General features: G+C 53.4%; 5 protein-coding genes across 8 annotated transcripts; 1 reads left to right on the top strand and 4 right to left on the bottom strand.

Moving 5' to 3' along the window:
- Positions 1-26,235: 26,235 nt before the first annotated feature.
- On the bottom strand, positions 26,236-27,411 carry LOC138395846 (mucin-like protein 3). The gene is made up of 2 exons (XM_069488854.1): positions 26,914-27,411; positions 26,236-26,382 (listed from the first exon to the last, which is right to left on the bottom strand). Exons 1-2 carry the CDS (start codon positions 27,409-27,411, stop codon positions 26,236-26,238), a joined length of 645 nt encoding a protein of 214 aa, XP_069344955.1.
- Positions 27,412-27,415: 4 nt separating this feature from the next.
- Positions 27,416-42,377, bottom strand: MUCL3 (mucin like 3). The gene is made up of 9 exons (XM_069488479.1): positions 42,323-42,377; positions 41,070-42,227; positions 40,204-40,341; positions 39,287-39,390; positions 38,207-38,384; positions 36,075-36,161; positions 35,868-35,996; positions 27,497-29,861; positions 27,416-27,446 (listed from the first exon to the last, which is right to left on the bottom strand). Exons 1-9 carry the CDS (start codon positions 42,375-42,377, stop codon positions 27,416-27,418), a joined length of 4,245 nt encoding a protein of 1,414 aa, XP_069344580.1.
- A 1,948-nt stretch (positions 42,378-44,325) lies between these two features.
- On the top strand, positions 44,326-44,875 carry SFTA2 (surfactant associated 2). The gene is made up of 3 exons (XM_069488478.1): positions 44,326-44,386; positions 44,567-44,655; positions 44,789-44,875. The coding sequence occupies exons 1-3, from the start codon at positions 44,326-44,328 to the stop codon at positions 44,873-44,875; spliced, it is 237 nt and encodes a 78-aa protein (XP_069344579.1).
- A 4,069-nt stretch (positions 44,876-48,944) lies between these two features.
- Positions 48,945-60,385, bottom strand: VARS2 (valyl-tRNA synthetase 2, mitochondrial). 3 transcript variants are annotated; one of them, XM_069488856.1, is made up of 30 exons: positions 60,215-60,385; positions 59,546-59,773; positions 59,334-59,415; positions 59,118-59,218; positions 58,704-58,825; positions 58,524-58,590; positions 58,328-58,425; positions 57,595-57,676; positions 57,314-57,433; positions 56,745-56,856; positions 55,985-56,073; positions 55,428-55,518; positions 55,091-55,218; positions 54,870-54,973; positions 54,557-54,638; positions 53,822-53,898; positions 53,666-53,741; positions 53,368-53,473; positions 53,061-53,131; positions 52,836-52,961; positions 52,535-52,639; positions 52,332-52,400; positions 52,164-52,242; positions 51,916-52,049; positions 51,633-51,785; positions 50,712-50,918; positions 49,927-50,038; positions 49,604-49,779; positions 49,322-49,450; positions 48,945-49,235 (listed from the first exon to the last, which is right to left on the bottom strand). In XM_069488856.1, exons 2-30 carry the CDS (start codon positions 59,744-59,746, stop codon positions 49,134-49,136), a joined length of 3,201 nt encoding a protein of 1,066 aa, XP_069344957.1. In that variant the 5' UTR covers positions 59,747-59,773; positions 60,215-60,385; the 3' UTR covers positions 48,945-49,133. The 3 variants fall into 3 exon arrangements, with proteins under 3 accessions (XP_069344957.1, XP_069344958.1, XP_069344959.1); XM_069488857.1 differs by having other exon boundaries at positions 60,244-60,385; XM_069488858.1 differs by having other exon boundaries at positions 59,546-59,783; positions 60,126-60,382.
- A 59-nt stretch (positions 60,386-60,444) lies between these two features.
- On the bottom strand, positions 60,445-66,052 carry GTF2H4 (general transcription factor IIH subunit 4). Of its 2 annotated transcripts, XM_069488861.1 has the most exons (14): positions 65,883-66,052; positions 65,136-65,278; positions 64,749-64,853; positions 64,273-64,404; positions 63,933-64,029; positions 63,754-63,842; positions 63,432-63,543; positions 63,198-63,266; positions 62,937-63,020; positions 62,542-62,674; positions 62,214-62,344; positions 61,514-61,561; positions 61,281-61,359; positions 60,445-60,782 (listed from the first exon to the last, which is right to left on the bottom strand). In XM_069488861.1, the coding sequence occupies exons 2-14, from the start codon at positions 65,273-65,275 to the stop codon at positions 60,610-60,612; spliced, it is 1,392 nt and encodes a 463-aa protein (XP_069344962.1). In that variant the 5' UTR covers positions 65,276-65,278; positions 65,883-66,052; the 3' UTR covers positions 60,445-60,609. The 2 variants fall into 2 exon arrangements, with proteins under 2 accessions (XP_069344962.1, XP_069344961.1); XM_069488860.1 differs by lacking the exon at positions 65,883-66,052 and having other exon boundaries at positions 65,136-65,293.
- Positions 66,053-67,287: the final 1,235 nt, after the last annotated feature.

The raw sequence follows: 67,287 nt of genomic DNA, 5'->3' as shown, positions 1-67,287 counted from the left end.
TCAGATAAAATAGATTTCAAGACAAAAACTGTAAAAAATATAAAGAAGGTCATTTTATAATGATAAAAGAGTCAGTTCAGCAAGAGGACATAGTAATTCTAAATCTATATGTACCCGGCACTGGAGCACCCAGATATATAAAGCAAATATTATGAAGTTTAAAGAGAGAGATAGACCTCATTACGACAATCTTTGGAGACCTCAACACTCGACTCTCAGTATTGGGAAGATCATCCAGCCAGAAAATTAAAGAAACACTGGACTTAATCTCCACTATGGACTAAATGGACCGAGAAGACATTTACAGAGCATTTCATCCAACAACTACAGAACACACATTCTTCTCCTCAGCTCTTGGATCATTCTGAAGGATAGACCACATGATAGGCCACAAAACAAGTCTTTAAAAATTCCAAATAAGTGAAATCATATCAAGCATTTTCTTTGACCATAATGGAATAAAACTAGAAATCAGTAACAACAGAAACATTGAAAAACTATACAAACACATGGAAATGAAACAGTATGCTCCTGAATGACCAGTGGGTCAATGAAGAGATTAAGAAGAAAATTCAAAAATTTCTCAAAACAAATGAAAAGGAAAATACAACATATCAAAACCTATGGGATACAGTAAAAGCGGTAATAAGAGGAAAGTTTATAGCAATAAATGCCTACATCAAAAAAGCAGAAAAGCTTCAAATAAACAACCTAATGATGCATCTGAAAGAACTAGAAAAACAAGAGCAGGCCAGGCATGGTGGCTCACGCCTGTAATCCTAGCATTCTGGGAGGCCGAGGCAGAAGGATCGCTTGAGGTCAGGAGTTCAAGACCAGCCTGAGAAAGGGTGACAGCCCCGTCTCTACAAGAAATAGACAAATTAGCCGAGCGTGGTGCCATGTGCCTATAATCCTAGCTACTCGGGAGGCTGAGGCAGGAGAATCGCTTGAGCCCAGGAGTTGGAAGTTGCTGTAAGCTAGGCTGACACCACGGCACTCTAGCCCAGGTGACAGAGTTAGACTCCAACGGAAAAAAAAAAAAAAAAAAGGAAGCAGAAGAAGAAATCAAGAGCAAACCAAACCCAAAATTAGTAGAAGAAAAGAAATAATAAAGATCACAGCTTGGATGTGAGGGTGATCTGGCTGCAACATCTGTCACCCCATTGATCGCCAGGGTTGATTTGGCTGATCTGGCTAGCTAGGTGGGTGTCCCCTCCCTCCCTCACCACTTCATGTGCATCCCTCCTTAAGCTGTGTGCTCCCTCAAAGAGGACAACCTTCCCCGATAGAGGAGGACCGTTCTTCGGTCAAGGGTATACGAGTAGCTGTGCTCCCCTGCTAGAACCTCCAAACAAGCTCTCAAGATCAGAGTAGAAATAAATGAAATTGAAATCCCCCAAAATACAAAAGATCAATGAAATGAAAAGTTGATTTTTGAAAAGATAAACAAAATTGACACTTCTTTAGCCAGACTAACCAAGAAAAAAAGAGAGAAGAACCAAATAAACAAAATTAGAGATCAAAAAGGAGACATTACAACTGATAGTGCAGAAATCCAAAGAATCATTAGAGACAAGTGTGAGCAATGACATGCCAATAAATTGGAAAATCTAGAAGAAATGGATAAATTCCTAGACACATACAATCTACCAAGATTGAACCAGGAATAAATCCAAAGCCTGAATAAACCAATAACAAGTAATAGAACCAGTAATAAAAACTCTCCCATCAAAGAAAAGTCTGGGACCCAATGGCTTCGCTGCTGAATTCTACCAAGCATTCAAAGAACTAATACCAACCCCACTTAAACTATACCATAAAATCCAGGAGGAGGGAAGACTCCCAAACTGATCTGCAAGGCCTGTATCACCCTGGTACCAAAACCACACAAGGGCACAACAAAAGAAGAAAACTATAGGCCCTGGTGAACCTAGATGTTAAAATCCTCAAGAAAATACTAGCAAATCAAATTCAACAGCACATTAAAAAGATTATTCATTACAATCAAGTGGGATTCATCCCAGGGATGCAAGGATGGTTCAATATATGCAAATCAATCAATCAATGTAATACATCGTATCAACAAAACGAAGGACAAAAACCATATGATCATTTTAATTGATGTTGAAAAAGCATTTGATAAAATTCAACATCCCTTTATGATAAAAACTCTCAAAAAACTGGGTATAGAAAGAACTAACCACAACACAGTAAAAGCCATATATAAAAGATCGACAGTATCATGCTGAATGGGGGAAAGCTGAAAGCTTTTCCTCTAAGATCTGGAATAAGACAAGGATGTCCACTTTCACCACTGTTATTCAACGTAGTACTGGAAGTGCTAGGCAGAGCAATCAGACAAGAGCAAAAAAATAAAAGGCACCAAAATTGGAAAGAAGGAGTCAAATTATTCCTCTTTGCAGATGATATGATCTTATAGCAAGGGAAACCTGAAGACTCCACACAAATAGTATTAGAAATGATAAACAAATTCAATAAGTTGCAGGACACACAATCAACATATAAATATCAGTAGCATTTCTATATGCCAACAGTAAACGATCTGAAAAAGAAACCAAGAAAGTAATCCCATTTACAGTAGCAACAAACAAAATAAAATACCTAGGAGTAAACTTAACCAAGGAAGTGAAATATCTCTAGAATGAAAATAAAACATTGATGAAAGAAATTGAAGAGGACACAAAAAATGGAAAAATATTCCATGCTCATGGATTGGAAGAATCGATATTGTTAAAATATCCATACTCCCCAAAGCAATCTACAGATTCCATGCAATCTCCATCAAAACACCAATGACATTTTTCACAGAAATAGAAAAAATAATCCTAAAATTTATATGGAACTACAAAATACTCAGCATAGCCAAAGCCATCCTGAGCAAAAAGAACAAAATGAGAGGAATTATATTACCTGGCGTCTAATTACACTACAGAGGTATAGTAACCAAAACAGCATGGTACGGGTATCAAGGTGGACACATAAATGAATGGAACAGAATAGAGAATCCAGAAATAAATCCACACATCTATAGTGAACTTATCTTAGACAAAGTTGCCAAGAACATACGGTGGGGAAAGGACAGTCTCTTCAATAAATGGTGCTGGGAAACTGGATATCCATATGCAGAAGAATGAAACTAGACCTGTATCTCTTGCCATACACAAAAATCAAATCAAAATGGATTAAAGACTTAAATCTAAGACCTGAAACCATGAAACTAGTAAAAGAAAACATTGGGGAAATGCTTCAGGACATTGGTCTGGGCGAGGACTTCTTGAGCGATACTCCCAAAGCACAAGCAACCAAAGCAAAATTGGACAAATGGGATCACATCAAGCTAAAAAGCTTCTGTACAGAAAAGGAAGCAATCAACAAAGTGAAGAGACAGCCCACAGAATGGGAGAAAATATTTGCAAACTATCCATCCGACAAAGGATTAATAACTATAATATATAAGGAGCACCAACAACTCAATAGGAAACAATCAAATAATTTGATTAAAAATGGGCAAAGGATCTGAATAGACATTTCTCAAAAGAAGACATACAAATGGACAACAGGTATATGAAAAAATGCTCAATATTATTAGTGGTCAAAGAAATGCAAATCAAAACCACAATGAGATATCCTCTCACCCCAGTTAAAATGGCTTTTATCAAAAAGACAGGCAATAACAAATGCTGGGGAGGACATGGAGAAAGAGGAGCCCTCATACACAGTTGGTGGGAATGTAAATTAGTGCAACCACTATAGAGAACAGTATGGAGCCTCCTCAAAAAATAAAGTATAGAATTACCATATGACCCAGCAATCCCACTGCTGGGGTTATATCCAAAAGAAGGGAATTCTGTGTATCAAAAAGATATCTGTACTCTCATGTTTATTGCAGCACTATTCACAATAGCCAAGATTTGGAATCAACCTAAGTATCCATCAACGGATGAATAGATAAAGAAATTGTGGTGCATATACACAATGGAATATTATATGGCCACACAAAACAATGAAATCCTGCCATTTGCAACAACAAGGATGGAACTGGAAACATTATGGTAAGTGAAATAAGCCAAGCACAGAAAGACAAATCTCACATGTTCTCACTCATGTGTTGGAGCAAATATTAAAATAACTGATCTCATGGAGACAGAGGGTAGAATGATGGTTGCCAGCGGCTGAGAAGGTTAGCAGGGAGTGGGTATAAAGTGAGGATAGTTAATGGGTACAAAAGTATAGTTAGATAGTTAGACAGAATGAACAATATTTGATAGTACAACAGAGTGACTATAATCAACAATAAGTTAGGATATACTTTAAAATAACTAAAAGTGTAGAATTGGAATGTTCCTAACACAAAGAAATGATAAATGCCTGAGGTGATGGATACCCCAATTACCCTGATTTGATTAATTCATATTGTATGCCTGTATCAAAACATCACCTGTACCCCAGAAAGATACACAACTATTATGTATCCATAATAATTAAGAACTAAAAACTTTAAACAAAAGACGTTTCCGAGGCCTGAACTTGTGACTGGTGGGCAGCAGGAGGAGGGCAGTTTACGGGGGGAGGGTGCAGTTGCAGGGTGGGCGTCAGCCTTGCGGTACTGAGCCCCCACCCTGTGGGGTGCAACGCTACCGCCAGGTAAATAGTGCCTAGTGTCAGAGTGGAATTGGAGGACCCCAGTGGGAGTCCGCGGCAGAGCTGGTTGCTTGCTTGGTGGAGGGGACAGTCCCCGCCACATCTGGTCACAGGAGTCTTCTGTGTTGCTGGTGGTGTGACAACACAGGAAACACAGCTCGTGTTTTCTCCACTCTCAGAGTTGGCAAATACAAATTGTAGATATTTATGGTGTATAAAGTGGTGCTTTGACATATGTACACATTGTGGAATGATTAAATCAAGCTGATTTACGTGTCCCTCACCTCACACACTTATGATTTTTAGTGGTAAGAATTACACTTACATTTAAAAAAAAATAAGGGAGAGCCCATACACGGCTGGAGATCGGAGAGCTGCCTATGCAAACACTGGCTCCGAGCACAGGCCCTCCCGTCACTCGGGCTGTTTAGCAAGTTACTTACGTCCCTCCAATTTCCCGGTCTACACAATGGGATAATGCCAGTACATGCCCCAAGGTGGTGAAGCCAAGCAAAGGAGAGACGGTGCTGTCTAAGCTCTCTTGCCTCTGGCCCTCATACTTAGTGGGAGTCAATAAAACACTAGTTACTATCATTACCTCTTTTTTTTTTTTTTTGAGACAGAGTCTCACTCTATTGCCTGGGCTAGAGTGGCGAGGTGTCAGCCTAGCTCACAGCAACCTCAAACTCCTGGGCTCAAGCGATCCTCCAGCCTCAGCCTCCCAAGTAGCTGGGACTACAGGCATGCGCCAACCATGACCGGCTGATTTTTTCTACATATATATTTTTAGCTGTCCATATAATTTCTTTCTATTTTTAGTAGAGACGGGGTCTCACTCTTGCTCAGGCTGGTCTCGAACTCCTGAGCTGAAACAATCCTCCCGCCTTGGCCTCCCAGAGTGCTGGGATTACAGGTATGAGCCACCACGCCCTGCCTATCATTACATCTTAAACATTTAGGGGGAATTGCTCTTGGCTGGTGAGTTGAATTTTGTTTTCCCCGTGGGAGAGATCAGAGAATCTGAAATAAGAAACTCAAGTAAGTTGATTGTAAATTATGCTAACTGTTTGTGGCTGGTGTGTGAGTTTTTCATTTATTTATTGTGTATTCACTCTGGCTCATCCTGCAAATTTTAAAGACTATTTACAAAGATACATACAGCCAAAATGGGGAAATAGGAACATATGTCTCAAAATAGAACAAGAAAAATACATTTGAGTAGAAGATCAAGGCCAGGTGGCAGACAGAAGGCCACGTGCAGTCTGATGCTGGTTGGAGAACTGGGAAACAGGTCAGTTCACAGAGCTCGACACCTCCCCCACGCCAGGGGGCTGTTTCTGTGGCTTCTGTCCTGGAGAGGTGTTTCCTTGTTAGCCTCTCTTAGTATTTAGGGAAGAGTTTTGCAATGTCCAGCCTATATGAGCTATGCTAAGAGGTACCTAGAAACGTGAATTTCTTTTCGCTTAAGCAAAATCGGAAGGCAGAGTGCCCCCCTCTCCCCCCCAGAAGAAGCGTTTGTTTATTTCCAGCAGGAAATAGAGAAACCTGTTGAGGCCCAAACGCTCATTGCTTTCTAAAGGTGCCTTTTCCAGTGCTAGCTTTCCGGCTGTTGTAAAACAAAAGCTTTCTGTGAAACCCTCAACTCTCCTCTATTCACACCTGGATGCATCCCTCTCACCGGGGCCCCATTTCATTTTCTTCTTGTTTTCTACTTCTTGCTACATCTATCATCTGTGTTTTCAGCTTTTATCCTTTTCCCCAGGTCTTTGCGTTAGGCTGTGTGACAGTGAAAATCTGGCTGAGAAAGTAGCAATCTGTCAGGCTGGGGTAACCCCAGAGATAACAGCAGCTGTGAAGTTCTCCCAAAGGAAGGTTTTACCCAAGGCCACGCCCCTTTTAAAGTGATTTAGTTAATGAAACTTTTAATCCCCTAAAACCAGAGACGAGCACATGTTTGCTGTTTGAAATTAAATCAGTAAGAAGGAAATGTCCTCTTCTTGCCTGGAAAGTCCAGGTTACTTTGGCACAGAGGAGCAGCCTCATTTCCAGCCCCCAGGACAGATAAGGCGTTTCCCATACAACAATCCTCCTTCATTTTCACTTTGTAGTTTCCGAGGAAACCGAGTCGATGTCACAGGCTAGCGCTGCTGCTGACCCCTTTACAAACAGCCCTGTTTCCTTTTGAGCATTTGAAAACTTTGCTTCATTTAAATGTCACCAAACATCCACACTTCCTTCCAATACTATAAGGACACATTTTTGGTGGGAAGCTCCTTAGTCCCCCTGGAATACAGTCTCCACTGTTGCAGGGAGCCCAGAAACGTGCGTTCGTGAGACCAGGGCTTGCTCCCGCACTCTTGGGCTGATTGGGCCGGGCCCCACCAGACCTTCCGGACCCTCTGCCCGCCCTTCCCTCATTCCGGTGTCCTGGGGGCCCTGCAGCCATCAGCTCCCTTCCCACTCAGATCTCCCTTCTCAGGAAGCTTCCCACATCCACGCGCAGCCACGCACCAGGCTCAGGCCCGCCCGCGGTCCAGCGCCAGCGGCGACTGCGCCAGGGCAGCGAGGAGGCCGCGCCTGGGCTGTAACATCCCCTCGGTCTGACCCCGCTTATTGGCCTGTGTCTCACACTGACTGTGTCTGTGCCCGTGGACGGGGGCCTGTCTATAGGAGGTGGTGCTGGCCCCAGGAGTGCTGGGTGGCTCGGGGACAGGTGCTGTGGTGGCCCTGAATCCTGGGATGGGGTGGTAGGTGATGCTCCAGTGGAGCACGTGCCTGGGCCGGGGGTGCTCGGGGCAGTTCCAGGCACACGGTGGCCGGCAGCAGAGGTCACGGAGTCCACTCCCGGGGCCATGGTGACAGAGATGGGGAGGGTGGTCCGGTTCCAGTGGCGCAGGTGCCTAGGAAACGGGGCACACAGGATGCATTTGTGGTGGAGGTAACTGAAGGGGAGCGGGGCCCTCGGGGCAGACGGGGTTGAACCTAACAGGCCCCTGTCGGGTGGCTCAGGAGGCGGGTGTGGGGTAACGAGATGCACCTGTGGCCTCGGTGCCCAGAATAGAGGCGAGTGTCATGGAGAGGAGGTAGAACGTGTGGTGTTGGTGACAGTGGAGGCAGAAGGCTGAGGAAAGGTGACCGTGAGGGACACAGAAGTGGCAGATCCCGTGAGTGTGGGAGCCGCACCCAGATAGAAGTGGGTGGGCTGGGATACAAGGTGACAGGCCCTGATTCTCCCGTGGTCACTGGGCATAGAAGGGCCTGGAGGGGGATGACAGAATCAGATTCACTCATGGGAGTGGCAGTGGCTGTGGCTGGGAACAGAGGTGACATCATCTAACACGACTGTGGCGCTCAGCAAAGTCGAGGTGCCTGTGCCTGGAACAGGTGTGGAAGAACCTGACCCCAGGGGACAAGGCAGGTCACAGGGACAGGAGGGGGTGGGCCAGACCATGTGATGGGATCTAGCAAGGCAGGGGCGGGGGTGGCGGCGCCTTAGGTAGCGATGGTTGTGCCTGGGTCAGAAGTGGGTACAACCTGGCCTGGAGGTGAGCGTGCTCAGAACAGAGAGGGCGGAGCCAGACGCCCAGGGTGCTGAGGGCCAGTGCAAGGTGCTGCTGGTGCCAGCCAGCGCCGGCTGCGGAGAGTCCTCTGGTCTGGGACTAGAGCGAGGGTTGGCAAGCTTTTTCTGTAAAGGGCCAGACACTGAGTATTTTGGGCGTTGGGGTCACTACACGGAGGAGCAAGAAAGCAGCTGGAGACAAAGTGTAAATGGATGGGCCTGGCTGTGTTCCAATAACACTTTATTTACAGGCCCAGATGACAGGTGAGACTTGGCCTGTGCAGCGTGGTTCGCCACCCCTGGGTTAGGCTCAGTGTAGTGACAGGAGGTCGTGGTACCACAGCGGGTGGGGTGGACGGCGCTGAAGCATGTGGCACAGAAGTGAGAGCATCTCGGGCCAGGCGCGGTGGCTCACGCCTGTAATGCTCGCACTGTGGGAGGCCGAGGCGGGAGGATCCCTTGAGCTCAGGAGTTCGAGACCAGCCTAAGAAAGAGCGACACCGCATCTCTAGTTAAAATTTAAAAAAAGAAAAAAGAAAGAAGTGAGCCTCTGACAAAACTGTGACGGCTGCCAGTAAGGGTGGCTTTGCTGGAGGCAGAAGTGACGGAGTCTAAGGAACTTGTGCTGGGGTGCCGTCTGTGACGTGTTCCTGACTGCAGAGCAAGCAGTGGAGAGAACATGAAGGGAGGTGGGGCCAGGCTGGAAGGGAGTGGGACTCGAGAAGGGGAAATGATACCTGACTGTGGCGCTGGCTTCCCTAGGGTCCAGGCAGAGGGACAGGAACAGGTGCGAGGTGGTGGCTGCTGACACCCCTGTGCTGGTGACGGACTGGGTAGAATGTCAGTGGCCTTGGTGGGCACGAAGGTGGTGGCAGAGACGCTGGTGGAGACCACAGTGGCCCCAGAGGCCAAGATGGGTGATGAGGCCAAATCGAAGGCTGTGGTGACCCTAGAGCCTGTGGGGGGTCCAGAGGGTGGGGTGGAAGCGTCGGTGTCCCAGCAGCTGTGGAGGAGACCCTGGGGACCCAGAGGCTGAGAAGGAGCCATGGAGCTCCCAGAGGCCGCACTCGGGGCAGTCAGGGTCTCAGGAGCTGTGGCGCTGGTGGTCGTGGGCAGAGTAAAGGTGGGCACGTCTGTGGTGAGCGCAGAGGCTGAGGGGGAGTCTGTGGGGGACGAGATGGTCTCAGGGCCTGTGGGGATGGCTACGGTGGTCACAGATGCTGTGGTGGGTGGGGTGGTGCTCTCAGAGCCTGTGATGGAAGCCACGCTGCTGCCGGACTCTGAAGTGACCCCAGAGGCCGTGCTAGCCGCCATGCTGGGCTCCGAGCTTGTTGTGGAGGCCGTGGTGGCCTCAGAGTCCATAGTGGACACTAGGGTGATGTCAGGGGATGTGGTGGACATGGACATTTTTAAAGAGGATGTGGTGGCTTCAGAGGCCATGGAGAAGGCCCCGGTGGTTGCGGAGGCTGAGGTAGAGGCCACCGTGGGCACAGACATTGTCCCAGAGTCCATGGTGTTCTGATAGAGTGGGGTCGAGGCTGGGGTGGACACAGATACCGCAGTGGTCTCAGCAGGCATCACAGTGCCCGTGGAGGACACAGACCCTGCCATTGTCTCAGAGATCTTAGCAGAGACTGCAGTGGTCTCAGAGGCTGTTGTGTTTCTAGAGCCTGAGGCGGAGGGTGTGGTGGGCACCGACGTTATTGTGGAGGGTGTGGTTGCCTCAGAAGTAGGGTAGAGGCCATAGTGGGCTCTGAGATTGGAGCCACGGCTGCCGTGAGCACAGACGCCATGGCGGAGGCTAAGGAGGACTCGGAGCCTGCAGGGATTTGAGGCTGTGGCGGACGCAGATTTCCCTGTCGAGGGTGTGGTGGTCTCCAAGCCTGTGGTGGCGGCCAGGATGGGAACAGACATGGCCTGGGGGCCTGTAGGAGTCCCCAAGCCTGAGGTGGAGGCAGTTGTGGGAACACATACTGGGCTGGTCTCGATTGGCATTGTGGTGGCTGTGGAGGACCCAGACTCTCTTGTCACAGAGACTTTGGTGGAGATGACAATGGTCTCAGAGCCTGTGGTGGGCGCTGTGGTAGGTTCAAAGGAGCTGGCGGCCATGGTAGTCTCAGCGGAGGTGGAGGAACGTGTGGTGGTTTCAGAGCCTGTGGTGGTGTTAGAGGCTGTGGTGAAGGCTGTGGTGGACACAGATTTTACCGTGTAGTCCCTGGTGTCCTCAGAGGCTGCGGTAGAGCTCATGGTGGGCACAGATGCTGGGGTGAGGCCTGTGTTATTCTCAGAGCCTGTGGTGGAGCCCATTGTGGACACAGACTCTGTGGTGGTCTCAGAGGCTGTGGTGGTCTCAGAGGCTGTGGTGGTTTCAGAGGCCGTGGTGAAGACGGTGGTTGCCATAGCTCTTACGGTGGCAGTGTCTGTGGAGGGTACAGACTCTCCTGGTGTCACAGAGGTGTTAGTGGAGACTGTGGGGGTCTCAGAGGCTGTGGTAGAGGCTAGAATTGCCTCAGAGGCTTTGGTGGAGACCACAGTGGTGTCAGTAGTGATGTCGGAGGCCTTGGTGGTCTCAGAGACTTCTGTGTTCCTGCAGCCTGAGTTGGAGGACGTGGTGGGCACAGATGTTATGGTGGCGGGTGTGGTCATGTCAGAGACTACGGTGGAGGACACAGTGGACTCAAGGGCTGGAGTAGATTGCAGAGACACTGTGGGGAGCACCTGATGGTCTCAGAGGCTGTGGGAAGGACTGCGGGGGATTCGGAGCCTGTGGTGGTCTCAGATGGATGGTGGTGGTCAGAGTGGTCTCAGAGATCGTGGTGGAAACTGTGGTGGTCTTGCAGCCTGTGGTTGCTAGAGACTGTGGTGAAGGCTGTGGCGGGCCCTGTGTAGTTCCTGGTCTTCTCAGAGGCTGTAATAGAGGTCATGGTCACAGATGCTGTGGCGGTCCCTGAGGCTGTGGTGAAAGTTATGGTGGTCTTAGAATCTGTGGCAGTCTCAGAGGCCATGGTGAAGAGTGCGGTGGGCATGGATGTTATGGTGACGGTGGTGGTGGGCACAAATGCTGTGGAGGTGGCGGTAGGTCCGCACACTGTGATGGATGGCAAGGTGACCTCAGATGTGGTAGTGAAGGCGGATTCAGAGCCTGTGGTGATTTCACAGGCTGTGGTGGTCTCAGGGGCTGTGGTAAGGACTGTGCTGGATGCAGATGTTATGGTGGCCTCAGCAGGTATGGCAGTGTCGGTGGCGGGCCCAGACCCTCCAGACGTTGAAGTGACTTTAGTGGAGGCTGTGGTGGTCTCAGAGGCTAGAGTGGAGATCATAGTCATCTCAGTACTGGTGGTGGCAGCCGTGGTGGTCTCAGAGGCTCTCGTGTTCTTAGAGCCCGAGGTGGAGGCTGTGGTGGGCACAGATGTTATTGTGGAGGACGTGGTGGTGTCAAAGACTATGGTGGAGGCCATGGTGGACTCAGAGACTACAGTAGAGATTGCTGTGGTCACAGAGGCTGGAGTAGAGGACTCAGAGACTGTAGTGGAGGCTGTGATGGGCACAGATGGTGTGGTGGTCTCATCAGGTATTGTGGTATTCGTGGAGGACACTGGTCCTAAAGTTGTCACAGAGGCTTTAGTGGAGACTGTTGTGGTTTCAGAGGCTGAGGTGGAAGCCACAGTGGGCACAGATGCTACTGTGCAGGAGCTGATGGTCACAGAAGCTGTGGGGGACTCTGTGGCGGTTGCAGAGCTCATGGTGGTCTCAGAGTCTGTGCTGGAGACTGTGGTTAGCACAGACATCGTGGTGGAGGGCATGGTGACCTCAGAAGCCGTGCTGGAAGCTGTGGTGATCATAGAGGCCGTGGTGGTGTCAGAGGCCGTGGAGAAGACGGTGGTGGGCACAGATGTCATCACGGAGGTAGTGGGCACGGATGCTGTGGACGCTGTAGGTGGCACAGATGCTGTGGTAGAGAGTGAGGTGCTCTCAGATGCTGCAGTGAAGACTGGGGTGGATTCAGAGCCTGGGGTGGTCTCCGAGGCTCTGGTGGACGTCAGGGTGGGCACAGACACAGTCATGGAGGGTGTGGTGATCTCACTGACTATAGTGGAGGCTGTGGTGGGCACGGATTCTGTGGTGGAGGTCAAGGTGCTCCAGAGTCTGTGGGGGAGCCCATTGTCACCATAGACTCTGCAATGATCTTTGAGACTTTTGTGGAGGCCATGGCAGTCTCAGAGGCCATGAAGAAGACTGTGGTGGGCACAAGCATTAATGTAGAGGGCATGGTGGTCTCTGAGACTGGGCTGGAGGCTGAGGTGGGTACAAATGCTGTACTGGTCTTAGCAGACATCATGGTGGCTGTGGAGGGCTCAGACTCTGCAGTCGTCCCAGAGGCTTTAGTGGACACTGTAGTGGTCTCAGAGCCTGTGTTGGTGTCAGAGGCTGTGGTGAGGACTGTGGAGGGCATAGATGTCATTGTGGGGGGTGTGGTGCTCTCAGACACTGTCGTGGACATTGCAATTGACACAGATGCTGTGGGAGTCTCAGTAGGTGTTTCGGTGTCTGTGGGGGACTCAGCCTTTCAAGTTGTCACATACGTTCAAGTGGGGACTGAAGTAGCTGTGGGGCAGTATGGTGGTCTCAGAGGTGGTGGTGGAGGTCACAGTGGTCTCAGAAGCCGTTGTGTTCTTAGAGTCTAAAGTGGAGGCCGTAGTGGATATAGACATTATTGTGGAAGGCATCACGTTGCCAGAGACCATGGTGGAGGACACGGTGGCCTCAGAGGCTGGGGCAGAGGCTGCAATTGGCACAAGTGCTATAGTGAAGGACTTGATGGTCTCAGAAGCTGTGGGGGAGACTGGGGTCGCAGAGCTTATGGTGGTCTCAGAGCTGTGGTAGAGGCCACGGTGGGCACAGATGCTGTGGTGGAGGGCACGGCGACCTCAGAGGCTGTGGGGATAGCCGCTGTGGCTTCTGCACCTGTGGAGTTCTCAGAGGTCACGGGGGAGGCTGTGGTGGTCTCAGAGGTCAACGTGCTTTCAGAGCCTGTGGTCCAGCCTACTGTGGACTCTGCTGTGGTCTCAAAGGCTGTGGTTGTCACAGAAGTTATGGCGGAGGATGTGCTGATCTCAGAGGCCTGGGATGTGGCCACGTTGCTCTCCGACTTCTTAGAAGAGGCAATGGCAGTGTCAGGGAGTGTGGTGGTGGCCAGGATGGTTTCAGAAAGCATTGTCCCCACGGTGGTGGGCTCAGAGGCTCGGCTCGAGGCTGTGGTGTTGCGTGTGTAGGTCATCATAGGAGGCCTGGAAGCTGTGGTCAAGGATGTGAAGGGCTCAGAGGCTGAGGTCGGCCCAAAGGTTAGAGTCTGCCCTGAAATACATCAATTTTTATTCAGGTATAGCACTCACTTTTACATTTTTCATATTTAATTAGGAGCATTACACATATCTGTCTTTTTTGTTCAAGTCAACAGAACTACTAGATTGCAGTTAACCTTTTTTTTATTTGGAAACATGTTTAGAGGTTGCAGCGATTGTAGTTTTCTCCTCCTCTTTTTTTTTTTTTTTTTTTTTTAACGTGGCTGTTATGGGCCTGGTTGCTCGTTCAACCATGTTTCTGCATTGAATGAATGAGTTGTTCGATCCATCTGCTTTGCAGTTTCTCTTTCTTCCACAACTTTGCTAATCGGGGTCCTCAACCTTTTTTTGGGGGACTGTACTTGCCTAGGGGAATCTTAAAATCTAACCTATGTTAAAAAAGCAACACAAACAGAAGCTAACATCATCTCTCTGTGTGCGTTTTAACACTAAAGATAGTTGGAGCTCAGATTAGGGGAAAGTGTGTTGCTTGAAACCTCATCGAGGTCATCTGGACTGATCCCCCCAGAAGAATTCCCTTGGCTGGGTGGCAGCGACAGCAGGTCACGCCGAAATGGGAGGTCAGCTTGAGCAGAGACACTCCAGTACAGACCCTCTTCACTCTCTGGGACTTTCAGCGCATGGCCCCTGCCTGAGGGAAGCCAGCAGCTTGCAATACACCAACTGAGGGCACCGGGGTGCAAGATTTTGTAGGGCCTCTTCTAGCGGCCAAGGTCAGAGTTGATGTGTTAAGCAGTTCACAAAGAGATCCAAGGAAATGCTAGAAGGAAAGGTCCTTGAGATGATTTATTTCCTTCCCTCCTTCCTTCCTTCCTTCCTTTTTTCATTTACTTTTATAGTATAAAGTACTAGACCAAGTAGTAGCAGTGGGAATGGATTAGAGAAGAGTCTGGGTGATTAGTCTAAGTTTCTCTCTGATATACACTCTCTGCATCCAGTACTTCTCATTCCTTCATTCAGAAATATTTCCTAAGACCCTCCTATAAGCCACGTGATGTGCCAGGCAGGAGACACAATGATAAAAAGAAAAGTTGATACGGAGCTTATATTCAAGTTGAGGGAGAAAGGCCCTCAATAAGTAAACAGATAACGTCTGCAATGAAAAACCCGTGAATAGCAACCAGGACTCTTTCAAGAGCCAAAGGCAGGAGGCGCTCTCATCCTACGTGCAGGACCATGTGGGGCGGAGCGCCTTGCCAGAGCAGAGAAATACCTGCAAACAGGTTCTTCAAAATGCAAGTTGGCTGTGACAGTGCCCTTCTGAGCGTGGAAAAGCAGGGCTTCGGAGCACGCTGGCTCGATGTTGAAGGAAATGCAGAAACCGCCAGCCAGCGAGATGCAGCCAGAGAACAGCCCCCGACACAGCAGCCTTGGAGGCGCTGGAACCAGCTGGCTGGCTCGTAGAAAATGCAGATCTGGAAAAGGCTATGCAATTATAACAAATAGCAACGTGTTTGAAAATGAGGGCCGCTTTCACAAGCAGTCGAATGCTTAGGAAAAGCCTCACGCCTGCGAGCACGAGTGTGCGGGACTGAAGAGGCAGCACTCTCTATTCAGAGTGGAAAATATTTATAAGGAAATGGAGAATTGTCCAACTGGCTATGAGAAAACTGTCTTAGTTTACTTACAGTGAAATGACTGTACTGTGCTAATATTTTGCTTTGAGAAAAAGAAAAGGAAAAATTCTGACACTCCCCTTCATGGACTTGGAGCTTGTTCCATTTACGGTTTTTTATTTTAAAAATCTATGAATAGCAAATATGAACTAAAATAAAATCTTAAGGCTCCCCTACCAGCTGACTGAATGGACCCCCTCGAGGCCAAAGGAATATCCTAAAACCAAATTGCCTCAAGGCTTCTTGGGCGTGGCTCTGGGTCATGGTCCCATATAACTTACTTTATCATCTTTGGATGACTTTAGAATCTTTGGATGACTATCTCTCTTGGTCAAATAAATGACCGTTATTTTATAGTGGTTTGTGAACGTATTTGAAAAATGTTTTAAGCCTGTGATATTTGACAAACTTTCCAAATTCTAAATCCAGCCTTTTGATCTTAAACTAGCTTTTTATACATAAGGGCCACTGAAAGTCTAAGACAGACATTAGATTTATTTGGTGTGTTAAAACCATAGAGGGAGGCCGGGCGCAGTGGCTCACGCCTATAATCCTAGCACTCTGGGAAGCCGAGGCGGGCGGATTGTTTGAGCTCAGGAGTTCGAGACCAGCCTGAGCAAGAGCAAGACCCAGTCTCTGCTAAAAAAATAGAAAGAAATTAGCTAGACAACTAAAAATATATAGAAAAAATTAGCGGGGCATGGTGGCTCATGCCTGTAGTCCCAGCTACTCGGGAGGCTGAGGCAGTAGGATCGCTTAAGCCCAGGAGTTTGAGGTTGCTGTGAGCTAGGCTGATACCACAACACACTAGCCCGGGCAACAGAGTGAGACTCTGTCTCAAAAAATAATAAAAAATAAAACCATACAGGGAACATTGTCAAATATGAAATGGCATTTAACTTTCTTTGGGATATACTTGTATGTTATTAATATATGTTCCAGCATTGTAAAATAGTGACATGTCTTGCTGTATGTTATCAGTAATAATTATGGTTGTTATGTAAATTGCCATATGCCACAAAAATAGCCAATTTAGTTTGTCAATTGTCTCTTTAACTATGGCTAGTCCAAGTTTTATCATCCCTAGACAATTATTGTGTTACTTTTTTTTTTTTTTTTTGAGACAGAGTCTCACCGGGCTAGAGTGCCGTGGCGTCAGCTTAGCTCACAGCAACCTCAAACTCCTGGGCTCAAGTGATCCTCCTGCCTCAGCCTCCCGAGTAGCTGGGACTACAGGCATGCACCACCATGCCCGGCTAATTTTTCTATATACATTTTTAGCTGTCCAGATAATTTCTTTCTATTTTTAGTAGAGACGGGGGTGGGGGGAGTGGTCTCACTCTTGCTCAGGCTGGTCTCGAACTCCTGACTTCGAGCAATCTGCCCGCCTCGGCCTCCCAGAGTGCTAGGATTACAGGCATGAGCCACCACGCCCAGCCTATTGTTTTACTTTGATTCATCTCAGAAAGTGGTTCTTTCTGGCTAAGTCCAAAGTTGGCTTCTTCAAGTACAGTCATGGAAAGGACTGAAAAATCCACTTAAATACTGGTTTCTGATAACTTTGGAGATTAATCCCATTGTACTAAAACAAAACAAAACAAACTTCCAGGGCTTTAAATAGAAAACTGATATGTCCATGAGTATAGCTAACTCATGCTCATGAGACCAAATTAAATTTTTATAAAAAGACTCTATTTAAAACATTGCTGATTCTTTTGTTTTGTTTTCCAGAGTCCTGACAAGTTTTAAGTAAATAGCAAGTTCACCTGATGTCTCTGGGACCTAGAACTATGGAATGTGCCAAAGCCTTGTTCAAACGTCCTCCCTCTAGGCCCAGGGACTATCGGGGGAAGAGGGGTGTGAGATTGTAAGGGCTGATTCTGAGGGATGGAATTAGCTTAGACCCTCCAGATCAAAGAGCGGCACACAGAAGCCTAAAGGAATACTGAGATGCTTTGTCTTTTCAGGCCACATGCTGCAAAGATCCATCCCAATCGTAACATTTTTTTCCCCTGCTTCCTATAGACTTAGTGTTTTCTGAGTATAATTGTTCTCAGTTATGTGCTTATACAAAAGGAGATAATAAGAAGTAATTTATCAGCCACCTTAGTATAATGCTAAATTACTAAAGAGACTAAAATATTGTGACTCAATAAAAGTCTCTAAGTTCCTTTAGCTTACATGTTAATGATGCTTATGTTTGCTACAAGTCTACTACCAGAATATAGTAGCTCAACACTTATTGGTAAATTAGTTTTGTAGCCTTGCCCTTGACATTTTGGATTCTACCTTATGTCACCTAGAAGATTTTAAAGTGTTGATGAGTGCCTGTCTACCTCCAGTCCTCTTTGGCCTAAAATATTTAATTGGCTGTAAGCCCCCTTTTGGCTCTTCAGTCCTCTTGGCCACAAGGGTCCCGCCGAGGGACTGGATGGACCCGGGACAGGTAGCCACACCACCCTGGCAACGGATGGGCCAAAGTAAGAGTTTGAACATAGATGCTGCCTCCGACTGATCTTGGCCAAAAGTGGGGAACTGTGAACTGAAATAAAATCTTAAGGCTCCCCGAGCCGGCTGACTGGAATGGACCCCCTCGTGGCCAAAGGTTTGTCCTAAAACTAAATTGCCTGCCAGGAGGAGGGAGGTCAGACATGCCTCATCATGCCCCCCTCCTCCTTCTTGGGGACATCCTGAGTAACCCATTAACAGGCCTAAGGGTATGCAAGACACACCTGCAGGTCCTCAATTTACACAACGAATAAATGTCTGGGTGGCTTGTCTCTGATGAACACCTCCTTATCTTAAAATGTTCCAAACCTTTAAACAAAGCTTCATGTCTTTAACCAATTACAAGTCAAAGAATCTTTAAACCCACCTATAACATGTAAGCCTCCCCCCACCAGCTCCCAGACGGCCCACCTTTTTGGGCCAAACCAATGGATGCCTCCAAGGAATTGATTTATGACTTTACCTGTAACCCCTGCCTCCCTGAAATGTGTAAAACCAAACTGTAACCCAGCCACAGTGAGGCCACTTGCTCAAGGCTTCTTGGGCGTGGCTCTGGATTACGTTCCTCAGAATTTGCTCAGAATAAATCTCTTTAAAATTGTTTTACAGTTTGGATCCTTTTCCGTTGACACAACACAATCTGAGCTTGAAGTTTAAATCTGTGGAAGCGAATACCAGGAGAAAAAGCTAAACGTTGCAGGTTGTTACCTCTGGAGAGCAGCAGTCAGAGGTGGAAAGGAGCCACGCGTCAGAGACGGCTGCTTCCCTAATAAACCAGCGGGATTGCCGGACTTTTTGAACTATTCACATGGATTTCTCTGGTAAAATTTGCAGAGGAAACCCGCACACAGTAAGTAGGAGATAAGGAAATGGAGACAGTGTTTACAGGGGACGCTCCAGTGAAGGACATGCAGACAGTGTGTACAGGGGACACTCCAGTGAAGGAGGGAATGGAGACTGTTTACAGGGGACGCTCCAGTGAAGGAGGGAATGGAGACGGTGTTTACAGGGGATGCTACAGTGAAGGAGGGAATGGAGACTGTTTACAGGGGACGCTCCAGTGAAGGAGGGAATGGAGACGGTGTTTACAGGGGATGCTACAGTGAAGGAGGGAATGGAGACTGTTTACAGGGGACGCTCCAGTGAAGGAGGGAATGGAGACGGTGTGTACAGGGGATGCTACAGTGAAGGACATGCAGACAGTGTGTACAGGGGACACTCCAGTGAAGGAGGGAATGGAGACTGTTTACAGGGGACGCTCCAGTGAAGGAGGGAATGGAGACGGTGTTTACAGGGGACGCTACAGTGAAGGAGGGAATGGAGACTGTGTTTACAGGGGACGCTACAGTGAAGGAGGGAATGGAGACTGTTTACAGGGGACGCTCCAGTGAAGGAGGGAATGGAGACGGTGTTTACAGGGGACGCTACAGTGAAGGAGGGAATGGAGACTGTGTTTACAGGGGACGCTACAGTGAAGGAGGGAATGGAGACTGTGTTTACAGGGGATGCTACAGTGAAGGAGGGAATGGAGACTGTGTTTACAGGGGACGCTACAGTGAAGGAGGGAATGGAGACTGTGTTTACAGGGGACGCTACAGTGAAGGAGGGAATGGAGACGGTGTTTACAGGGGATGCTACAGTGAAGGAGGGAATGGAGACTGTTTACAGGGGACGCTCCAGTGAAGGAGGGAATGGAGACTGTTTACAGGGGACGCTCCAGTGAAGGAGGGAATGGAGACTGTGTTTACAGGGGACGCTCCAGTGAAGGAGGGAATGGAGACGGTGTTTACAGGGGATGCTACAGTGAAGGAGGGAATGGAGACTGTGTTTACAGGGGACGCTACAGTGAAGGAGGGAATGGAGACTGTGTTTACAGGGGACGCTACAGTGAAGGAGGGAATGGAGACTGTGTTTACAGGGGATGCTACAGTGAAGGAGGGAATGGAGACTGTGTTTACAGGGGACGCTACAGTGAAGGAGGGAATGGAGACGGTGTTTACAGGGGACGCTACAGTGAAGGAGGGAATGGAGATGGTGTTTACAGGGGACGCTACAGTGAAGGAGGGAATGGAGACGGTGTTTACAGGGGACGCTACAGTGAAGGAGGGAATGGAGACTGTGTTTACAGGGGATGCTACAGTGAAGGAGGGAATGGAGACTGTGTTTACAGGGGACGCTACAGTGAAGGAGGGAATGGAGACTGTGTTTACAGGGGACGCTACAGTGAAGGAGGGAATGGAGATGGTGTTTACAGGGGACGCTACAGTGAAGGAGGGAATGGAGACGGTGTTTACAGGGGACGCTACAGTGAAGGAGGGAATGGAGACTGTGTTTACAGGGGATGCTACAGTGAAGGAGGGAATGGAGACTGTGTTTACAGGGGACGCTACAGTGAAGGAGGGAATGGAGACTGTGTTTACAGGGGACGCTACAGTGAAGGAGGGAATGGAGACTGTGTTTACAGGGGACGCTACAGTGAAGGAGGGAATGGAGACTGTGTTTACAGGGGATGCTACAGTGAAGGAGAGAATGGAGACTGTGTTTACAGGGGACGCTACAGTGAAGGAGGGAATGGAGACTGTGTTTACAGGGGACGCTACAGTCAAGGAGGGAATGGAGACTGTGTTTACAGGGGACGCTACAGTGAAGGAGGGAATGGAGACGGTGTTTACAGGGGACGCTACAGTGAAGGAGGGAATGGAGACTGTGTTTACAGGGGATGCTACAGTGAAGGAGGGAATGGAGACGGTGTTTACAGGGGACGCTACAGTGAAGGAGGGAATGGAGACTGTGTTTACAGGGGACGCTACAGTGAAGGAGGGAATGGAGACGGTGTTTACAGGGGATGCTACAGTGAAGGAGGGAATGGAGACTGTGTTTACAGGGGACGCTACAGTGAAGGAGGGAATGGAGACGGTGTGTACAGGGGACGCTACAGTGAAGGAGGGAATGGAGACGGTGTGTACAGGGGACGCTACAGTGAAGGAGGGAATGGAGACTGTGTTTACAGGGGACGCTACAGTGAAGGAGGGAATGGAGACGGTGTTTACAGGGGACGCTACAGTGAAGGAGGGAATGGAGACTGTGTTTACAGGGGACGCTACAGTGAAGGAGGGAATGGAGACTGTGTTTACAGGGGACGCTACAGTGAAGGAGGGAATGGAGACTGTGTTTACAGGGGACGCTACAGTGAAGGAGGGAATGGAGACTGTGTTTACAGGGGACGCTACAGTGAAGGAGGGAATGGAGACTGTGTTTACAGGGGACGCTACAGTGAAGGAGGGAATGGAGACGGTGTGTACAGGGGATGCTACAGTGAAGGAGGAAATGGAGACTGTGTTTACAGGGGACGCTACAGTGAAGAAGGAAATGGAGACTGTGTTTACACGGGACACTCCATTGAAAGAGGACATGGAGACGGTGTTTACAGGGGACGCCCCAGTGAAGGAGGGAATGGAGACTGTTTACAGGGGACACCCCAGTGAAGGAGGGAATGGAGGCAGTGTGTACAGGGGACGCCCCAGTGAAGAAGGGGAAGTGGAGGAGGGCAGAGCTGAGAAGATGTGCTGGGGGGTTGGTAAGTGAAAGGGGGAAGAGCAGAGCTTCCCAAAACCGGTGCTGCGCGGGGCATCAGGAGTTCCTGGCAGCTCGCTAAAATGCAAGTCCAGCCCCCACCCAAACTGACTGATTCTGGAACCCAAGGGGCAGGACCCAGACACCTACATTTTAAAAATATTCTCCTCCAGGTGCTTCCTATGCACACTGCCCAGATCTTGTTGGGCTGTTGATGGAAAGGCTCCTGGGGAGGGAGACGTGAAAGGTGTGGGAGGGGAGGAGAAGCCCCCGGAGGAGGCAGGAGGAGCGGGGTGGGAGCCAGAGTGCAGGTGCTGAAACAGTCCCCCAGTGTAAGCAGAAAATGGACGCTGATGAGGGTGTCTTTTTAGACGGGCTGGTGGGAAGATGAGGCAGGGCCTGCTGGCATTTTGCACATTTGTGGCTCAGTCTTCCAAGGTGATTTCTCTGTGTGCTGTCTTTCCCAGCGGGCTGTGAGCTCAAGGCAGGGCCTGTCGCTGCTTTCTTCACTGATGTATCTTCAGACCTAGCACAGAGTAGATGCTCAAAAAATGTTTGCTGAAGGAACACGTGAATGTCACCTTCGATATGATGGGACATCCAAGTGAAGATGTCATTGAAAAAACTGGAAATGTAGGACTGGATTTCAGAGCAAAGACAGGTTAACGGTGAGTCTGGAACTCGTCTGTTGCAACAGTAGTTGAAGGCTTTCAAAAGGGACAGGCTCACAGAGAGGCAGGGAGGAAGAAAGCACCAGGAAGTGCCAGGCAGAGGCTCCAGGAGAGTGGCTGGGACAGAGCAGAGAAAGGGTGCAAGAAACAGGCGTCAGAGGGGAAAGAAAAGACACCACAAAGCTGTGTGTCCTCATTCACTCAGCCTGGGGCTGTTTCTGTGGATTGCAACTCGGCGCCTGCCCTCCCCGTTCCCTTTTTACATGAGGGCGTTGCATCCCACGGTGCAAGCTTTATGGGTACTGGACATCGGGTTTTAGTCCTTAAGAAGAGAAACTTGAAATTCTGAAGTGGTCAAGAAGCGAAGTCAGGTAGAAAGGCTGGGAATATAGGAGCTCAGATTTTACTTCTCCGCAGGCTAATTTCACTCTCAGCTCCTGTGGCCCTGGGGAAAAACAAGTCCATCATTTTTGCTTCCAGCAAAATATGTGAACAGAGTGCCTGGGACAGGGATCCTTGTCTCCTTCAGACTTTTTGTGGCCTTCACCTCCTCTCTGATTGATGGATGATTCAGTTACCAGGTCCCAGGATTGCAAAAAGGAGCAGCACCCAGATGCAGGAGGTAGGAGATAATGTCCCTCTCCTCATCTTGAAATAATCCACCTGGGGGACTGTTGTCTAGAACGCTTGGGGACAGAGCTGATGCCTGGTGGGGGTCCCAGTGGGATGTGAGGTTGCAGGAAGAATGAAAGGCTCGCCAGGGCCAGGATTCTGGGAGGAGTAGGATCAGCTGGGGGGTTCCAAGGCAGTAGGGAGCCAGACACGGGGAAGGCTGGACTCCTGGGCTCCACACGTTGCTCGCACAATATGGGTGGCTTGATTTCTTTCCCCACTTGCCCATAGCTGTGGCATTTATAGTTGCCACTGGGCAGAGGAGGCCACAACTTCTGGGCCCTCCCTCTCCAGGGAGGGGCATCTCGGAGGCCGTGCTCCCCGAAATACCGGGACAGGAGCAGCGGGGGAGAACAGGGGATCGAACCTGTCAGGAGAGGAGACCCACCCTCGGGGCCAGAAGACTCTGGAAGTCCAAGGGCTGAAAGGAGAGTCCTGGACTCTGGAGGAAGGGGCCGGACACCCTCCCACACAGAACTCACCAACAGTCGGTTCCTTGGGCGGTCAAGGCTGCCTCGGTGACATGGCACCAGGCTCCACGAAGGAGCAAAGTGAAATCGAGGCTTGGGGAAAATAAACTATCCCGTAGGAGCCCTGTGGCTTTGAACAAGGCACTTCTCTGAGTCTCGGCCTTCTCATCTGTAACCCAGGCCTCATCAGGAAAGAACTCGCAGGATGATCGGAGCATTGACAGACGCGACATCTGTCAGTGTTGCTGCTCGCGAGCCGCCGGCAAAAGGGGAGCCTGGGGGGAAGGGGAGGCCGCGGACTCAGGGACGACCCGGATCCCCTGCTCCGGCCCCTCCCTCTCCACCAGGGACAGCAGCCTCCGGCGCCGCGCACGCGCACACGCGCAAGGGTCTTGGTGGCCTCTCGTGCGGGGACGGGGGCGGCCTGCACGTGACGAGGGAGGCCCAGAGCTTGCTGAAGGAGCTCCCCCTAGGTTTCAAAGTGATAATTAAGCGGGGAAGAGAGAGCGAGACAAGTGGGAGGGGCACAGCTGCCCTGCCCAGGGCCCGCGGGCCGCAGACGCAGACCCTCCCCGACCCCACTCCCTTTGACCCGCGTGCTTTGGTGCCTTGGCAGGGGAAGGGTCGGTCGGGTAGGGTGTTGAAGACTCAAGGGGTAGAGATGTTTTTTATTTCGTTTTGTTTTTTACTTAGGGTCCAGGCTGGGGAAATTCAACAGTTACAGGCTGGGGTTGGGGGTCTCTGCATTGCTCCCAGGGCAGAGAGACTCTCCTACTCTGGCAGTCGCCACACGCTGTGTCAGCATCTGCCCAGACAACTAAAAATCAGGCATCTTCCTTCTTTTCTCAAAGGCTCCCCGGGCCTCTTCCGGAACACAGGTGTCCCTCTGGGCCTCAGGCCTTCTTCGGGGACCTAAGTCCCTCTGGCGCCTGGCATGCCTCCTTTGCTGGGGCCCAAGCTTCAACCCTTCCCTTAGCAAAGGGGGTCTCTGGTGGAGGGTTCAGAGAGACCCTCAGGCCCGTCAGGGCTAGACAGTTCAGTGACGTGGGTGTCAGGGTTAGGATTACTGACCACGATAGGCTTTCAGCAAATGGTGACCCGAGGCCCTGCTGTCTGATTCCGGATAGAGTTAAGGTTAGAAAGCCAGTAGCCAACCGGGGTGCCTTTCCGGTGGGCCAGGATGTCGTCCTCCTCCAGTAAGAGTCGGAGCCAAGGCCATGGATGATGGGAGGGTTGGGACTGACACTTGGGCACAGAATGGTTTGGGAGGAGGGCTGGTGTGCTAACACAAATAGAGAGCATGGGAGACACTCATAAAGTTGGGTTTAATTAATAAAGGCATTGTTTTGTTCTGTATGGCACTACCTTCTAACAGCTCTTGTTGAATTATTTAATTTTAATTTTCCTGTATTTGTGTCCCAAGTGAGAACTAAAGGCTTATACTTCTTTATATCAACAGAGTATATAATGGGTGCTTAAAAATATTTGCTTATAAATTGACAGATTTTCTCCTCATTTTGTCACCATGCAAATAAACCTACCATGAACTGAGGCTGGCTCTTATCTAAACCCAGAAATGAGCCATCTCAGGAGCAACGCAAGTGCCACCTCCCCTTCCTCGACCCTCCAAAGAACTGCAATCCTGTGCTTCGGCCCCTGCTGCTCAGGATCTTCTGTGTGGTCACGGTCAGAGCCAGAAACACCAGTCAGGACTTTCTCCCAACAGTAGTTCAATAACTATGATGTCCTTAGTTTATAAATATGTTATACTTTATTATAAAAGACCACTATACAGAGAAAGAAACTATCTGTCATCCGTCCACTCTCCTTGTCCCCTCGGCTCAATCAGTAATAGATGAAAAGGCTACAAGAAGTGGAAGAGAAAAACCTAGAAGGCACACACAGATGAAATGCCCACAAGGAAGAAATTCAGAATCTGGGCTGAAGGCGTGAGGAGAGAGGATGTGGGCAGGAGAGGAGACAGGTGACTCCTACAAGATAAAGCCAGCCTGGCTTTTGATGGAAGAGACAGTAAAATAAATGCTGAGTGGGGACAGCGTCAGGGAAGGGCTGGGGTGGGGATCAGTGGATGGGACTGCAGGCCAAACCAAAACCCCCTCCTGGTGTGCCCACCCACAACCCAGCCAGCCAAACCAACAGGATGCCCACTGTGGACATTTAGAAAAACTGAGGGATTCAGGAGGAAGAGGGAGGCACCATATGGATGAGAGACATTTATGATCTTTTCTGAAGTTTTCCTTTCTCCAGGGAATGGAGAGAGTGGAGCTGGAAATAAATTCTCTTTTCTTCCTAGATCCTATTTTTTCATTAAAAGAAAAAGAAAAAGAAGGCCAGGAGCGGTGGCTCACACTTGTAATCCTAGCACTCTGGGAGGCTGAGGCAGGAAGATTGCTTGAGCTCAGGAGTTCAGGACCAGCCTGAGCAAGAAGGAGACCCCATCTCTACTAAAAATAGAGAAAAATTAGCTGGGCAATTGAAAATAGAAAAAATTAGCCGGGCTTGGTGGTGCATGCCTGTAGTCCCAGCTACTCGGGAGGCTGAGGCAGGAGGATCGCTTGAGCCCAGGAGTTGAGGTTGCTGTGAGCTAGGCTGACGCCACGGCACTCTAGTCTGGGCAACAGAGTGAGACTGTGTCCCAAAAAAAAAAAAAAAAAAAAAGACAAGGGTCCTGGGAACTCAGACGCGAGCCTGTTTACACACAAACTCTTGCATAATGGTGAGCGGAAATAATACAGATTGTTCCTGAAACCCAGAGGCTCTGTCCTCAGTCTCCCCACTGCCCATAAGGCCCACTCACAGTCAGTCCGAGGCCCTGTCTTCCAAGGCTCCTGTCCTTCCCTTAGCCATGCCCCTCCCCTGACTCAGTGTCCCGCATTGGTCCCCACCCGACATGTCCATCAAACAGCTTCTCATTCTCAGACCATGATTCACACATTCTTTGTCCCCTAAACTTGAGTCCTCCTTGCTTGTCACCTCATTCCCCAACCAGTTGCAATTAAGAACAGAGGGAAGGGTAATGCTGCTAACTATCAGTATTCTCTGCCCTCCCCAGAGTCCAGGAAATAGAACTTGTGGGTCCGGTTCCTCATTCAGGAAAGGTGCAGAGCGCCTTCTCCGGGATCATCGTGGGGAAGGGATCTGGCCCCTGCCAAGGGTCTGCTGCTCCATCAGGTAGACTGGGTAGGAGTTGGGGCCGCCCTCATCCTCTGGGTCGTTGTCTTGGGTGTTCTGGGTCAGTCCACGGCGTGTCCGCATCACGTAAGAGACCTGTGATCGGGACGAGAGAGGAGGAATGAGAACCATCTGCCATGCCACCTGCACGTCGGGCCCTTCACCCTGTCCTCCCTGACCCCGACCTTCGGATGGCTCCTTTCTCAACATTCCATCCAACCCTTGGTCCTCATTCTAGCCCCAGATCCAACACACCAAGTCCCAAACTCCTTCTCCAATGCCCCGCATCCTATTCTCCTTGTCCTTATTTCCCCTATTCTCAAGCCCCAGACTCTATCTCCACCCCTAAATTTTCTCTCTTTCACACCTTTTTTTTCTCAACTACAGCTCCAACTTTTTATGTCTGTTCCAACTTTTTATACCCAGTTCTAACTTTTTACATCCCATGTATTTATTTTCTTCCCCTTAGTTTTCACCACTACTCCCCCTCTCTTATCATCTCCGTCACCCCCGTCATGTCTCTTTTCCTAGACATTATTCCCTCTAACTCTGACCCCTAAACTCTCTTCAACTCCCTATCCCACAGGAGTTGAGGAGATATTTCCCTGGGGCACCCCTACCCCTTACCAAGAAGACCACGCCAAGGAACACCAGGAGAAGAATCACGGCCACCAGAATCACAATAACTATGGCCCATGCAGGGAATGGATCATTCTCATCCATCTGTCCAGAATGGAGACCTCCCTGGGAGCCATCTTTATTCTGGTATTGATGGCTCTTGTTGCCTGAGGCTTCTGACATGATGGAACTCAGCTCCATTCTCGATGCAGTGAGCGTGAAAGAACCAATGGGCACCTGATGGGTAACCTCAGTTTTATGTAGATAAGGAGAAGTACTAGCGATGGATTTGTCTCCAGCAACCGTGACTGGAGGTCTTACACTCTTTGTGACTGCTGTATTTTCTGGGTTTTCTGTAGGTTTTGCTGGGACTGGTGTGGTTTTCCCTATGGTGGATGTGGTCTTCTTTGGGTGTACTGTAGGCTTTTCTGAGGTTCTTCTGGCTTTCTCTGTGGCTAATGGGGTATTTTCTGGGTGTTTTGTAGATTTTTCTGGTACTTGTGTCATCTTCTCATGGGGCGATACTGTCTTTTCTTCCTGTTCTGTTGGCTTTGTTGAAGGTTTTATGGCCATTCCATGGGCTGATGTCAACTTTTCGGGATGTTGTGTAGACTTTACTGTGGATGGTATGGTCTTCTCATTGGCTGATGTGGTCTTCTTCTCATGTTGTGGAGGCTTTACTGGGGATGGTGTGGTCTTCTCACTGCCTGATGTGATCTTTTCTCCATGTTGTGTAGGCTCTGCTGAGTATGGTGTGGTCTTCTCATTGGCTGATGTAATCTTTTCTTCATGTTGTGTGGACTTTACTGGGGATGGGGTGGTGTTCTCATTGGCTGATGTGGTCTTTTCTCCATGTTGTGTAGGCTCTGCTGAGTGTGGTGTGGTCTTCTCATTGTCTGATGTGGTCTTTTCTCCATGTTGTGTGGGCTTTACTGAGGATGGTGTGGTGTTCTCATTGACTGATGTGGTCTTTTCTCCATGTTGTGTAGACTCTGCTGGGTATGATGTGGTGTTCTCATCGGCTGATGTGGTCTTTTCCCCATGTTGTGTGGGCTTTCCTGGGGATAGTGTGGTCTTCTTATTGGCTGATGTGGTCTTTTCTCCATGTTGTATAGGCTTTGCTGAGTATGGTGTGATCTTCTCATTGTCTGATGTGGTCTTTTCTCCATGTTGTGTGGGCTTTACTGAGGATGGTGTGGTGTTCTCATTGGCTGATGTGGTCTTTTCTCCATGTTGTGTAGGCTCTGCTGAGTATGGTGTGATCTTCTCATTGTCTGATGTGGTCTTTTCTCCATGTTGTGTGGGCTTTACTGAGGATGGTGTGGTGTTCTCATTGGCTGATGTGGCCTTTTCTCCCTGTTGTGTAGGCTTTGCTGAGTATGGTGTGGTCTTCTCATTGGCTGATGTGGTCTTTTCTCCATGTTGTGTAGGCTCTGCTGAGTATGGTGTGGTCTTCTCATTGGCTGATGTGGTCTTTTCCCCATGTTGTGTGGGCTTTCCTGGGGATGGTGTGGTCTTCTCATTGGCTGATGTGGCCTTTTCTCCCTGTTGTGTAGACTCTGCTGGGTATGATGTGGTGTTCTCATCGGCTGATGTGGTCTTTTCTCCATGTTGTGTAGGCTCTGCTGAGTATGGTGTGATCTTCTCATTATCTGATGTGGTCTTTCCTCCATGTTGTGTGGGCTTTACTGAGTATGGTGTGGTGTTCTCATTGGCTGATGTGGTCTTTTCTCCATGTTGTGTAGGCTTTGCTGAGTATGTTGTGGTCTTCTCATTGACTGATGTGGTCTTTTCTCCATGTTGTGTGGGCTTTACTGAGTATGGTGTGGTGTTCTCATTGGCTGATGTGGTCTGTTCCCCATGTTGTGTGGGCTTTCCTGGGGATGGTGTGGTCTTTTCATTGGCTGATGTGGCCTTTTCTCCATGTTGTGTAGGCTTTGCTGAGTATGTTGTGGTCTTCTCATTGGCTGATGTGGTCTTTTCTCCATGTTGTGTAGGCTTTACTAAGTATAGTGTGGTCTTCTCATTGCCTGATGTGGTCTTTTCTACATGTTGTGTGAGCTTTGCTGAGTATGATGTGGTCTTCTCATTGCCTGAGGGAGTCTTCTCCTCATGTTGTGTGGGCTTTACTGGGGATAGGGTGGTCTTTTCACTGGATAATGTGGTCTTTTCTCCATGTTCTGTAGGCTTTGCAGAGGCTCTTATGGTCTTCTCACTAGCCAATGTGGTCTCTTTTATGTGTTTTGTAGTTTTCATCTGGAGCTTGTCTGACGCAACTGTAGTTCTATCTTCAGGTTTTTCTGACTTCTGTAGGGTTTTTATAGCCTTGTATGTTGTTTTTGTGGCTGATGTGATTTTTTCTGAGGAGGATATTGTATTTTTGTTGCTCCCTGAATTGTCTGAGAGGTAGTAAGGAATTGTAGTCTTAGGTGATATGGTACTTTTATTACGTAAAGTAATGGCGGTCTTTTCCACAGGTCTTACGGTTTTATCTGAGTTTCTTGTTACCGTTGGTTTTCCTATTGTGGACCTACGACAAGTCGTTTTGCTCTTGGGAGCTGGGGTTAGATCCTTTTTATCAGAGGAATCTTTATGTTCGGTAGTGGAGTTAGCAGGATCAACAGAGCGTTTGTTCCGGGTAATTGGCTCTTTTCCTTGATTGCTGGGGTTTTGTTCCGAAGTGGTAGGAGCTTCATGATCAGCTGTGGGTCTTTTGTGGTCTGTACTTTTGGAGTTGTCTATAGGTTGGTGAATTGGCTCAGAATGGTGTGTGGTGTTGCAGTGGCGTTTTGGCTTCGAGGTTTCTGTAGATTTAGGAAGGTCTGGAGGTCTTTGTCCTGAAGACAGAACAGTGTGGACAGAGAGAGTACCAGAAACAGGGCCTACAGTGAGGTGGGATAAGTGATCAGACATTGAGGGTTCACCAGTTTTCTGCCATTCTTGAAATGGAGCAGCACCTGTGGATGGAGAGCGGCAAATAAGAAACTTTCCCCGTGTTCTTCCCTGACTCCCTGCCTACCCACCTCTTGAGGAGTCGCTTTTCCCTCCAGATACGTTTCCCCAGCCAGTCTCCTCCAAATACTACGACATCCAGTCCCCACTCTCCCCTGCAGCCTCCGTGGGTTAGTTGGGGTGCGCCTTTGGCAAGCACACACCTCCCCTTCTGCGCATCTACCCTCGGCCCTCCACCGGAGGGCCTGTGGCTTCAGGGCATCTTTCCTGATTGCTCCAAGCAGATAAGATCTAGCTTCATGTCAGTGCTCAAAAAAGTCTTCACTAATCACTTTTTCCTGTTACCTTCAGCTCGGCATCATAGTTATGTGCCTGTCAGCCTCCATTCCCTGCCATGCCTGTTGAATGGTAAGGTTCGAGAGCGGGTATCCACTGGCATTTTGCTCTGCCAGTGCTTCTTCAGGCTTATAGACTTATGGGATGGAATCCCCTTTCCGTGGCAGAACTTAGAGGCAAGGGAATAAACATTAGAGTCTCCATCTTTCGACAACTCCTAGCTCCATCCCAGATGTAACCACGTGAGAGGCCGAGGTGAGAGCTCTTGCAGAATCCCCGCAGGGATGCACAGGTGGGCCCAGGTGGCGAGGGAGACATGTGAGGGGAATGGAGGATGGGTGGAGGAGGGGATGGGAAGCTCTTTCACTTTGGCCATGAAGCTGGGTCTGGGTGAGGGGAATGATCACCCCACGAGGCTCCCTCTTCACACACTTCAAGCCGTCTGGGGATGGATGAAGGGGTCTTCCTGAAGGGAAAGGGTATCTGCTTGGGGGTCGTGACAGCAGTGAATGAGGCAGCTGGGTCCCAGGAGGGACTGACTGTGTTTAAGGACAGGGTGTGAGGGAAAACACCCCTATCAGTGGACAGATATGGGCCTTAATTCCATGGGAAAACACAACCGGACGGGGACAGAGGGGAGGTCTCTGATATCTGGCGGGGAGAGTGAAAGCCAAGAGCTCGGCAACGAGCGAGCCAGGCAGTGCCGCTGCAGGACTGAGACTTCCAGCCTCTGTTAGCCCAGGGCGGCGACCAGAACCTGGGCCTGCTCCAAATCGCGGGAAACCACAATCCACCCACCTGCTTGTGGACAGGACAGTCGGGGCTGGGGAGCTCAGTCCTTGAAAGAAATGTGGGTGGGACAAGAAGTGGCTGAGGGCAATAGCGAAGCCCATGTCCCGAAGGGAACCGAGGCTGGGGGAGAGGACAGTCGGACTATCCAGCCCTCGCTCCGCTGTGCCCATTCCACGCCCGGTGCCTGGGCAGCATCGCCCATAACAGCCATTGACGGGGCACCTTCCCCGGGCCTGGCGCCTGGCTGCTTGCCTCACAGATGTTCTCTTTCTGGATTCTCCTCGGTGGTGGTCGCTCTCCCGACTCCCCTCGGGGCTCCCTAGAAGCTGTCAGCCGCCTCTGTTTTACATCTGAGAAACTTGAATTTCATGGAGGAAAGGTGACTTGTACACAGTCCCACAGCGATAGCAACAGCCAAGCTTTCTTGAGCACTCACTGTGAGACGGGCAGGTCCCACCAGTGAGGACTTATGTTAATTCATTTACTTTTCACAAGAACCCTTTGAGGTTGAGAGCTAGACTGTTTCCCAGCTGTACAGATGAGGAAAGAAGGTTCAGAGTGGTTAAGTACTCTTCTCAAAGACACCTAGCAAGGAGGAGGTGGAGACAGAATTTGAACACACAGTGTGGGCTCCCAGGCCAGACTCTTACTGGTTAAGGCCACAGTACACAGCCAGACCCTGGCATCTGTGGACCCCCATGAAGGATGCTGTTCATATATTTGTTTATTTAATCTTTGCCACGAATCTGTGAAGCGAGAGTTCTGATCTTACTGTTCTACAGGTGAGGAAAAGAGATGCAAAGAAGTTAATTGGCAAAGTCAAGACTTTTCACATCCCGAGATGCTGTTAAACAGAAGGGATGAATAAGTACCCACCGAGTGAGTGTCGAGGCAGCAGCACAGAGTGGCAAATTCCACTGGCTTTAAGGGATCAGAGCGGAGGGCTGCAGTCTGGGGTCCAACTCTTTGCACCCTTGCTTGGGTCACTCAGGTGCTCTGAAGCCCCGTGTCCTCAACTGCATGGAACAGTGATGCCCACTGCACCAGCTTAACAGCAGAACTAAAGGAGGTATGGAGCATGGAAGGCTCGGGGGCATAGGCGACTTTTTAAAGTTTTGGTGAATCTGAAGTGTAGTCTTTGAACCACCTCTTGTTTGCCCTGTCCTTCTCCTCCTGGGAAAGGGACCTGAGCCGCATCTTGCCCTCCGGCCTGCTTGCTGCCGCTGAGGCCTATCTTGACCACCCTTCAAAATGACAGCCCCGGCTCTCCTGGGCCACCTTGCCTGCTGTGTCTCATCAACAGAACACTCGCCGCTTTCTAAAATACAGTCAATGCAGTTGAATTTCCACAATGGCAGGGATTTTTATGGTTTTTGTTCATTGTGGTGTCTCCTGCCTAGAAGAGTGTCTGGCCTATAGGAGGCATTTCATAAAAATTTATTGAACAGGCCGGGCGTGGTGGCTCACGCCTATAATCCTAGTACTCTGGGAGGCCGAGGCGGGAGGATCACTCAAGCTCAGGAGTTCGAGACCCCATCTCTACTAAAAATAGAAAGAAATTAGCTGGACAACTAAAAATATATATAGAAAAATTAGCCAGGCATGGTGGCGCATGCCGGCAGTCCCAGCTACTTGGGAGGCTGAGGCAGTAGGATTGCTTGAGCCCAGGAGTTTGAGGTTGCTGTGAGCTAGGCTGACGCCATGGCACTCTAGCCCTGGCAACAGAGCAAGACTCTGTCTCAAAAAAAAAAAAAAAAAAATTTATTGAAGAGATTAAGACTCATAAAAACTGTTTAGAAGCCAATGACCTTTCATTATGCACACTAAAAAAAATTGTGACCGCCACAGGAAGACCAAGAGGTAATTTCTGCTATGTTAAATATTAATAATTGAGCTCCTGAGATAAAAAGATGTTATTAATAAAAGAAGATCTCTTGGATGGGCACAGTGGCTCAGGTCTGTAATCCCAGCACTTTGGGAGGCCCAGGCAAGAGGATTGCTTGAGGCCAGGAGTTCAAGAACAGCCTGGCAACATAGCGAGACCCTGTCTCTACAAAAAAAAAAATTAGAAGATAAAGGGATTTCCAGTTTAAAAAAAAAAAAAAAAAAAAAGAAGGCCTCTGGCCCACCAATTCTGACATACCAGTTGTCATTTAACCACAGGATCACAGTCAATGACTAGACTTGGATATCTAGATCTTAGAATTACAGATCTTCATTGAACAGTTGTGGAACCATAGATTGTAAAGTGTGGAGTTGAAGCTTGAGGGATTCCTTGACCCTGAGCCCAGCCAGGAGGTAAAGCAGTGACTTGCCCCCCAGGCTGAGATGACCATCTCTTCTTCCCAGTAGATCTACTGTTGGTAGCAACTTTATTTCACCATGAGATATTCATTTCACTGACTACAATAATGGCCTGAAAAGAACTGTTTTGGTCACTGAAGTATAGGCAGGGGGTGCAAAGAGGAAAATCTAGCTTTAGCACAAGACATTGTAGGTGGATGTTAAACCTGGACAAAAGAATGAAAACAAATTCCACAGCATCAAAACTGTGTCCAGTTCCAAAGTTCTCTTCCATCGGCTTTGTTCACTTGTTTGAAAAAGAGGACATCCTGCTAAGCGACACACACCTCGGAGTCTCTGCTGAGCAGCCTCACCCGAAAGAACATTCCGAGTGTTTCCTGGCGTCTCCGTGTCCTGCCTCCCCAGCCCGCAACGTGGCACACGCCATGTGCAATACTGTGCAGAAATGCTTACTAAAACGTCTATGCAATATGAGCTCATAGGTGACCTAAAACACAAATGTAGAAAAAGAAAGGAAACGGAAATGTACCAAATGATTGCCTGGGGAGTAGAGAGTATTTGGGGAGATTTTGTTTTCTTTCTAATTTTTCTGTTTTCCAGTTTCTATAATGAGCATACATTATTTTCGTCATGGAGGTTAAATCAAATATCATTTGCGGAAGGAAAATGTCCTTGTTGGGTTGTTCCCAGGACCCCAGCCGGGATTCCCATCGCCTGCGCCACCAGTGCTTCCTTGGGCCGCCGACGCACTCAGACTCTGCACTGTGGTTCCGCGCGATGCCAGCTCTGGGCTTCCAGGATCTAGTCACCTGAGTGCGGGTATTGACTGGTCCTGTGGACCAATGGCAGTGTGCGCCCCAGAACGGTGCGCTTCATTCACCCTGGTCGGTCCCTCTTCCCCCCCCTACCCTGGCCTCACTGTCTGCCGGGCACAGCCAGGTGCCCGCCCCGCCCCGTCCTCAGGCCCTCCCCACCCATCCCCGTGTCGCTGCGCTCTGCAGAACCTAAGCGACCAGCTCCTCTCGGCCCCTGCCCGCTCCCTCCAGCCGGCCCGCCACACCCACGGAGCCCTGCGGCGTCGCCCGCGGAGTCGCCCGTCCGGCCTGTGCGGCGCTTTGCCCGGGAGCAACCCTCCTGCAGAGCGAGTGGGTGTGGAGCCGGCTCGTGACTCGCTCCTTTCCGCGCCTGCGGTTCCTCTTCCCGGGGCGGCAGCGAGCAGCCCGCGGACCGTCTGCCTGGCGGGAACGGGACGCGAAGGTGGGCGAGATCGGGGGCGAGAGGCGGAGGGCAGCTCTGCGGCCTCTGTCCCTGGACCCTCGACGGAGGGGAACGGGCATCAAGGCAGGGCAAGGACGGGACGCACTGCTGAGGCCTATCGGAGACTCAGCCCCTGCCCCTGCCACCATCCACCTGTCCGCAGCGTGGCCCTGAGCTCAGGGCACAGGCACGGCTGGAAGGAGAAGGTGCTGCCTGCCCTGCCCGCCCGCTGGAGCATGCCAGACTCCCGACTTTCCCGGCCCTGGTGTGGCCAGTGTGGCGACGGGTGACTCCGCCAGCATGCAGTCTCCCTGACCCTGCCGCGTGCGTCTACCTGTGGGGACCCTCCTCCGGACCACTCAGGCCCTCCAAACTGCCCCCGTGTTTGGCATCTCTGCTCCCTGGGTTCAGTCACACGACTGTGTCTCATCTAAGGGATGGAATTTGGCAATTGCCTCTTATCTTTAGGGTCCGTTTTGATCATCACACTTTTCCGTATTCACTTTCTCATCTGAGCCGGGATTTTCTAACTCAGAAAGCTCACAGGAACAGAACCTTTGGCACACTCCTTGAGTTGCCAGGGGCTAAGCAAGCGAACGAGGATGAAGTGCCTGGAACGAGTCTGGCTGCGTGTCCGCGGGAAGCGCTGACTGGGCTGTGGCCAGGTGGCAGCCTCCTCCCCATTTTACAGACCGTGCGGGCCAGACTAGCGAAATGCGGCGGCCGGGACTCCAGCCTAGGTCTGCACAGGACAGCGGTCTCAGGAGAGCGGCTCACCCCCCACCCCAGCACCAGGGCTGCCCGCAGTGTGGGTGGAACCCCTGCTCGCCTCCCTGTAGGTGTGTGATGGGGCGCGAGCCCCTAACCTCTCGGAGTCTCGCTCTTCCGGACTATAGAAGGGGATGTTATTAACCATCTCAGCAGTGTTGAAGAGACGGAATGAGGCACTGCCACGAGCATGTGTGAGTTCCCTGCACAGGGCAGGTGCCCAGTGAGTGCCAGGCCCCCACCCCTGCCCACCCAGGGTGACAACCCATGCAGCGCCTTTATGCGAAATTGAAGAATCCCCCTGGGTGGATGCAGCCCTGAGAGCCATGTCTTAAGGAGCAGAGCACAGGCTGGATTTCATCTCCTACATGCGCCTTAGCCTGGAAACTTGAGCAGTGAACATTCTAGACAACTGTATGCAGCAGCCCCGTGCCCACCTGCCTTCATTCATTTCTGTGATTGGCCGTCAAATCCTGTGAATGCTAGGAAACAAGCCCTCTCTGTCTTCTAGCCCCTGTGCAATGGTGACCCCTTCACCCCTGGGGGCATCTTACCTGCCTCCCAAGAAGCTAGAAGGAAGAGGAGGCAGCACCGGAGGCCAAAGGTGGAGCCGAGGCTGTGGGCCAGCTTCATGTTGCAGAGCTGGGCAGCTGCTTGGGGACCGTGGGCTGGGGACCCTCCACCTTATATGGAGCCAGGCTTGACGTCATGGAGGCTGGGGCCCCTCAGGACTAAACCTTAAACAAATGGATCCGCCACACCCCACAGGGGTGCCCTGATAACAGGAGACCGCAGCTGCCTCTGCGTCATGGGGCTGGGTACCTGGGTGCCTGCCGGAGGGGTGGGATCTAGGGGCAGGGAAAAGAAACCGGGAGGGGGCAGACTCCTGACCCAGGCCCAGTGGAGGGAAGAGGCTGGGGCGGGGGTGGCCTTCAGGGCTCTGGGGAGGTGGGGAATGGATGGCCGGGTTCTAGAAGGGCTGAGCAGAGCTGGAGGCGGGCAGGGTGGGGGTTCTGGGAGCAGGTTCTCATCCTGATCCATCTCCAGCGTCATGTGCGCCCTCCTGCCTGTCAGCCCAGCTCCCACACCCTGTACTCACACATGGCCGCTCTGTCCACCCGGGTGGAGCAGGTGAAAGAGCAAAGAAGGGAAACCTCTCATGCTGCTGTGGGGACACGTGCTCCGCCAAGTCCAGAGATGACACAGCAAGATGGGGAGCCAGCAGAGGCAGTGACAGAAACAAGACAGATAGGACCCCAGGGACGCAGATGGTGAGGCCACCCAGAGAAACTGAGGCCGAGATCATTGGCAGATGCTAGGGTACAGGGGCTTCTGCCTCGCTCTACCTGCGTCCCCTCCCACCTCAGCCCAGCGACTGTCTCTTTGCCTCCAAGCCACCATGCACCCCTGTACAGAAATGTAGGTACCTCGTTTCAGGGAGCTCCCTGCTCTTCCTCCTCATTCCCCGCTAGAGCAAGCATTAGCTCAGAGACTGTCACTTGTCTCCCCAGTGGCAGTGCGTGGGGCTGGAGAAGGGGAGGACAGGCTGCCTGGGTCTCTAGGAGAGCAAAGTCCCCCCGCTTCTCCAGCATTTGCCGGTTGCTCGCTGCGGGCCGACAGAAAGTGAGCACTGTGGGCAGAGTCTTTCTCAATCACTGCTGTGTCGTCAGCCCTGGGACAGTGCCTGGCACACAGCAGGTGCTCAATAAATGTTTACTCGCCTGGACGGAGTGGAAACCAGAGCTGGCTGATGCCTTTCTGAGGGAAGTGGGCAGCAGAGGGAGTGGAGCGGCTGGGACCTGGGGGCAGAAGGCCAGGGCCCTGGGGCAGCAGGGCTCGTGAGAGGATGAGAGGCCTGGGCGTGTGGGTTCCTCTTGTTGCTAGGAGTGACTCGTCCCTAAGCCGTAGGCAGGGCTGGGATAGGTGGGAAGAGGACAGGAGGCCAACTGCTCATTAATGTGACTAATGGGAGATCAATGAGGCTGCGTGGAGTCAGGCCAAAGACTGCCTGCTCAGACCCGGGCTGCCTGTCTCCCAGGCAATGCAGCCTGCAGGACGGGGAAACTGAGGCAGAGTCAGGCCTTCCCCTGCAACTCCATCTGGACTCAGGGGCTACTGACAATTCCCTTTCCACTATTCCCCTACCCTACCCTTTCCTCAGGGACCCAGGCTTCTAGGACAGTGGTCCTCTACAGGGAGGAGCAATTTTGTCTCCCACAAGGGACATTTGGCAGTTTCTGGAGATATTCTTGTCATGACTTGGAGGGGGCTCTACTTGCATCTAGGGGGCAGAGGCCAGAGACGCTGCTAGACATCCGATAACGCAGGGAACAGTCTCCACAACAAAGAACCGTCCAGCCCAGTACGGCGACAGTGCTGAAGCTGAGAGTCCCTGCTTTGGAATGAGCATTTGTCAGTCTTTGTGAATAAACATCCCCTCCCTTCTCTGTCAGCCCCTGCTCCAGCCCAAGGACACAGGCTTCTGGAGGCAGGTAGAGGCCCAGGGAGGCCTTTTACAGGCAGCTGCTGTTTGTTGAGCTGGAGGCCGAGGGGCCAGGTGTACGCGCATTTCTGTGTACTGCAGAGGTGCCAAGCTCCTCACCTATGGGCTGTAGTTCATGAGCTGGGCAGTGTCATCCTCTTTTTAGAGATGAGGATGAACAAGCCTCGGCTCGGGGAAGGGACCTGCCCACAGTCACACACCTGGTAAGTGGACTAGACTTGGCCGGTTGGCGCCCGCGTGGCAAAGCCTGCGCTCGCGGGCAAAGGCGGCGGGAGACCAGTGGAGGAAGTGCTGCTTTATTTAGCAAGAACTGTGCCCAGCACCCTCCCGGAGTGGTCTAAGGGACCACACAGAGGAGCGCGCCTCGCCCGTCCTGAGGGGGCTCCCTACGGAGGGAGGTGTAGGGGGAGCCCCTTCCCAGGTCCGGAACCGGAATCTTGCGACTGACCGTGGACTCCCCCTCACGCCGCTGGTCGGGGAGACCTGGGGGGCCGCTGATGCCGGGAATGAACCTGCAGGACATGCTCCCAGCCAGGGTGAAGGGACAGGTGAGCCAGGAATGAGTCCACTGGGGAGAGGAAGAAGGAAGCCCAAGGGGAGGCGCCTTCTGCTACCCTGGCCCCGCCTTTCATTTGACGGAATAGCGCTGGCTGGTGGCCTCATGGTGGCAGCTGTAAGGGGTCACAGAGCCACAGCCACACCCCAGACTCATCTCCTTCCGGAACTGGCAGGCCTGCAGACGAGGGATGGTAGGGTGGGTTAACTGAGGACCTGGCCCCGCTGGCCAGCCCTCAGCCCCTCCTGGGACTGCCGCCTCCCCCAACCCCCAGGCGCTCAGTGTTTCTCTTTGAGCAAAACAGTAATAATGAGTAGGACCAGGTACTAGCACTACTGTGTGCCAGGCACCGCCAGGTGCTTTATGTGCGAAACCCATGTGGTCCTCCCCTCCGCCCTGCGAGGTGGGCGCTGCTCTCACTTCAGCCAGGACTCCGTGACCGTGCCGTAAAACCAAGGCTAATGCTATCACTGTACCACTGGGCTGCTGTATGTACAGCACCGGCACGTACTAAGTGCTGTTTAAGTATTACTTAGTATTGGAGGATCTGGAGCACAGAGAAGTTAAGTAACTTGCACAAGGTCACGCAGCTATAATGGCAGAGCCAAGACCCAAAACCCAGGTTAATGTGGCTCTGCAGAGCTGGTTCTTCACTACCCGGAGCTGAGTTTCATGCCGCCATGGGCTGCTCAGCCCCAGCACCCCCTGCCCGGCCTCTCTCTCTCTCTCTCTCTCTCTCTCTCTCTCAGCCCGCAGCTCCTCCTCCCTGCCAGGCCAACGTCTCCTCTCAGCCACCGGGACCAGGGCTCCTTAGTCATCCTCCTCCCTGAAGCCTGTCCTTGGAGTCCTGGGGCACCAGGTCCCAGCCTCACTGGCCTTGGGGACCCGCACTCTTGGGCCACAGCTTCGCTCACCTTCTTGATACCATACACTAGGCTGACAATCGCTGCCACCAGAGTGAGAGTGATCAGCACGATGGCCCAGTCTGGGACAGAGTCCTTCTTCTGAGGCTCCAGACCTGAGGCGCAAAGAGAGGGACAGTGACTGAGGCAGGTGGTACCTCCAGTGCCCCCCACCTCGCTGCCCTCTGTGACTTTCCGTCTTTCTCTCGGTGACTCTGGTGTCTGTGTGGCTCTGAGACCACATCTCTCTGTGGTGTTCGCTCCTGTCACCTTGGAAGCACAATCTCAATGGGGGCTTCTAAAGGCTTCCAACCAAGCCCCAGTCACCGCTTCCCCGACACCTGTGCACGTGTCTGTCGGTCCCCAGACTGCTCAGGGACACACACACCTCTCCTTGCTGACCTGCCCCGCAGGTCTCAGGCTCTGTTGTCCATGTCCCTGGATCTGAGGCCTCTGCTTCCTCGGAGCCCCTGTGTTCCCCTCCACGCACCCTGACTCGGGTCCTCTGGGGGACCAGAGCCTGCTGCCCTGTCTTCCCTCCACTCCTTTCCTGCTCTCAGCCTTCCTCGGGGCTCCCCAAGATCCCTCTGCCAGGAACGAAGGGGAGGGGAAGAGGAGGACAGAGGTAGGCAGGAGGGCAGGCTCTCTGGAGGGGAGGACTCCGGCCTGGGCAGACGGAGTGGCCGTGGGGAGGACAGGGGAGAGCCTTTCAAGGCAGAGTCGGATCACTGACATCTGGCCACTCGTCTGACCAGAGGCTCGAGGGGGCAACGAAGCCCCTTTAAGATAGAGGTGTTTGAGAGACGTCCTCAGACAGGCTCAAAATGCAGTTGAAAGCAGGCATTAATGACTGTCCCTGAGCTGCCCCCGCAGGGGCCAGGCGTGGCTGCCGGGGAGTAAGAGAGAACAGGCCAATGAAGGCGCCTTACTGGTCAGGACGCTGAGCCCGGGGGACGTGGTGGCCGCTCCAGCCGTGGTGGCAGTGGGACCTCCTGAGACAGCCACACTCGACGCAGAAGTCCCAGGCACGGTTGGAGCAGTTCCAGGAGCCGTGGGGGAGACGGGTCCTAGGAGGACAGAGGGAAGAAACTGCTAGGAGAGAGCCAAGCGAGAGCAGAGCAGAAGCCACATGCAACGCACGCACAGCCGAGACCCTCGCAAGTTCTTGGCAGACACTGATGAACTGATTCTGTGAGAAGCGAAGGACTGTTTCTTAAAGAGAAACGAAAGCGGAGGACCCACACTGCCAGGTCCCAAGACTGGCCGCGACGCCGCAGCCCTGAGCAGCGTGGCGGGAGAGTAAGAAGTGACAGGCAGACCGCAGCGACGTGGTCACGTGGCTGTCAGGAAAGGTGCTCTCTCGGCTCGGTGGTAGGGACCGGGGAGGGTCTGAAACAAATGGTTCTGGGGTAACTGGATATTCGTAAGGGGGAAGAAATGAACCCTGACCTCTACCTCACTCCACACACAGAAATTAATCTGAGGTGGATCGTAGGCTTAAATTTGAAAGCTAAAATAATAAAGCTTCTGGGAAAATGCACAGAATATTTTCATGACCTTGAAGTAGGCAAAAAAAAATGTCTTAGGCAGATACAAAAGGCACTGACCACAAGAGAAAAAGTTGATAAATTGAAAAACAGAAAGAAGGGCCTTGTATAGCCTCAAAGGCAAGGGAGCTGGTCCCAGTGAGGTTCTAAGAAGCCACCAGACTTCCTCTGAGAGCGCCCGAAGCCCCGCCCCAGAGCGACAGGCTGAGCTGCAGAGTTCTCGGAGGATGGTCCAGCAACAGAGATACCACCTGATGGTGTGGACACTGCTCCCGACGCGCCGCCAGAAACGGTCACAGCTGAAGTCTGAGGACTGCTGGGAAAACCCCCCGAGGCTGTAGAAGCTGTTGAGAAACTCGCAGAGACGGTGGGGACACCCGCAGAGACGGTGGGGAGACCCTCGGAGACGGTGGGGAGACCCGCGGAGACGGTGGGGACACCCGCGGAGACGGTGGGGAGACCCTCGGAGACGGTGGGGACACCCGCAGAGACGGAGGGGACACCCGCGGAGACGGTGGGGACACCCGCGGAGACGGTGGGGAGACCCTCGGAGACGGTGGGGACACCCGCAGAGACGGAGGGGACACCCGCGGAGACGGTGGGGACACCCGCGGAGACGGTGGGGAGACTTCCAGAGACGGTGGGGAGACCCGCGGAGACGGTGGGGACACCCGCGGAAACGGTGGGGACACCCGCGGAGACGGTGGGGAGACCTCCAGAGACGGTGGGGACACCCGCAGAAACGGTGGGGACACCCGCGGAGACGGTGGGGAGACCTCCAGAGACGGTGGGGAGACCCGCGGAGACGGTGGGGAGACCCGCGGAGACGGTGGGCAGACCCGCGGAGACGGTGGGCAGACCCGCCGAGACGGTGGGGACACCCGCGGAGACCGTGGGGACACCCGCCGAGACGGTGGGGAGACCTCCAGAGACGGTGGGGACACCCGCGGAGACGGTGGGGACACCCGCGGAGACGGAGGGGACACCCGCGGAGACGGTGGGGAGACCTCCAGAGACGGTGGGGAGACCCGCGGAGACGGTGGGGAGACCCGTGGAGACGGTGGAGAGACCCGCGGAGACGGTGGGGACACCCGCGGAGACGGTGGGGAGATCTCCAGAGACGGTGGAGAGACCCGCGGAGACGGTGGGGACACCCGCGGAGACGGTGGGGAGATCTCCAGAGACGGTGGGGACACCCGCGGAGACGGTGGGGAGATCTCCAGAGACGGAGGGGAGACCTCCAGAGACGGTGGGGACACCCGCGGAGACGGTGGGGACACCCGCGGAGACGGTGGGGAGACCCGCGGAGATGGTGGAGAGACCCGCGGAGACGGTGGGGACACCCGCGGAGACGGAGGGGACACCCGCAGACACTATGTCAGGAGTCCTCGGTGGGGTCAGCTGAGCTGTTGGAAAAAGAAGAAAAACAATAGGATGGGGTCAGAAGAGGTGACCATCTGCCCGGGTCCCAAGCCCACGTCCCGCCCAGGACCTCACTCACCGCGAGCGGCCGCGGCCCGCAGGCCCAGCAGCAGCAGCAGCAGCGCGGCGTCCATGGCGCCAGTTGCCGCGTCGTGCCCAGGCCCATCTCCCCAGCTCTTTAAAGGCTCTGGGGCCCATTACAAGAGCCAGGTGTGCCGGGGCCTCCATCAACACCAGAATCTCCATATCCAGGGAGAGGTCACCAAGCTGTCCCAGGGGATTAACCTGTCCCAGCTGATCCCAGGAAGTGCCATGTGGGGGGAGAGTGAGTAAGAGCCTCAGGATTCCCCACCTGGCCCTTGGGCCCTTCCCAGACTAGGGACTTGTCCCCTGGGGCTGAGGTGGCCCACAGCCCACTCCAGACCCTCGTCACAACAGGGAGACCTAAGCGTCCCATCCAAGGTCCTCCTCTTGTTCCTAAGAAGTACAACCACTGGGGGTCAGGAGGGCCCCTTGGGGAAGCTTGGGCGCTGGGGTTGTGGGGGACAGTCCGGCCTAGGATTGTGGGTCTGACCCTCAGGAGCCCTCAGGGTGGGGCGGGAGGGCAAACACCAGCCCGGACGCCACCCACAAAGCTTTCCACTGCCTTGGCAGAGGAGGGGAAGCGAGAAGGGGGCGCCAGGAAAGACGTGTCATGTTCAGGGCCAGTGCAACGTGGAAAGCCAGAGCCCCAGCCTGATCCTCGCAGGCTCAGCACGGGGCGGAGTCTACTGCACCGGGCTGTGCATCCTCTAGCAGGTCTCCTGCCCTAAGTCTTGGTTTCTCACCTTTAAACCGGTGGTGGCCTAGCACCTACTTCAAAGGGCCAGTGTGAGCATTAAAGAGATAGTGTTTGTGATGAGCCTATAGAAAGGGGCCGCACCAGCTAGGAAAGGGGGGTGCTCCACCCTCCTCCAAGCCCACTAGCTCTCTGTCCCTGCTGCTCTTCTGGTCCCCACATTCTTCCACGTGGCCCCTGCTCTCCAGCGCAAGCCTGGGAGTCCCAGGACGCCTCACGTGGTGGTCACGGTGCAGCCGTCTCTGCCTTTTCGTTCCCCTGGTCTCGCTGCAGCTTCTCTCTGACTGCCGGGCGCTCTCTGCCTCCACCCCTCCGCACTCAGTCCCGCCGCCTTGGGGAAGGGGAGAGGGTGCAGAGGGGAAGCCACAGGCCCGTCCCCTGTGTGCTCACGTTCCCGCAGATTTACGTGGCTGGTGTGCCCGTCCTCCCAGCGCGGCCCCTTATGCCTGGCACAATGAGGGCTGAGTTCTGGTCTCTCTGCCACTGACCCGCTGAGTGACCTTAGCAAGTCATTTGCCGTCTCTGGTCTTACTTTCCTGGTTTTTCATGAAGGGCAGTAATTCCCTGTACACATCCGACCGGTGCTCGCATTTCTGAGCGCCTATGCACCAGGGTCTCGACTGGGAGCAGGTGGGCATCCCTTCCGCACAGGTGGGGCTGGGAGGACGTTCGATGGAACTCATGTCTCCACCTGAATATCTAGAATGTGCTAGAGTGACTAAAACAAAACGTTCACAGGTGGAAGGTCCCTGTCACCCAGATTTCTCACCTAGGAAGCCACTGAAGCTGGGGAAGCAGGACGCTGGGGCTTGCGAAGAAAACTGGCTTAATCCACCCCTCCCTTTTGGACCCACATTCCTGAGCCCTTTGGTGGCAAGAATGAAGAAAATTAACTGCAGTTAATAATTAATCCCTAAAGAGCCATGAGAGGCCCAAGTACGGGTGGAGCCCAGACACATGCAGCAGGGACACCGCCCTGGTCCCCACTTCCCTCTCCATGTCCCTCTCTGTAGGGCCAGCACCCCACCTCCTCAAGCCTAGAGACATGGGGGAGGGTGGGGCACCAGTCGAGGAGAGGGGACCACCCTCTGTTTTCCCCAGAGCCCGTGACTGGCCCTGCCTGGGTCCTAAGGGCCCCACTGGGAGAACCGGAAAATCCAGTCGCCCAGATTCCCCCCGTCCCCGGAAGCCGTGCTGAGGGTCGGCACTTCAGCATCTTCCATCCCAGAAGCAAGGTGGCCGCGATGGAGTCTGGGCTGCCTCTCGTCCTCCTCCTGACCCTCCTCGGCGGCTCATGTGGAGCAGGTGGGGGCTGGAGGACAGGGAAGGGGAGCAGGGAGACGGGGGGTGCCCCGGTCCTGAGCTTCCGAGAGACTCTGGAGGGGTGTTGTGGGGGAGTGAGACTGTGGGTGGGGGCAGAGGGTGCCTGGGCCTCCGGGAATCGGCCCTCGTTGCGGGGTCCTAGCCATACTTTTGGACCCCCAGGGCCAAGCATGACTTTGCAACTGAAGCTGAAGGGGTCTTTCCTGGCAAATTTCTCCTATGAGTCCAGCTTCCTGGAATTGCTGAAAACGGTAGTTCTTTGGGAGGGGAAAGGATGGGGCCGTGTGTGTGAGTCAGTTCAGGCCTCCCTGCTGGGGTCTGGCTGTCTCAAGGGTAGGGGTGAGGAGCTCTCTTACATGCCACGCTCCAACGCTTCGTCCCCAGCTCTGCCTCCTCCTCCATCTGCCCTCAGGGACCAGCGTCACCCTCCATCACGCAGGATCCCCACACCATGTCATCTGCAGCGCCTGAGAGCCACTGAAGCCTGTGTGTCCCTGGTGGCCAGGGCGTTTGGCCCCTGAGGTGCAGGGGGCATGCCCTGACCCGTCTTCCAGCGGGCCCTCGCCCTGCCGAGCAGCAATAAATACCGTATGCTGAATTCAACGTCTTGACTCTGGGTCCGTGAGCACAGGGCCAGCGGGGAAAGGGAGTTGGACGGCCAAGTCTCTGACTCTCCCCTGCTGAGCAGAGGGGTTCCAGGATGGACACCCTGCCCCTCAACACCCTCGACACAGCGTCAAAGGCCTAGAAGGAATCTGGGGAATTGTTTGGGGACACCCCCCCATAGGTACACGCATGCGTGCGAACACCTGGGAGTAGGGGAAGCAACGTTGCCTGAGTTCCTGCTTTGTCCTCTCTCCTGCCTCTCGCTGCAACGCTCGCAGCAGTCTTGCATGTAGCGCAACAGTATCATTGTCCTATTTACAGATTAGGAAATTGAAGCTCAGAGAGGGCAGGTCACTCGCCTGGCGTCCAGTAGCCGTGGAGAGGTCAGGCCCCAGAAGATGGCTTGGTTTAAGCAAGATTTCAATTGCACCTCCCTATGCTTAAGCTTCGGGGCTGGGGCACCTGAGACAGGGAGGTGGGCAGAACACCTCGAGGACATGGTCCCCCTCACCCAGGATGCACACGGGCCAATCAGGGTGGGAGGTGGGGGAGGCTGCTCAGGTGAGAGGTGAGGGGTTCAGCCGGCGAGAAGGTGGCTGGCAGGGGGAGGTGGCGGGAGAAGAGGCCGGGTGCTAGCTGAGCCCATGCTGGGGGGTCACATGAGTGTGAGGTCACACAGGCTGACAGCTGAGTCCTGGGCACATTTCTTATCCTCTCAGAGCCTCAGTTTCTTCAGCTGCAGAATGGGGACAGTGACGGTACCTGCACCATCGGATTGTTGGGAGGGTCACATGGATAAGCCGCCTAGGGACGACACACCACAGCCTGTCACACAGTAGGTGGGCAGGAGGGTAGGGATTGCTGTTGAGGTGGAAACCAGGTCCCAACACAGAATTCCTAGTCCCCTGGGGGCCCAGGGTCCTCCTTACCCTGGTGTTCCCGAGGCAAGCACGCAGCGCTCCTCGCCTCAAGATTACCTCGGCTTCTCAAGGGCTCTCAGAACACAAACTTGCAGCCCAGGTTGGAGCACTGGGAAGCGGTACGTTTGCTCTCTGCCCACCGCACCGCCCTCCGCCCTCACATATGAAACTGGGGACTGACTCCTTTGGGGGAAGGAGGAGCCGCAAGAGTTCAGTGTGGGGCAGCCCTGCAGACGAGGGGGGCATAGAAAGTGGGAGAGTGGAGGCCGGGCGCGGTGGCTCACACCTGTAATCCCGGCACTCTGGGAGGCCCAGGTGGGGGGATTGCTTGAGGCCTGAAGTTCAAGACCAGCCTGAGCAGCACAGCAAGACGCCGTCTCTCTAAAAAATTTTAAAATTAGCCAGGCGTGGTGACGCACACCTATAGTCTCAGCTACTCGGGAGGCTGAGACAGGAGGATCGCCTGGCCGAGGAGTTTGAGGTTGCAGTGAGCTATTTTCACGCCACGGCACTCTACCCTCAGTGACAGAGTGAGACCTTGTCTCTACAAAAGAAAGAAAGTGAGGAGAGTGAAAACTAAACTTACAAAACAAAATTTTTCTACCTTTCTTTACAATCGTCCTGGGACAATTAGCCCTGAGGAGAGGTAGATGGAGCCCAATGTAGTAATGTAGCCCATGAAGTAATTCATGACTTGCCCCAGCTTGCATCAGGAGTCAGGTGACAGGTGACACCTGTGGGTCAGCTGTGAGATCCCCCAAACAGGCTGGGGGACTGGATTTATGAATCCCCAAGGAGGAGCAGACAGCTGACTGCTCCTCAACCTGGTTCCTAGACCTCAGGGATCACCATGGTGTGATTTCCAGGTTCTTTTCTCAAAAAAGTGTCTCCCAAGACTCAAGACAGAGCAGTGCAGTACAAAGAATGCTTTGGGGTTCACCAGACTGGGGGTGGCAGAGACTGCTAACTAGTCCCCTGCCAGGCATGCTCCTTTTGGATAGTTGGATAGTCACATAAATTTTAGCTGAGCACACGACTCATTACATTTCCCAGCCTCCCTTGCAGCTAGGTGTGCCCATGTGATCCCGTCCAACAGGAAGCACACAGAAAGGAAGTGTGCAACTCCCTGCTAATAGCCTTCTTTTTTTTTTTTTTTTTTTGGAGACAGAGTCTTGCTCTGTTGCCCGGGCTAGAGTGCCGTGGCGTCAGCCTAGCTCACAGCAACCTCAAACTCCTGGGCTCAAGCAATCCTTCTGCCTCAGCCTCCTGAGTAGCTGGGACTACAGGCATGTGCCACCATGCCCGGCTAATTTTTTCTATATATTTTTAGTTGTCCAGATAATTTCTTTCTATTTTTTAGTAGAGACGGGATCTCGCTCTTGCTCAGGCTGGTCTCAAACTCCTGACCTCGAGTGATCCTCCCAGAGTGCTAGGATTACAAGCGTGAGCCACCGCGCCCGATCCCTGCTAATGTCCTTGAAAGGAAAGGAGCTTCCACTTCAGAGGGAAAAAAACAAAGTCCTCAAAACAGCCTGTGAGGTCTTAGATCAGTGCTCTCCAACAGGGTTTTCTGTGGTGACCAGTGTGGTAGCCACTAGTCACACATGACCGTCAAACACTTGAAATGTGGCTAGTGTGACTGAAGAACTGAAGGCTTAATTTTATTTAATTATTTTAGTCAATGGGCTACCGTTTTGGACAGCACAGCCCTAGAGGGTCCACCTGGTGATGCCCCCCAACCTGACTCCACCGCCCGCAGTCCTCCCCTTCTCACGCCGCCCCAGCACACTGGCCTCCGGGCTACTGTTTGAGCACTCCAGGTGTGCTCCCCTCTGTGCTCTGGTTCTTCCCTTTGTCTGGGACACCCTTCCCCCACCTCTTCCCACACCAGGGCAGGGGCTCCTGCAAGCCTCTGCTGAGCCCCATCCTAACCCCCATATAGTACAACCTGCCCCACCCCCGCGCCCCCTGACCTTGTTCTATCCTTCTTACTCCATTGCATTTATGACCTTCAGACATACTGGAGTTTACTCATTTCCATGTGTTGTTTATTTCTGACTATCCCTGCTGAGATGACAGTGCTATGAGGGCAGAGGGCAGAGATCTTTGTTTCATTCACTGATGAATCCGAGCGTCCAGAATAGGGCCCAGCACATAGTAGGTGCTCAAGAAACACTTGTTGAACTGGGGAAAAGAAAAGGAAACTGCCCACCACCTTCTTTCCCTCTTCCCTCCAGGCATGGTGGTGGGACCCGGAGCGGATCTTGGACCCGGAGTTGGAAAGTGTATCAGAATGGCAGGAAAATGAGATTAAAGGAGTGGGTGCCCATTATTGCAGAGCCCGGCACTGCTTATGCCCAGCAAAAGAAGCACCCACCTTATCTAAGCCATTATATTTGAAGTTTGGTTACAGCAGCCAGAAAAAACCTGCACCTAATTTATTGGGTTAAAACCCAGTGGAGACCTTGGTCAAGTACTTTCATTCTCTGAGCATGTCTTCATCTCCAAAATGGAGCTAACGCCCACCTCCTGAGGTTCTTGGAGGATTAACTGGCATCGCACATCTAGCGCCACGGAAGAGCCAGGCCAGGGCAGGCTCGCCACACAGCACCCGGAGCTGCCGCACAGAATGTACCTTGGGCGTGGGAAGGCCAGGCCCCTGAATGCCACCGAGATGAGCTGGTGTTTGGGTGGGTAAGGCGGCTGTGCCTCCGTGAGTGTGTGACTCAGTCAGGGGCTGGGCCGTGTCTCTGGCACTCGGGTCTTAGGTACACGCCAACGCCAGGACACCTTACAGCCCCTCAAACCTGGAGGAATCCCGGCCGCTATCAGTCAGGAAGCAGGTAGCCCCAGGCACTGTACCCTCCCCCCACCCCTTTCTAGAAAGCTCCTCCTCCTCCAGAGAGGAAGCCCTCCTCTTTCCCCAGACCAAGCTCTCAGGGGACAACTGAGACACCAGAAAGTCACCACTAGGGGAAAGGGGGATAAAAGGACCACAAGCAGACGTGTTTGGGATTTTGAAAGTTTATCTGGATCTCCTCATTCCCCAACTCGGTGGGACTGCACAGGAGGGAGCCCACAGTCACTGCGACCAAGCCGGTCTGTTTCCTCATTTACGAAATGAAGGCGGTGGACCACGCAGTCTCTCATGTCCCACCGCACCCCGACGGCTGACCAATCCGTTTGTCCTCAGGGACGGAGAGTTAGTGCTCGGAGCCCCCTGGGGCTGGAGACTCATCCATCAGCTGCCGGAGGTGCGAGGCCGCCCCGTCCAGTTTCGACAGCTCCGACTGGAGGGAAGAAAGCTGGGCGAGGAAGGGAGGTGAGGACCCAGCTGTGAGGCCCCCCGCCACGGCCCACGTTCCCCCAGTGAGCCTCCCCCGAGCCTCACCTTTTGCTGCATCTGAGTCTCTGCCTCCCCTTCGGGTGGGGTCCTGGCTACGAGGCCATCAAGCTGCTTCTGCAACTTGTGCCTGCGGGCGGCTAGCAGAGGCAGATGGGTCTGGGGGTCCACCAGGCCCTGGGTGAGAACAGTGCGGAGGCTCAGACACCCGCAGCCCGCCCCAGGCCTCCACCCCCTCCATGCTAAGGCCCCTTCCCACTTGGCAGAGCCCAGCCCTTCCCATCCTCCCCTCATTCTTTCCAACCCTCCCCTCCCATCCCCTCTGGTCACCTGCAGCTCCATGTAGACCTGAACTGTGTCACTTAGCGGAGCCTGGGCCCAGCCAGAGGGAGCTGCTGCGCCCGGGGGCAAGAGGCCCACGGCCCCACAGTGGCCCAGGGTGCCCAGGGGCTCAAGGAAGGCCTCGAAGAGGTCCTGCTCCCCAGGCTCGGAGCTCTGCAGCAGCACTGGGAGGCGAGGGAGACCGTCAGGGTCAAGGTCTCTGCCTCCCTTCCCAGCCAGCACCTCCTGGTGGGGATCTGCCCTCCAGGCCCCCGCTTTTCCCCACCAGCCCCAGCTTCCCGCAGGGACCCAGGAGCCCGCACGCGCCTCACCTCGGGGCCGGGCCTTGGTGAGCTGGTACGTGGCTCGGAGAGCCCTCAGCGCCCGCACGGCCTCCTGGACCCGGGAGAAGCGCCGCTCCAGCTCGGGCTGGCGCCAGTGCTCCTGGCAACGGGGCACCCAGGGTTGGCAAAGGGGGTCCTGGGAGACTCAGTGCCAACCTCCTGGCTCTGTCCCCAACCCAGCCACCCCATCTCCTCAGGCAACAGGATCTGTCCTCAATGCCACACACAAAATCCACCAGCCCAAACATGGCAGAGTTCAGAGTCATCTAAGAGGTTTTAGATGATCAGTGCTCTGATTGAAGATGGCAAACAACCACAGATAAATTAAAATTTTAAATGTATTATTCAAACTTCACAAACCAAATAAGCATAAAAGAAATTTAAACAATTGAACTTTAAGATAACTTTTTGCAGCATTTATCCTTCTGAAGTTATCAAAGCTGCACTGAGATTTTTGGGGCACCCTCCTTTTAACTCATCTAATCCTTATCACACTATGACATGTACTATTATTGTCCCCGTTTTAAAGATTCGGGAAACTGAGGCACGGTCCCACAGCTGGTATCAGTCTAGCAACAGCGCCCTGCTCTTGACCACTATGCTAATACTGCCCCCCCCCACCCCCCGAGACCCCAGGGTCGTCCCAGCAACGCTGCCGGAAAGATCCATCCTCCCCACGCTCTACAGCAAAGTACCAACCACTGCGGCAAATGACCCACAGCAGAAACCTCCCCCGCGGTCCCACTCCAAGGTGCCGTGTGCCTGTGACTCACCAAGCTTCGCGCACTGGGGTAGGGGGCAACAGAGACGCTGGGGGCGGAGCGGCAGCCAGGCCGGGGCGGCAGCCTCTGCCAGAGCTCCTCAGCCAGGAAGGGCATCAGCGGGGCGAGGAGGCGGAGGCCGAGGTCGGCGCACAGGAACAGGACCTGAGGGGGTCCCGGGGGGCGGGGCGAGTGCCACAGCACGGGCTTCACAGCCTCCTGTGCAGGAAGCCACCGGGTCGGAAGACGGGCCCATGGCCACATCCATCCTCCACAGCCTCTGCACCCCCTGCCGGTGGAGGGTGCTGCGGCTCCTGGGAGGGAGGGCGGCAGAAGCACTCGGCGCCCCCCGACACCATCCCAGGCACACTCTGGGGCGTGTGGGGAGGGGAGTCCAGGGCAGCGGTGGGCGAGAATGAGATTTCCAGGGAGGAGTGTAGTTTAGAAAAACAAATCACTGAGTTTTTACTTATCAAAAGGGGTCAGAGGTGTTTAATGAGGTTGAGCTAGGGCCGGAGCAGCAGCATCACCTGGGACACCCACCCCAACCTGCCGACGGAGCCACTCTGGGGGTGGCCAGACGATCCGTGGTCAACCCAGGAGCTCCAGACGTGCGATCCGGCGTGAGAACCCCCGGTCACTCCCTCCCAGCCCTTCCGACCCGATCCGCCAGACTGTGTTCTAGAAGTTTCCCCTGCTCCTCCCCTCTGCCCAGGTGACAGGCGGGCAACAGTGCCCGGCTGCGCTGCGGAAACCAGCCCCGGGGAAGAGAAGAATTAGACTTCGCTGTCTCTCCTCCTTTCCTATCCTAACTGAGACCACCACAGGACCTTAATGAACTTCAGAGCTCTCTGCTGCAGAACCTGACTTCCAGAGCATGGTAAGCAGGTCTGCAGCAGCGGGAATGCCACGCCCCGGCCCAGCCTCGCTCACCAGGTAGACGTCACAGAGGTCGTGCAGCCAGAAGTGGTGCAGGGCGTGGGTGACGAGCGAGAGCTCCCGGGCGAGGAAGCCCCGCTCACACTCCCGGGCAGCCAGAGCCAGGCGGCTCAGGATCCAGGTGTCCATGGCGGAGGACGGAGACAGCTGCGGGCAGAGGGGGCCTGAGGACTGGGAAGGCTCGTCCCCCACTGCCCTGCCTCCCCTCCTTCCAGATGCCACCTTCAGCCCTCAGACATCTGCCTCCCCGACTCCCACCACCTCTGCTCGCTCTTACCTCCTCTGCCGGCGGCGGCAGCGGCACGAACCGCTCCCCTAGGACACTGAGGATAAAGCGCAGGGCGTTCCAGATCTTGTTGCAGAAATGTCGGCAGCTCTGAACCTCAGAGACAGACAGGTGCAAGTCGCCCCCTGGAGGGAGAGAACTGAGGGAGTCTGCACCTGGGCGGCGACAGCAGTTAGCCCTGATCTGGCTCAGGTGCCCACTGCCCTCGGCTCAGCCCAGCGCCGCTCGCCCGGGCTTACCCAGGACACCGTGGGAACAGAGTGTGAACCTCAGGGCATCCGTCCCACACTCGGGGATCCCATGAGGAAAGTCCTTTTTCTGCAACCAGAAGGGGGCAGGAGCCTGTGAGGCTACAGGGCTGGAGCCTGGGTTGCCGAGGAAACCAGCGGCCGACCCTGGCAACTCACCTGTGCGGCGGCTGCAATGGCCAGCTCTGCGGGGTCCAAGTTCCCGCTTCTCAGCTTTTCCTGCAGCACCTGGGGATGGGGGATAATCACTGGCCAAGGCTGAAGGCCCTGCCTCCACACGGGTCACCCCGCTGCCCCACACCTCTCCGCAGCCTCCCTTCCTCTCTCCCACAGCCCCGCCCCGAGCCAAGCTCCATCCTCACCTGCAGCCCCGCCCCACGGATGATGTCCCGCGGGTCCAGCACATTCCCCAGGGACTTGCTCATCTTCCGGCCCTGCCTGTCCCGAACCATGGGATGAAGAAGCACCTGGGGGCGCGGAGGGGGTCAGCAGAGGGGACTTCAAGAGCCTTTCCTTGGAGGGTCCCTTGGGACCTCTGGCCTGCACACTTTAGGGGCTAGGGTGGGAAGCGAATCAAGAACAAGGCATCGGGAACATGGCAAGTGCCACATTAGGGGTTCGAAGAAGGGAGGACGAGGTTTGGGGGAAACTGAGAACTGTTACCTTGCTGAAGGGGAGCTGCCCTGTGAGCTGGGTCCCCAGCATGACCATGCGGCCCACCCAGAACAGCAGGAGGTCACTGCCCGTTTCCAAAAGTGACAGGGGGTAGAAATGAGCGAGGTCTGGAGTCTGGGGGGAGAGAAGTGCTAAGAGGCCCGAGCCCCTGGGGGGGCCCAGCCACCTCCTCATCATCCCCAACTTCACTCTCACCCTCTCAACCAGCCTCACCTCTCGGGGCCAGCCCAGGGCCGAAAAGGGGAACAGGGCCGAAGAGAACCATGTGTCCAGAACATCAGGGTCTGGGAAACAGAAAAGGAAGGGGGACAGTTGGGACCTCAGACCTTTGCTGCCCACCCTTCTAGGCCAACCCCCAGCCCCAGAGAACAGGGGTCTCACCTTTGGCTCCATCCCCGGCTCTCCCGACCCTACTTTCTCCCCCCAGTGTCTGCTCCCCTCAAAGGCCCAGGTACCCGGCCCAGCCCTCCCCTCCCCAGCCTGCCCTCCCCCACCCTCCCCTCCGCGGCTCAGGGCTCACCCCTCTCCAGGACCAGCTCTGCCCCTGGTCTCCCTGTCAGTTCTGCTGCGACCTCTCTGGCCTCAGCCTCCGACCGCCCGACCACCCAACAGTCCTCCTGGTCTCCCTGCAAAGTAAGGGGCGGGGAAGAGTGAGGAAGAACAGCTGACGAGTGTAAAATGTCACTTAACCTTTACATTCTCTCACGTGGTCTTCGAGTGGCCTGTCCCCTCCAGGCTCAGGGAGCCTTGACCATGCAGTGGGCTACGTGACTGAGACCACGAAGCACAGTAACAGGCAGTAACAGTAACCTACCCACCTCCGCGTGTTCCTCTACGACCCGGTAGGCTGGGATCCGATGGCCCCACCAAAGCTGCCGCGAGACACACCAGTCCCTGCCGAGACGACATCACTGACGTCCTAGCATGAGCAGTGAAACCCCCCGCCGTGTCCATGAGAGCCCCTGCACCCTTACCCGATGTGGGAAAACCAGTGCTGCCAGTTCTTCTGGTGGAAGGAAGGGCTGAGCTCCAGGGCCCCCGACTGCACAGCCTAGAGGGAACCGGGCCTTCAGACAGGGCTTCCCTTCCGGCACACACGCGCCTCCAGGGATGGGACAAGTGGCCTCTAAGGTAATTTTAAACCTCAGAAAGAGGCCGGGTGCAGTGGCTCACGCCTGTAATCCTAGCATTCTGGGAGGCTGAGCCAGGTAGATCGCTCGAGGTCAGGAGTTCGAGACCAGCCTGAGCAAGAGCGAGACCCCGTCTCTACTAAAAATAGACAGAAATTAGCTGGACAACTAAAAATATATAGAAAATATTAGCCAGGCATGGTGGCGTATGCCTGTAGTCCCAGCTACTCAGGAGGCTGAGGCAGGAGGATGGCTTGAGCCCAGGAGTTTGAGGTTGCTGTGAGCTAGGCTGACGCCACGGCACTCTAGCCAGGGCAACAGAGTGAGACTCTGTCTCAAAAAAAAAAAAAAAAAAAGAAACCCTCAGAAAGGACCTCTCAAGCCTCCTACGAAGATTCTGGGCTTGAGTGAGGGCATGAGCCAGCCCTCTATGGGCCACCTTGGCTCTGTGCCACACGTCCTCTCCGTCGCCACCGCTGGAGAGGTCTCTGGGGCAGGCGGTCCCCCACGCTGCCGTTCCTTCCGTGCCGTCCCCAAGGCGCTCCCCTCAGCCCCAGCCTTCCTCCCACTGCAGCTCACCTCGGCAGCCCGCTGCCCCATTTCCCGGCAGCGGACAGACCACTGGCTCCTCAGCAGGTACTCCACCACGTCCCCGGAACGGCTGAAAGGGACATGGCATGCGTCAACTGGTCTGCAGGCCCTGTGACTTCTCCCAAGGACATGGGGTCCTACTCCGTGCCAGGCCCTCAGTACTGAGGACACGGCAGTGACTGAAACTGACACAGAACTAGTTTCCTAGCAGAAGGGTGCGGAGCCCACCCTGTTGTGGCTCTCAGGCTCCGTTCACGCCCTTTCGGGGGGGCCTCCAGGGAAGGAGGTGAACTGAGGTTACCTGCAGATGGGCAGTACCATGGGGTGGTTCTGGAGGCCCCGGAACAGGCCCCGCTCCCTCAGCGCAGACATTATCTTTTCCCGGGCCACGAATCGGTGAAGGCCCTAGAGAAAAAGTGGCAACAGGAAAGATTAAAGGCCTCTAGAGAAATAAGAAAGTGGGAGAGCACAGGAAGGGCAGAGGGTGACCCCAAAGGGACGGGTAACACAGGCTGGGACCACCTGCAGCCAGTCCCCGCAGAGGGAGGTCATGGTCCCATCCTCCGCAATGACGGTCCGGGGGCTCAAGCCGTGTCGGGCCCCCATCTCAGCATCGGCAGGACTGTGAGCTGGAGTCACCTTCACTGCCCCTGGGGGAGCACAACTGTTGTGGGCACGGAAGCTGACCTTGGCTTTTGCTTTTCCAGATGTAGCATTACTGCCCGCGGCTCCCCGCCCCACCGTCTCCTCTGTGCCTCCCTGCCGCTCCCCACTACCCGCCCAGACTGCCCTATACGAGCACGTGCCTCCCCTCTCCCCCAGGACCCCCGCTTTCCCTCCCTCCCCGGACCCCCCTCACCTGTGCCCACATGTGGCTGGACAGCAGAGTCTGCGATGAGGGGCAGAAGCTGCCCCGTCAAGGGGTGACGAAGCTGTCGCCCATGCAGATGCTGAAGGAAGGAGAGGATCGGGGAGAGGCGTGGGTGGGGAAGAAAAGCCAGGGCTGGTGCGCGAGACGCCCGGAACAAGAGGGTGGAAACCAAGAGGCGGACGGCTGCAGGAAAGCAGCAGACTTTTTCTAGAGCGGCCAGAGTGTAAACATTTTAGGCTTTGGAGCACAGAGGCAAATTCAGTCTCCACACAATTACTCCACTCTGCCGCCAGCAGCCACAGGTAACACATGCTCGAATGCGCGTGGCTCATACCCAAGTAAGCAGCAGGCTGGATTTAGTCCCTGGACCACAGTTTGTCAACCTCTGAGCTGAGAAAATGTGTAACATCAAGCAAAGGGAGTAAAATCAGAGCCACAGCAGAGCTGGGGCGTTAGGAAAAGGAAGCAGAAGCAGGAGAGAAGGAGCTATCATCTTAAAAGGCAGGGAAGAGAAGGCCGTGGGGGCGGGGCGCGCTGCCTATTACTGTGTAGCGGGAGTCGTCAGGATGAACCGCCACGGCCACGTCTCCAGGTAGCGTCTCTGGCCTCGTGGTTCCCACCACAACCTCTGCATCTGAAGACACACATTCAAGCACTTCTATTAATAGCTGGTCCTAGCCCTCACCCCTTACTCCTACAGCTAAAGGCTGCAGAACTGGAAAGGGGGAGGGGCGGGGGCAGTCAAGGTGGAACAGGCCCCCAAAAATAACTAGAGCAAATCAGAAGCGTTTATAGGAGCCCAGGGTTTCCCAAAAGCTGGTGACCAGAAGTGTGGGAGGCTGTCTGGTGCTAAGTAATTTCTTGATAACCTGCATGGGGGAAATGGGGAAAGCATTAATGAAACCAACTGGAGTCCTTGCTGGGTATGCAAAGGACACTGGGGAGTCTCAGAGTCCTAGTCACAAATACTGTGCATTCTTCGGGGCTAGCACCAGCCTCTCCTACCAGAAGCTTCCTCTTCCAGTTCATCTATCTTCCCCTTCTCTGAATTCTTGGGAACGCTTACTGAACAAAGCACACTTTGGAACTGATCTTTTGTCTGTTTCCTGGGTTAGCAGACTCCTGCAGAAGGACACCAAGCTCCTGAAGGGGGGTGACCACACCCCTGGAACAGCCAGGTAACTAACTGCCCGCAACCACGCAAACACTATCACGGTTCACAGGGCTTCCTAGTAGCCCAACGTGGACTTGAGAAAACAGGGGAGACAGAGGTGAGCAGGCAACCCTTCAGAGGACCACTCTCACCAGGCTCTCCATCCACGGGGAAGGCAACAGAAACCAGGAGGCCAAAAGACACGGGGGTGGGGCAGCCGGGCAGTCGAAGCTCCGTGCGGCCAGGCAGGGGCCGGCTCTCCACCTGAGGTGCGGAGGAAGCTGGGTCAGAAAGTAACCTTTCTGCGAGCTCACATCCAAGCTTCCCACAGCCACCCACCCTCCGGCCCAGCCTCCCTGCAATCCATCTAAAAGCCATTCGGAGGGTTCGGAAGCCACCTCCCTCCCCTCACCCAGCGTTTGTGCGGTCGCAGTAAGTACCACCGAGCACTCCAGACAGGGCCAGCCGTTGTGCTGAGCACCTACATGAATTCTCATTTAATTTTTACAACACCTCATGATACAGGCATTCCTTCACCTCTAATTTACAGATTTAGGGGCTGAGGCTTAAAGGGGCTAAACTGCCTGCTAAAAGTCACCCAGCTGTCAGAGGCTAGACTCAGATTTGAGTCCAGACACTCTGGCCCCAGAGTCTGAGCTCTTATCCACTCGACTCCCTGCATCAGAGCTCTCCCAAACCTGCTTCTCCTTCTGTGCCTCACCTCAATGTCTGAGATGGCTGATCTTAAAGCGCATGACCAGTTGACAAGCTGACGGTTCCGGTACAACAACCCAACCTCGTAGAGTCGCACAAAAGCTTCGGTCACGGCCGTTGAGGAGCCCTAGAATGACCTGAGTGTCCACATCTAACAGCTGCTTCTCAGCCACAGCCCCTCTCAGGGACCCAAACATCCCCACCTCCCTGCCCCAACATACCAAACACCCCCCTGCCCGGCACAGATCTCTAAACACACCCACAGGGACCAAGGCACAGAATGCTCACAGCATCCATGGTGAAACACTCTCGGTCCCAGTCCAGGGAGGCGCCCAGAGCTCGCAGCTGCTCACAGATCTCTCCACCTTTCCTGTGTCCAGACAGATCGTTTTCAGCAAACACGTCCCAAAGACCTCCCATGTGCCAGGCCCAGTAACCCCCCAGCAATGCCGGGTGCTGGAGGAAAATGACAAGTGAGCATGCCATCGATCTAGCCTCTAGAAGCTAGTGGAGACAAACTCACAAACTCAGTAAGGGGCTTTCTGTGACATTAAAAGAGGCATGAAGTTCTACAGGAACAGAGGAAGAGCAGCTGAATTGTGGGAAATCCAAAGAAATTTCACAGAAAAGATGGCATGCGGTAACAGACCTGGAAGGGTGAGGGTGATTTCATGGGAATTAGAAGTTGGGGATGGGCGAGTGGAGGAGAGGTGATTCAATCTAGGCAAGTGAAAACAGGGTAAGTAGAGAGAAAAAGTACACATATATGTAATATACATATAGACACACAAATAAATGTGTACATTTTAACATACCTATAGTACACACACACACACACACACACACACACACATAAAGCCTGGAAACGCCACCAAACACTAAGGGGCAAAAGAGTTTTCATCTCTGAGAAACTGGGGTCATGCTGGGAAGAGCCAAAGATTACAAGTTAGGAGACAAAGCCGTGGGGAGCAAAGACCAAACCCGCCATCTGGGCCCCTCCAGCCAGGCCCATCACACTCACGCCTCCTTCCACTGCCACACCTCCCTAAGGAAGTCTTCCCGGCTCAGCTCGTGTCTCCTCACTCCCCGCTCCTTCCATAGCTGTTTCTCCACCACAGCCTGCAGTTGGAATGGGGGCAAATGAGCAGAGCGTCAGGATGCTTTGGGAGAAGAAGTCACTTTCATCCAAGAAAAGGAAAACGTAACGGAAGACATACTTGTGTCGCAATCCCTGCATGATCTGAGCCAGGAACCCACAGCACTTGATCCCCACGCATCCGGTGCCTGCAAGGGAAATGCCCTCACGTGAGCCCACGGGCTCACATGTTTATCCCCACTCATTCCCGCCCTTTCTGCTGGCCCTCCAAGAACTCAAACAAGCCCTATTCCTCTCTCACCAGCGCACAAGGGCATCCTGTATAGCCACTGTGAGTGCGTGGCCAATGTGCAAGGAGCCAGTGACGTTGGGAGGTGGGATACACATGGAAAAGGTCTCCCCTGTGGCCTGGGGCAGCTGGGCCTAGAAGGAAGGAGAAAAGTCAAAGGGCAAGTGTGGACTGCATGTTACCTGAGGGAATAGCACCCTCTGGTGTCTCCAAGGCAGAAAGAACTGCAGAGAACTGACCTGCAAATAATAAGAAAGCGGAGGAAAAGGAATCTGCCAGGGGAACCTGGCAAGAGAGGCTTTTGGAGACACGAAGTCCAGAAAGAAAACAAGTCTGTAATGCAAGGTCAACTGGGAGGCATCAGTTGTGTTCACGGACCACTGTGTCCTGGGGATCACTCGGCACCCCTCCCTGCCAGGTACTAACCTGATATTCTGGTTTGAAGAAGCCCTCTTGCACCCACCACTGGTACCAGGCAGCCTCAACATATTGGGGGCTGTAGGCAGGAGGCAGGCACCCAGAGACATCTGTGCAAGCAGAGGAGAGCTCCACTAACTACCAAGCTTTTGTTCCCAGGCTGCATTTCTGCAGACCAAATGGGCAACAAAAATGAGAGAAAAGGCCTTCAAGTGCCCTAGGTACCTTTCTTTTCACCAGGTTTCGTGGGGATTTCATACAATACTACCTCCTTAGGACTCCAGGCCTTATTGGACTCCGCAGGTGACTAGAAGGAGGGAGCAAAGGAAGTGGGATGCAATTCCCAGGATACCCCAGCCACCTGGATTTCAGCCCAAGTCTCCTCCACCCTCCTTCCAAGTCTCAGAGACCCAAGGACAAGCTGTCTGACCCCCAACCTTGCTCTTCCCAGCTATCCCAGCCTCCAGCGCCGCCTGCTTCTCCCGCAGGCGCTTCTGTTTGGCTTCACGATTCTTCCGAGAGATGGGAAATCCATGGGGCTCTGACTGTGTAGAAAGAGGACGGAACCTGGGGAGGCCCCGTGAGGGCCTCAGCCCCCAAAGTGGCGGTCGAAAAAACGCTAGAGGCAAATGACGCATCAGGAGTGCTTGGAAAGGGACCAAGATCTGCCCGGGATAGACAGAGAGCACATTAGGAGGATATGGGCGGGGGGAGGAGTCACAACTCCCCTTATTCCTTACTTCCGGTCTCCGACTAGCGCTGGTCTGTTACTCTAAGTATCGATCCCGTCCCACACCACCCTCCTCCTTAAGGACCAGAGTACAAGGGGTCGACAGGGACAGCATCCACTGGAGCAGGGTCGGAGCTTTTGCCCGAAATCTATGCATCTACGACTTGGGGGGGGACCGCTGACACAGGGAGAGGAAGAGGACCCGGAGATTCAGGGAGATGATGGGCATCAGCACGCCTAAGAGCCGGCAAGGTGTCCCACCAGGGTCACGGTCATCTCTGCCGGCCCACGGGGCGCCCGCAGAGCCCACAGCCCCGAGCGGCCCGACCTTTCCGCCCATCCCACCGCACGGACAAAGGACCGCAGCGCCTCCCACCTCCAGAGGACTCCCCGGAGCGCGCTCACCCTGCGACCCCGCCGCTATCCCACGGCGCCCCGCGGCGGCGGCAGGGGCTGGGGTCACCAGCGCACCCGAACTTGGAACGTGGCCCGCCACTCTCACGGCGCACGGGGGCGGGGCCCCGTCACGCGCCTGCGCGGCGGCTGGCCTCGGCCCCGCCCCCAGCCCAATGGCCGCCGGCGCGGAGAGGGACCTCAGCCCGGAGCGTCCGGGCCGCGTAGCTCAGTTCCACAGCTTTATTAGACAAGCAGAGTCCCGACGTGTGAATAAAAAACACCTGAGTTCTGAGGCTGCGGCCGCTTTGCGGCCGGCTCAGCCAGCCCGCCCTGCCCGGGCCCGCCCGCCCAGGTCCGGGTCTGAGTCCTGCACTTTCAGGAGCTGTGTTTTTGCCGCTTCCAGAAGCGTTTGACGTCGCTGTGCCCGGCCGGGGTCACCACCATGAGCCGCTTGGCCGAGTTCTCGAACACGAGCACGCCCAGCTCCCGCGCGTGGGCCAGCAGCAGCTCAAAGTCCACTTGGGACAGGAACTGGTTGTACAGGACGCCTAGGGTGGGCAACGCGGGGACAGATGGTGAGAATGTGAGGCTCGGAGCGACCCGCCGAGTCCCAGCCTCTTCGTGACAGCAGCAGGAGGTGGTCTCGGCTTGCCCCCAATGCAATTTTTAAAACTAATTCTCTACGCTTGTCTGCCGAGGGGCTCATCTTAACAGGAGTGTGATCCAGCCATATTCAGCAAGGCAATGTAGTACAGTAAGAAAACCCATTAATGTTCACCAGAACCAGAGAAATTACTGTGAATTATTCTCTCTCCTAGCTAAATCCAAATTGCACTGATCTGGGACATTTGCTACCGATTCACTCCAAAATAAAGTGTCTTGCCAGCTTTTCTCTCCCAGTCCATGCAGTAAGCAAAAGATAAAATGCATGAAAAGCTTTCTCAGCCCCCTTCCTCTCCCTTTCTCCCTCTTCCCCATATTAAAAAAAAAAAGAAAGACTGAATTGTCTACCAGTGACCAAGGCTCAGCCACCAGAACCCACTCACCCTCGGTGAAGCGAAGTCTGTCCCTTTCCAGCTCCCACAGCCGAATCTGGTCTGTGATGGTGGGAGGCAGCACAGGGGTCTGCAGGGCAAGGGCTTCAGGGACTCAGGCACAATGCCGCAGACAACCCGCCCCTCCATTCCTCCCCGATATGGCTGTCCCCTTTTCTTCCCCATCATCTCAAAACTAGGTGCCAGGGGCTGCCAGCCTCTGACATCCTGTTACCTGTCTGTACCTGTTTGAGCATCACTGGGTGGGCCCTTGTCCTTAGGAAATGGATTATCTAGGAAAACACAAGAATAGCATGAGGGCTTGAGCAAGAATGCAGGAAAGTCATCTGAGCTGTCACCTGATGTCACTGGACATCAACTTACATTGTTTAAAAACTCACAGCCCCTGTCATCAACTGAACCCATCCCTGCTCAGCTGTTATCCCAAGTTGCTGCTCCCACTGGTCATGTCTGCTGTTCCTTCTCTGGCACATTTGCCCTTTCCACTCTTGTTTTGTTTTTCTTTCTTTAAAATAGCAGCAGCTACTATTTTTTGAGCACTCACTGCATGGCAGGCACTGAGCTAAATGCTTTACCTCTAGTCTTCCATTGAATTCTCCCAATAACCCTGTGAGGTTACCAGATGAGGAAACTGAGGCTCACAGAGGTGAGGCCACTAGGCCCAGTTTACATAGCTAAGAAGTAGTGGTGCCAAGACACAAATTCAGGGCTATACCTCCTCCCTCCCTGCTTTTTCCCCCTCAAGCGTCTGCCTATTCCCACATCTGAAGCCTTGATTTCTCATTTACCTGGTGCTCAAACACAGACGACTCACCCCCACCTATTAGAACAGACCCAGTGCTAGCCTTCCCTAACGTGACCACCCTGTACTCCACAGTCAAGGGCAGCCCAACCTCCCACCGCACCTCCCCCAAGGGGGGATACCTGTTGGGCTGTGATGCCACTGGCGATGGCCTGCTGCACACTCTCTCGGGTCACCTGCGCTACCACCATGTTGGGGAAGCGATAGAGCATCTCAGAGAAGAGGGCAATGAGGGCGATCTGCAGCTCCGATTCTGAGCCCAGGATAGGAGGAGAGAATGAGGAGGCTACCCCCATACCCAGATACCCTCAAGCCCTTCCTGTGTGATAAGAAACGTCAGAGAGTTCTGCCCACTGCCCGATAAACATGAACTGGCATTCCCTCCTGCTTCCTTCCCCCTCCCCACTCCCACCCACAACTTCCTCTCCCAAGAGACCCGTCCAGCCTCACCCGTGTAGGCGTACAGTCGGTAATTGGTTTCCACAACAATGAAGCCTGGCTGATGCACAGTGCCCCCAGCTCCAGAGACACCTGATGAGAGATTGATGGCCAGTCGCGTGGGGTAGTAACGCCGAGATTTCCTCTGGGAAGGACAGAAGGGAAAGGCAAATGGCCTCTGTAAGGGATCACTGTGCACATCTTCCTGCCTGAGACATCAGATCCCTCCCAGGACACAGACCCTCAACCCCCAACTTCTCTCCCCATAGGGACCCAAGTATTCAGTCCTGGTAACCGCTTCCTGCTACTGTCCCAAGACCCCACCCCTTTTTAAAGGCCAAGGCAACACACCTTGGGTCTTCTTCCCTAGGAGCCTCTACTCCCTGGAAATATCTAGGTGCTCATACCTTCCTCTGGAAAACAAGACCAAACTCACGCAGATGTTGTAGGAAGTTCAGCAGAGAATCACTCATACCTTCCACAGAGTAATCCTAGGGAAGAGAGGTGGCTAGCTAAGGTCCAAATCACATCGCGGCCTCCCTCCCCTAACCCCATACACTCATTCCCTCCTTCCCCATCTCTGCTCATTCTGTGTTCATTCTTCTCACCCTCCTGCCTCCCCAGCTGCTCTCTCCTTCCCACCTCCCTACCCTCCAGCCCCCACTTACCTTGCCCAGAGTAGAGAAGCTGAGCTGGAAGAGGAAGGAGAGAATCTCCACTAGGTCCATGCCCCGGCTCTAGAGAGAATGGGGCAGAGACAAAGGAGGAGAGATGGGAGGGAGAAAATGGGAGGAGAGAGCGAGGAAAGAGAAAATCGGGGAACAGAGTTCTGTAGGCAGCAGTCTTTCAGTGGGACCTGAGAGGAGTAGAACATGCTAGCAAGTGGGCCCTGGGCTCCTCACCTGGGCAGTCTGCAGATACTGCAACATAAAGTACCAGAGCTGGGCCGGGGTGTCCAGCAACAGGAACTGGAAGCCAGCAGAAGTAATGCAGGGCGGCTCTCCAGGTTCAGTACTGGGGACAGAGAGGGACAATGATGGAGCTATGCAGAGAAAGGTGACTATCCCTGTCCTCTCGCATTCTTTCTTGCTATCTCTGGCTACACTCTACTCAGTTCACCTTTTCCAGTCAACTCCCTCTGATCCCGACTTGCCCCAGATACTGTTCATCAGGGACCCAGGGAGATGGCATAGCAGGAAGCTGTTGGACCTCTGGCTTCCTCACCTCTTCATGAGCCCAGCCTGGCTGAGGAGCTGAGCCAAGTCCTGGCTGACAGCTGCACTGGGGGAGCCCACCATGAAGTGTAAGACCACCTGAGGAACAGAAGAGAACAGGAGACCATGCCTCTAAGGGTCATGGGAGGTAGGAGCACAAGAGACACACACAGAGTTCCAAGTCCTCACCTCCCATCGCTCCTCGGCGTACTTGTCAAGTGAGGGAACATCCCGGGCGTGCTTGTCTGGTCCCAGTTGACTTGTGTCATCAGACCAGGCCTTTCCCCTATGGCCAGGATGGGCCAAGAGTAAGGACCCTGTCTGTGTTCCTTGCTGCCCTCTTTCCACCCTATCCCCAGGGCCATGAGTGGGGGACATTTCCTGCACCATGCAGCTACATCTGGCCCACCTTATTCCTTGTGGAGCCCACAAGGTTCTAAGGAAGCCCCTTAGGAGGTCCAGCAGTTTAATCATCAGTTTAATTACCAGTTCCCCTGGTCTAGCTTAGGAAGAGATAGAAGTGACATACCCACCCAGAAGGGCAATGCGGAGGTTCTGGCGGAAGATGGGGTTAAGGATGAGGCCCTGGAGCCCGCCTGGGAGCAGCTGGGTGTGCCAGATACGGAGGCCACTCAGCAGCCCTGTACTTTCCTCCTGAGCCCTGGAACAAAGCAGAGAGGTGAGCAAGATGTCAGGAGAACAAAAAGGAGGAGGCCCATAATGGTGTCCATTTCTGCCTTTTCTGAACTGGTAACCCCTGGAACACTGTTCCATGGAGTGAAATCAGTGTCTTCTTAAGACAAATGTCATTACCGCACCACCCATCAGAGCCTTGTTATGGACATCATAACTCTCTAAGAGGGAAAATGCAGTATGCAGAGTTTCCCAAACATATTTAATTTCAGTGGCATACCTACTGAACCTAGAAGTGTTCAAGGAACAGCAGTTTGGGAAATCTAGCTGTTGAGAAGTGTGTATCAGGCTGAGAATGCAGTAGAGACTCACTTGCTGAATTCCTTCTTTACCCACAGGGCTACAGCAGCTTGTGGCAATGGCTGCTCCAAAAAGAGCATCCGCATCACCCAGTTCTTAGCCAATGATGGCAGCTCCCTGTAGGGGAGTAGAGATCAAATGTTAATATCAAAAGCTGTCTTATATCTGCATCTCTGCCCTCAACTGCCTGTCAAACATCTCATCTCATCCAACCACGCCTTTATCAGTCCCGCAGTCCCCACAAACTCCATTTGTTTTGGTCTGCCACACTTTGGAGTAATCTTCAACCCCACCCCCAGCCCCCAGGGTGCTGTGCTTTCTACCGTGGTAACTTATTCCAGTCTGCAAGTCCCATTACATTTCCCCACTATGGTCCCTACCATGAAGGGGGCTCCTCACCTGAAGACAGCCAGACAAGTGGCAGGGTGCCCATACAATCGGTCCAATACCCCAGGGCTCAGGCCCCCTAAGAACTCCTGCAGATTCCTGCATTGTAGGTGTACTCGGTTCAGTCCACCCCTTGAGGGGGTACTCTCCATCACCTGAGAGAGGCACATGTCAGAAGTGTACCCCCATGGTCCATGCCAGTGTCACCCCTGGCCTTTCTCATTCTGATTCCAGATCCACGAGCCCTGACAATAACCGCATCTTTTCTGTGGTTTCCTTTCCCATGTCACTCATCTCCTCTGATTTCTCCCAAACCTAACCAACCGTCCCCCCCCCCCCTTTCCTGCTTCCTTACCCCACTTCTGCTCTCAACTCCAATCTTCTCTCAACTTCCAAGTGATGGAATTATTATATTTGCAAAATCATTTTGTATTTCAATGACTTGTCTCATCTTTAGCTAAGCAGTGAGAAATAAACCTGTTTGAGACCAGTCCTCTCTCTTCCACCCCTCCAGGTCAGATCAGTCCATAAACTCCAAATCTGTCAGTCTTTCCCGTCTTATATGTCTTAGCTCACTTCTGCTAGGCACGGGGATAACCTGTCCCCTCTTTCCCCTGTCCCCCAAGTCTACTTCTCCCCATTCACCCTGACCCACAACGTCCGATCTCCTAACTTCTCTCCTACTTTCCTCCCATACCTCGCGGCTCACTCAACTCTCCCACACACCTCCTCCAGCCCCGCCCGCCTGGGTTCCCTCACCACTCTGTGTCGATCCTCCTCGCACACCCCGAGTCTCGAGCTGTCCCTTAATCAGAACCAATATCTCTAATTGGCTCCCAGAAATAGGGGGAAAGATGGTGAAAAAAAATGTGAGAAAAAGATGGGGAAAGTGTCGAAGGAATTCACAGACAAGAGCCTAGAGTGGACGATTCAGAGAAGCCAGGAAAGGGAACGAGTGGAAAAGCGAGGAGGAAGAGAATAGGCGCTGCACTTGCCCGGTGCGGGGCATACTGGGAATTAGAGTCTTGCTCTTGTTCGTCTCGGAGCGGGCTGAGGACGTCTGACTACAAATCCCGAAAGGCATCGCGGGAAGCCGCGGGGCGAGAAGCTGGGTTTTAATTGAGAGAGCCGGGAACACGAGAAGCCGGGCCAGTTGGTTCTGTGGCGCTCTCCGCCCATGCGGCTAACGGCGCGTGTAACCTGCCCGGGCGGAGGCGGGACGCCGGGAGAAGTGCCTGGAGCCTTCCTGGAGGAGGCGCTTAGCCTTAGATACCACAAAACTGGATTCCTTGAGCTCGGTTGCTCCCGGTAAAATGGGGATAAAATGCACTCCAGGGCGTTTTTGCGAGTTAACGATCCAGTGTGCCCTACTTGGCTGGTAAGTACTCAATAAATCTTAATTTCTCCGTCACCATGTTTCCAACCCCCGTTTAGTTAGAAGACCCTAATAAAAACAGTTTTTAAAAGAAACCAATTGTTTGCTCTGATTTGGTTTTTGAACCTACTGCAGAGAAAGGCAGGGGAAGTCTTTTTTTTTTTTTCCCCCTGCAAAAGAGTCTCACTGTTGCCTGGGCTAGAGTGCCGTAGTGTCAGCCTAGTTCACAGCAACCTCAAACTCCTGGGCTCAAGCAGTCCTTCTACGTCAGCCTCCCGAGTAGCTGGGACTACAGGTATGCGCCACCATGCCCCGCTAATTTTTTTTATTTTCAGTAGAGATGGTGTCTCACTCTTGCTCAGGCTGGTCTTGAACTCCTGACCTCAAGTGATCCTCCTGCCTCGGCCTCCCAGAGTGCTAGGATTACAGGTGTGAACCACTGTGCCAGGCCCAGAGGAAGTCTTTAACCAAGGCCAGAACTACATGTTTCTCCAAATCCCTATATGCAGATGTTATTCCCATTTTGCAGACTAGAAGACCAGAGCCCGGAGAGATTAAGAAATTTGTCCATGATCGGACAGCTGGGAAGGGCCCAAGCTGTAATTTGAAGCACATTTGCAAGAGGCCAGGGACCAAAATGGCAAGGTCTTTGAAAGACTTTGTTGTGCTTTGTGGCCCACCCATGTTTGTTCTGTTCCACATTTCTTTAGCAATCAGTGTCTGAAATCTTCAAAGAACACCACAAAACTGACAAAGCTTCTTTATGGCAAACGTTAAGTAAGGTTAAAA

The sequence above is a fragment of the Eulemur rufifrons genome, chromosome 15, assembly GCF_041146395.1.
Source record: "Eulemur rufifrons isolate Redbay chromosome 15, OSU_ERuf_1, whole genome shotgun sequence".
NCBI lineage: Eukaryota > Metazoa > Chordata > Mammalia > Primates > Lemuridae > Eulemur > Eulemur rufifrons.
The sequence above is the reverse complement of the archived record's forward strand: the minus strand, read 5'-3'. Positions and strand labels throughout refer to the sequence as shown.

Excerpts from the sequence above, each read along its gene's own strand:
- VARS2 (XM_069488858.1), bottom strand. The coding sequence starts at position 60,178 with ATGGGCGGAAAGGTCGGGCCGCTCGGGGCTGTGGGCTCTGCGGGCGCC. Across the intron at positions 59,784-60,125 it reads GGCTCTGCGGGCGCCCCGTG|TCCCGGGCAGATCTTGGTCC; the intron begins GGCCGGCAGAGA and ends GCTCTCTGTCTA. Across the intron at positions 57,434-57,594 it reads AGTGTTTCACCATGGATGCT|GGCTCCTCAACGGCCGTGAC; the intron begins GTGAGCATTCTG and ends AGGTCATTCTAG.
- SFTA2 (XM_069488478.1), top strand. The coding sequence starts at position 44,326 with ATGGAGTCTGGGCTGCCTCTCGTCCTCCTCCTGACCCTCCTCGGCGGC. Across the intron at positions 44,387-44,566 it reads CGGCGGCTCATGTGGAGCAG|GGCCAAGCATGACTTTGCAA; the intron begins GTGGGGGCTGGA and ends TTGGACCCCCAG. Across the intron at positions 44,656-44,788 it reads TCCTGGAATTGCTGAAAACG|CTCTGCCTCCTCCTCCATCT; the intron begins GTAGTTCTTTGG and ends CTTCGTCCCCAG.
- LOC138395846 (XM_069488854.1), bottom strand. The coding sequence starts at position 27,411 with ATGACACAAGTACCAGAAAAATCTACAAAACACCCAGAAAATACCCCA. Across the intron at positions 26,383-26,913 it reads TCCTTGGCGTGGTCTTCTTG|GTCTCTTACGTGATGCGGAC; the intron begins GTAAGGGGTAGG and ends TCCCGATCACAG.
- MUCL3 (XM_069488479.1), bottom strand. The coding sequence starts at position 42,377 with ATGGACGCCGCGCTGCTGCTGCTGCTGCTGGGCCTGCGGGCCGCGGCC. Across the intron at positions 40,342-41,069 it reads AGTGTCCACACCATCAGGTG|GACCCGTCTCCCCCACGGCT; the intron begins GTATCTCTGTTG and ends CTGTCCTCCTAG. Across the intron at positions 38,385-39,286 it reads TAGTGTATGGTATCAAGAAG|TGGACTCATTCCTGGCTCAC; the intron begins GTGAGCGAAGCT and ends TCCTCTCCCCAG.
- GTF2H4 (XM_069488860.1), bottom strand. The coding sequence starts at position 65,293 with ATGTGCCTCTCTCAGGTGATGGAGAGTACCCCCTCAAGGGGTGGACTG. Across the intron at positions 63,267-63,431 it reads AGTATCTGCAGACTGCCCAG|AGCCGGGGCATGGACCTAGT; the intron begins GTGAGGAGCCCA and ends CATTCTCTCTAG. Across the intron at positions 61,562-62,213 it reads GTGGCATCACAGCCCAACAG|ATAATCCATTTCCTAAGGAC; the intron begins GTATCCCCCCTT and ends GTGTTTTCCTAG.